The following is a 54,105-nucleotide window of genomic DNA, read 5'->3' on the forward strand; positions in this document are numbered from 1 at the left end:
GTTTAAACTGTTATGGCTTTAAAACGCATGCAGGTAACAAACTTTCATGATGAAGAACTGCAGTGTCACGTGAGTGTGGCCGAGATGATAATCAAACCAAACAGATTTTTTGGTAGAGTATCCGAGGCACGAGCTGACAGTATACAGGCTCCGCCCTCTTATGGATAGGGGGTGGGGAGCAGCAGCTCATTTGCATTTAAAAACACGTGTGAAAACAGCATGTTTTTGCTTCCACTCAAAAATGGGCATTTACAACATGATATAATACATGATCTGTGGGGTATTTTGAGCTGAAACTTCACAGACACATTCTGGGGACACCTGAGACTTATATTACATCTTGTTAAAAGGAGCATAATAGGTCCCCTTTAAAGAATACAAAGAACAGAATTTATTTGAAATGGGAATCTTTTGTAACATTATAAATGTTTTTACTGTCACGTTTGATTAATTGAATCTGTTCTTGCTGAAGTATTAATTTCTATCAAAAAAGCAATTTATTTCAAAACTCTATCCGTTACTGTCACATGAATCTGTCTGCCTAAGTCATAATCATTAAATCAAAAGATTCCAAAAGATTCTAATTTCAGCCTGGAATAACTGACACGTACTGACACTCTTCCACACCACCTCAAAGGCCTACTAAAGCTTCTCTCCTTTTTTTCCTTTTCATTCGCTCTGTTTGACTCTGGCACCAAGAGTTGGAGACATGGGTCAGAGTAATATTTATTTCGCATGTTGTCTGGTTCAAGGCGGGGGGCGGCCTTTTGAAGGCAGCGGGATGGGAAACAGTGGGGCGGCCCTGTGAAGGATACAGTAAAACTCTTTCAGGGTAAACTGACCCTCAAATGAAGCAGTGAAGATTTGGGGAGGGTCAAGTAGGGCAAAGCGCGTTCCTCCAGCCATTATGTACTGTCTAGATTTTCGGGACACCCTGGGTGTGAGCATCCAGCATCACGGCAGGCTGTTAAAACACTGGCAGCCAGGTGGGACTGAGGAATAGCAAAGTTGACACTGCGAGAGGCCGCGCGAACATATGAGACACAGCTGTGAAAAGGGGAAGGAAGAAAAAAGAAAACGTGGCTTCAGATCTCTGTCCTTTGGGTTTCTCACATGCAACAAATGTAGCACTGCATTTCTGCCGTGTGTTTTACATATTTGTGCAAGATGGCCACTCAGGCAGCTGTTTAAAAGCTTGGAGAGATTCTTGTTTCCGCTCATGTGTTTGTATGTTATTGCGTTAGATCTCTGATCTTTAGTTTCCCATGCTTTGACAGTTTTTACAAAATGATTTGAACTTTGCATACTTGTTTTTGAGTCCTGCACTTTTATCCTTTCTGGCCTACATTCTAACTTTGTTTTGCAGTACTTTAAACATTGCTGACTCCTTATACAACCGCTTTATGCTTACACTATGTTCCTCATTTGGTTTTTGAAAGCATTTGCCAAATTATTAAATGTATTAAATTAAATTTAATTAAATTAATCAATTGGCCAGTTAATTGTCCTTGTTACACCCAACACAATCTCAGGGCAATTCGTGACTATTTCGCTTATTTTTTTCTAATAATCGTGTTTTTGTACGATCCATATCATACAAATTCATACAAAATCTCCACCACGTTTTTTCCCTGAGATCATGTTGTTATGTTAAAGAGTAAGCAGATATTAAGCAGACAGTCTGTAGTTGCAAAGTTTTAGTTGTAGTTGCAAAGTGTGGTTCGAGATGACATATTATTAACATTATATAACTCAATGAAATATAAGGTTAAGAGTTTATAAGTAATATGTACAGGCATCCCATAATAGCGGAAACACTGACACAGTATTTGTATGGTGAATTACAGTGAAGAGCAATATGCAATTTTTATAATCCATCTTATTTAGGTAAAATTAACATTTTGAAAATTCTGCCAGGTGTCTGTAAACTTATGACCGCAAACAATATTGGGTGTAACGCATTACAAGTGATGTGAGTTATGTAATCAGATTACTTCTTTCAAGTAACATAACACATTACTTTCAATTTTACAACAAAATATCTGAGTTACTTTTTCAAATAAGTAATGCAAGTAACTTTGTTTTCAGATTTATTGACTGACATCTCTCCTGTCCCCATGTTGAGAGAAGTCATAGAGTGCAGAGGCATTGTGTGTGAACATGATGGTTATTGTAGTTCTAGACTAAATGTGAACATGCATTTACTCATCTCACTTGCACAAAAACAGATTCAGTATTCCTCAAAATGAATAAAAACAGTGAAATGCAAACAGTATTATGCAAACCTGCAATAATTTACTATCTTAAAGGGATAGTTCACCCAAAAATGACAATTCTGTCATCATTTACTCACCCTCAAGTTGTTCCAAACCTGTATACATTTCTTTCTTCTGTTGAACACAAAGGAAGATATTTTGAAGAAAGTTTGTAACCAGGCTGCTTTGGGGCACCATTGACTTCCATATTAGGAAAAAAATACTATGGAAGTCAATGGTGCCCCAGAACTGTTCAGTTTCCCATCTTCTTCAAAATATCTTCCTTTGTGTTCAGCAGAAGAAAGAAATGTATGCAGGTTTGGAACAACTTGAGGGCGAGCAAATAATGACAGAATTTTAATTTTTGGGTGAACTATCCCTTTAAATAACACAAACATATTTTCTGTATTTAATCTCAATGATCCAATTCAACCATATGAATAAGCAAACATAACTTTAGATGAACATCACATTTGTGTTTCATGTTTTGTTTTTATTGCTGAAGTAAGAGTGTTGAACTTTCTATTCTTCTGTGATCCAGAATGGCAGCACAGCTGAAAGGTTTGTTTGAGCTGCGCCCTCTATTGTAAAGGCATGATTTTCCTATTAATTTCACTTTTGGTGCGAAAGGGCCTTTACATTTGCCAAAAAAAGAACTTTTAGAAGAAAAAATAGAATACTTTTTTAGGGAGTAAAGCAATATTGTAGTGCATCAACTTTCCACAACACTGACCACAACTATACATACTAAACAGTAGGTTGGTAAGCTACTCATCCAAGAACCTTAGGGGCTGCACGGCTCTCATCACTAAAGACAAAGCCCTCCTACATTCTTTATCTAATCACTTTGTGAGGTTTTGCAGAGCTGTCCATTACTGCCAGGGCCAATCAGTCACTTCCTCCTTTGGGATGCTTCTCTGGGTCCCATTAACAGGCTGAGGGCAAGCAGTGTTTGGCAAAGGGCAGATGTGAAAGAGATGAAGCAGTGGTAGGGTATGTGCCAAATGAGAAAGGAGAGAGGCAGAGCCGAGGCAGCTCTGTTTTCTATTTGTGGGGATTAGACTGACAGATCTGTATTTGGTTTCAGAGGGGCCTCTGGCTTCAGCTAATCCTCATCACCTGCAGCCCCCTCCCTTCAAAAAGTCTCGAACTCCCCCTTGTGCGGCCTTATAACCCTGCACTTCGGCCCAATGAAGCAAACACTCACCCTGAGACACAACTACGTGAGGTTGACTACAACCTCAGCCCAGAGCAAGAGAGATAGTCTGCCTCTTTGTACCCTTTCACAATCTATTAGAGCTGGCTGTGAGGTGTTGCTGTGTTGGTTTTGGAGAGATAGCAATTATCTGCAGATTAAACTCAAGTGTTACGGAAACTGCTTGTCAATGTCACTCAAGAAAAGAGGAGAAGATGCCCAGATGTTCCTTGAGGAGCCGTATGGAGGTTTTCAGGTCAGGTCAGGGGCAAGGACCTTCTGTCTCCCTTAGTCTCACATTTTTTTCACACATTGTCAAAAAGATCAGATCCCTCTCTTGACAACCTAATTAACATAAAATTATTAAACTCATTTCAAACTAGCTTCATACATTGCTCAGAATCAGCATAACATATAGCAGCCGTATATTTGAAGAATAGATCCAAATATATTTTTAGATGAACTATTACCATAAATTAGGCCTATATTTAAAAAAAAAAAAAAAATAGCAGATAATATAATAATGAAATGAAAGTATTTTTAAAGAGAGTGCTTTCATGACTTTTTAACACACTTAAGTACTTTTTGTGATCATTTCAAATCAAACATTTCACTTAGAGAACATTTTACATCAACATGTTTTAATAATCTTTTGTCATGCTTTAAAAAAGTACTCTTATTTCGATGTGTTGACTACAAAGCACAAGTAAAGTAGGCTACTTGAGGTAACACTTTGGTATGAGGAACACATATTTACATTAACTACAACTTTTGCCTCAATAAACTCTTAATTTACTGCTATCTGCTATCTCCTATCAAACGGCTAAACTGTTGAAATCACGTGACTTTGGCGCTCCAATTCACTGATTCAATTCATAAAGCTCTGAAGCAGTGTTATGAAATCGGCCCATATAGATATTGTTGAAAATATTGTTTTTTTGGTGCACAAAAAGTATTCTTGTCGCTTTATAATATTAAGATAGAACCACTGAACTCACATGAACTGTTTCAAATATGTTTTTAGTACCTTTATAGACCTTGAGAATTTGAATGGCTTTGCTCTCAATAGAGGCCTCACTGAGCCATCGGATTTCATCAACAATATCTTAATTTGTGTTCAGAAGATGAACGAAGGTCTTACGGCTGTAGAATGACATGAGGGTGAGTAATAAATTACATTATTTTGATTTTTGGGTGAACTAACCCTTTAAGTTTAGGTATGCAGAATAAGGCATTAATATGTGATAAACAGCCAATATGCAAGCTAATAAGCAACTAGTTAAAAGTGAGAATTGTTCCCCATACTAAAGTGTTACCATACTTTAAGTTATAGCCTAGTTAAATATAGGCACTATTTAAATAGCCTATACTAAATTGCAACTTCGTCATTACAAATATGTAATTACAAATTAAATACATGACATACAAGATTCAACATGACAGTAGGCATTTCGCCAGTACACTTTAAAGGGTTAGTTCACCCAAAAATGAAAATAATGTCATTTATTACTCACCCTCATGCTGTTCCACACCCGTAAAACCTTAGTTAATCTTCGAAACGCAAATTAAGATATTTTTGTTGAAATCCGATGGCTCAGTGAGGCCTGCAGCCAGCAATGACATTTCCTCTCTCAAGATCCATTAATGTACTAAAAACATATTTAAATCAGTTCATGTGAGTACGGTGGTTCAATATTAATATTATAAAGCAACGAGAATATTTTTGGTGTGCCAAAAAAACAAAATAACGACTTATATAGTGATTGCCGATTTCAAAACACTGTTTCCTGAAGCTTCGGAGCGTTATGAATCAGCGGTTCGGAGCACCAAAGTCACGTGATTTCAGCAGTTTGGCGTTTTTGACATGCGATCCGATCATGATTCGACACGCTGATTCATAACGCTCCGAAGCTTAATGAAGCAGTGTTTTGAAATTCGGCCATCACTATATAAGTCGTTATTTTGTTTTGTTTTTTGGCACACCAAAAATATTCTCGTCGCTTTATAATATTAATATTGAACCACTGTACTTACATGAACTGATTTAAATATGTTTTTGGTACATTAATGGATCCTGAGAGAGGAAATGTCATTGCTGGCTATGCAGGCCTCACTGAGCCATCGGATTTCAACAAAAATATCTTAATTTGGGTTCTGAAGATGAATGAAGGTCTTACGGGTGTGGAACGGCATGAAATATGAAATTACATATAATGTAGGCCTACTTAAGTCCTATGAAGATCAGAAAAACTCAAGTTAACTAACTGCATTTAATCTAAATTTTAACTATAATACATTTTCATTTAATTGCAATTAACATATAATTAAGTGTCTGAAAAAAAATACATTTAGTTCACACTTGACTAGGCTATATTGTACAGGCCTATTATTTTCTTAATACGTAGCCTACTTTAAAAGAAAAAAAAAAAGTATGCTAAAGTGTGCTTTTTCACACTTCATGATGTTCTAAACCTGCATTCTTTCTCATATGACTTTCTTTCCTCTATGGAACACAAAAGGTAAGGTCATGTATTTTAAAGAATACATGAGTATTTTTTTTTCAGTCGCTAGTGCGTTCAACTTTTATTCTAAATTAGAGAATATTACAAGCGCGCGGCAGATAACTGTGCAGGAGCGCGCACAGCCGTTATCTGCAAACATCTGACGCGTTGAACTTTAAGTAGATTATTTTAACAAAATACATACTAAAACCTCGTTTAGCATATTTAGTGGTTTCATCTTCGATTATTTTCTCACTTAGTCGTTAATATACATAATAGTGACACTCATTCCGGCGACTTGTTGAGAGCTTCATCACTTCTGACGCTAATCTGCTAACTCGCTCCAAGCGCTAAACTGCTTTCCACTTACAAACAACATCTACAACTGCAGCGAGGCAAAACATTTGTAACTATTTCGACTTCAGTTTAGATACTTCATTTAAATGGCTGACCAGTTTACTGAGGTTGATAGTTTAAGAGAGACGCTGCGCGAGAGTCTGGAAACGGCTGACAAACGCCAGGAGGACATCAGCAGGTGACACCAGGAGCAGAAATATTATGTTTTATTTCTCGTTTTAAAGATTGCCGCCACTACCCTTACGAAAAAGAAGTTTATTCAAGTGTGCTATTAGTATACTTCTTTTTAACTAAAAAATAGGAAAGTATACTTTCAGTCTACTTTTTATATACTTCTCAGACACATGCTTTATACTACTATATACTCTAAAATTGCTCTTAAGTATATTTGAATTGTACTCACTGAAAGGTCTAAATATATATCAGTGGACTATACATGTACTCAATCTTTTGACCCAGATATACTTAAAAGTATTATTAAGTATTCTAATTATACTTGGCTTGTAGTTTTCTTTAATCTTTTGATTGAGTAGCCTATTAAATACTTTTTCCCCCACGTAGTTTTACATATGCATAAAATGTTGCTTTTTTATGAAACTTGCCCACACGTAAGTGTTGATAAAAAGGATGCTTGAAGATAGAATAAAATGTTTTTAAAGAGGAAAGAGTTAAAGTACAGTTAAAGGTATATTTCAAGTATAAAAATTAATACCTAAATATGAACATAGTAGTTTACTTAAAGTGCAAAAATAATATATAAATAGTAAACTATAAGTATGATGCTATGTTCACTTAAAGAAAACTTACAAGTATACTTGCAATATAAAACTACTAAACTAGTAGTTTACTGAGAGTACACTTCAAAGTGTACTTTCATAAACTAAAAAAAAAAATACTACAATATTATAATAAGAAACTACTAGTATACTTATAAGTTCACTTGTAGTACAGATGAGAAACATAGTTGTGAACTAGTTGTGCACTTAGTTTACTACTGTTACACTTGTATTACACTTAAACATACTTTTATATACTAAGAAGTAGGCCAATTTAGTTCCAAGCAGTATTGAAATAGTACACTTACAAGTTTACTACTAGTACATTGATATTAGTATACTTCATGAAGTATACTTAAAAACACTTGAACATTACTTAAGTAGGCCTATACTTAATAAAATTAACTTGAAGTCTTGTTTTCTTAATGGTAGTCCTGTCTGTTTGGGCGTTATAATTGAATATAACTTCTCCCCCATCCACAGACAGGATGTTTTGACACGCATTGAGAATGTCATTCAAACGATAGTCATCAAGGTGTCTAAAGGTGAAGCACCTTTGCTGAGAGTGACGAAAAGATCCAGCTGGGCCAATGTCAGGTGTGTGCCTCATGTTTATTTATACAGTCAAAGTAATACATGCTGTACTTTATTTAAATAAGCTTGTAAAGTCTATATCTATCATTCTATCTAGGCCTGTTTATCCTTCTGTGTTTGTATCTATCTTTGTATCATTCTTTCAATCTATCTATCTATTTATCTGTCTGTCTGTACTACTTCATCTGAACCTTGATCCTTTCAAATGAAGTAACTTCCTGACTCTAAATAGCTATAATTTCATGAGAGGATGAGCCCCCTCTCTCTTTTGTACACACTTACAATCCTCTGAAGAGGTTTTCACTGTGCGCTGTGTAATAGCTCTTGTGCAGAACAAAGAAAACTGTCTGGTCAGATCTACATCAAACCTCCCTAAAGCTTAAAGCCCATTTCATCTGGGCCCCTCTAAGGCCAGGGGCCTGACAACTTGGAGAATGACTTGGCATTTGGCTTATTTCTGTTATAAAGGTATCCTTCGTGCAAATGACTGATAGTTTTAATAGCAGATAGGAGAATGAAACACTCATTTAAGTGAATAATTTCATCCCCCACAATAATAAAACCTCACAGTACTTAGATTTCCCAGAGCAACATTTGGTTATGATCATCATAAGATTTCTCAGATGAGACATCGAGATGATTTTTTTCCCCAAAACATTTCACCCGTACAGCCAGACATGAAGTAACTCCTGAAGTCATCTTCATTTCTTGTGCATATTTCAAGGCATGTTATGACTTTCCAGATATTAGTCAACAAAAAAACTAATAAAAAGGAAAAGAAAATGAAAATGAGCAAAAGCAATGTTGGTTTTATTCTCAGATTTCAGAAGTCTGTTGGTTTGGTGCTGAAGGCAGACGCCTCTGTAACGGCTCTCCAATGTGACTGCCCATCGTCAGCCACCAAATTTGGTAAGATCACCCTGGATTACTTGCTTTTGCATATACATATTTACAGATAATATAATAGTAAGTACCATCCAAACATACAAATCTATTTTTGACATTGACAAGGACATATCAAAACTTTCAGTTATGAAACTGAGGAGTGTAATTCATTCCACAAAGTAACTTGACATACATTTTCTGACTGGGGGACAATAAAACATGCAAAAAAATCTCCATAGACTTGCAAAAATGCTGTGACCCAAGCCATACATAGAGACCAGAATATCATAGAGGCTCTTTTGACTTGGACTGGTAAATGACAACCCACAACATCCTAGCAACTGCATAGCAACACACTAAAAACATCTTAGAAACCGTATAGCAGCAGCACCCTGGCAACCAAACGCACATAGAATTGTGGTGGTGAGTTTTTGCACAGGCAGAAAATGTTAAATTTTATTGTAACAAATCTTGTCAAATATGACTATTTCTGGTATGTTACTGTTTTACAGCCCTGATTTTGAAGCTCTTGTCTGTTATTTACAAACTTGTACAAAGTGACTCCTATGCTACTAAAAGGTAAGTGATAGTCATGTCAACACATAAAGCCCCGGGTATACTTCGGCTGTCCGCGTTCGTGCACCATCCGCATGATGTAATTTTCGCCATGCGGAGGGCTTGCGGCCGGCTGCACACCCCGTCTGCATGCAGCCCAAATTTCGAGACCGCATGGACGGTGCGTGTGCAACAGCACGTGCGCAAGCAGGACAGAAGAGTCCACTAGGTGGCAATACGCACAGTACTGAGCACAATGTGCAGTCGTCGAAGAAGAGTGTGTAAAGAGCGATTCAAAAACAAGACGAGTAAACTCAGAAGCATGCTTTCTCCATCGTTTTTGATTCCTGTTCTCTTGGTGTATCTTCTGAACTATGTTGCAATGGTGGATGCACTATTTTTCTTCTCCGATCCTGCCCAGCTAATGTCCGGTTGACTCGATGTCTGGTAAAAGTATAGAAAAAATTGTACTGCGCATGCGTCGAACTCGCGCACATCTGTGGTTTAGTATACTTTGAAAGATGCGCGGACGCGACTGCGCTCGTGACACGTCCGGGCACGGAAAGTGAAGTATACCCGGGGCTTAAAGGAACACTCCACTTTTTTTGAAAATAGGCTCATTTTCCAACTCCCCTAGAGTTAAACAGTTGAGTTTTACCATTTTCGAATCCATTCAGCCTGATCTCCGGGTCTGGCGGTACCACTTTTAGCATAGCTTAGCATAGTTCATTGAATCTGATTAGACCGTTAGCATCTCGCTCAAAAATGACCAAAGAGTTTTGATATTTTTCCTATTTAAAACTTGACTTTTCTGTAGTTACATCGTGTACTAAGACCGACGGAAAATGAAAAGTTGCGATTTTCTAGGCCGATATGGCTAGGAACTATACTCTCATTCCGGCGTAATAATCAAGGAACTTTGCTGCCGTACCATGGGTGCAGCAGGCGCAATGATATTGCGCAGCGTCTCTCACAAATGTCTCCATGGTTGCAAGGCACGTTCCCTGTGCAAGCAGGGTGTCACAGGCACTGCGCCATATCATTGCGCCTGCTGCACCCATGGTACGGCAGCAAAGTTCCTTTTTTTTTCAAAAAAAGTGGAGTGTTCCTTTAACATGTCCACAAACTCCACAAAATAGGTTAAAATGTAGTTAAAACTTTTCATCTTCACAAGATCATTTTACATGGTCTTGTGTTTAGACATAAATCCGCGGGTCGGGTAATAAAAAATAACATTCCAATTAACTGCAGGTGGGTCGCGGGCAGATGAGAGATAAATCATGAATGTCTTGATTTTAATAAAGCCACAAACTCTCATTTCACGGTAAAACACAATGATTGTGCATCACTTTTACTTTTGTTTTCAAAAACAGTGTAACTCTTCAGGGAAAACCAATAAAGGAAAACAGTTACCTAGAGCAGCTCCTAGTGGACATTATATAGAACACATAGGAAAAAAACCTACATGAGAAATTACAGTTTTTCTCAGTCGCTTTGGCACATTTCTCAGATCAGAACTGAAATTCTCAAAACTACTTGTTCAACCACCACATCATCTAGTCACTTGTGCACATCATAAAAGCAGTTTCTCATTCAAATTGCAAATGCTTTAGTACATTCAGGCAATTGATTATGTACAATCGTCTGCTATTTCCTACATTATCAATTGCTAATATCATGTTGCTCAAAATGTATTATATGGTTCTCTGTTGAATAGTCTTACCCCTCAAAACATCTAGTCATTAGTTCATCGCACAAGTCATTAAATGCAAAATTATCACAATGTGTATATACAATTATCACAATGTGTTGACCTAATTATCACAATGTGTATATACAAGCATATTATTTATACATTTCTATTAGACTTTTGTAAAACAGCTCAAAGATGCATGTCATGAATCTTTAACTGGAAAGCATATATAGACAGAGTACAACACAAGAGTTACAATTTTTGATAATGGAAGAACATCATGGAAACAAAAAGGGTCAACAGCTGGAAAGAAGAAGAGGAGTAAGGATGTGTGGTAGAAGGGTAGGGAGGCAAAACAGAGGAAGAGGTAGATAAAGCAAAGGGGGCGTAGGCACGTTTCTGGTGAAATAAGGACCACTATTGTAAACAATGTTCTCAATCATGACCTTACAATGGCTTATGCGGGTCTAAAGGTGCAGCTGAATGTTTGGAGAAAAACCTTTTCCTCAGTCGTTCAAGTATTTCATAGACATAACAGGTATGTATTTCAGCAATGTGCACTGCACTCTAATATGGTATGCATGCTATAATCTTAATATTACAGTAGCATTTTTACACTTACAGTAGCATATTACACTTGCTTTACACTGAACTTTATACAGATACATACTATATCACACACATACACATGAATACATATATAAAGTGTATGTATATAGTCTTGTCTTTTTCATTTATCACAAGGACATTTTACAGTAATTTGTTGACAGACCAACAGTAACTGTTGGTCTGTCAACAAATTACTGTAAAATGACCTTGGACATTTTAACAGTAAAATTTTAACAGTACAAATGGACACATTACTGTATATGGGAGATTGATTGCAAAAGACTGGACAGGATTCACAGTTTTGTATTTATAGTGAATCCTGTCCAGTCTTTTGCAATTAATCTCCCATATACAGCAGTGTGTCCATTTGTACTGTTAAAATTGATATATGCCATACAGACAAAGTGCATTCTTGTGCAGTTTCAATCACTGTCATAAAAACTGTAGCCATAGTTTACATCTGAAATATTCATCACTGTTATATTGACAACATGGCTAAGCATTTTGACTGTCTTGTTCGAGAACAATGACACAAGGACTTGTCATTCTGATGGCACTGATATGTTACAGGCTTTTGCAGGTAATCCAATATGTTGTGCTGTTTGTACAAATTGTTTCGAGAAATGAACATACTGTTTTGCAAATTTTAAGGATGATTCGAGAAATGTGCCAAAGCAACTGAGAAAAACTGTAATAAAGACACAAACTCTCATTTCACGGTAAAACACAATGATCATGCATCACTTTTACTTTTGTTTTCAAAAACAGTGTAACTCTTCAGGGAAAACCAATAAAGGAAAACAGTTACCTAGAGCAACTCCTAGTGGACATTATATAGAACACACAGGAAAAAAAACCTACATGAGAAATTAATTCTAGTGCAACAGTTTTAACTAAAATATACACAAAATGTACACAAACTTATTCTGAGAAGAATGTTATTCCATCACTAAGACAAATACATTTGTGAAAGTACAAAAAATCCATCTTCCATGCTTGCATGCATAAAAATGATAAAAGAATGAGTAAAATGGTGTTTAGTTTTAGATGGAGTTCAGCATGTAATACTACAGGACTATATTATATTATATTTTGGCAAGTTTTTCTCCAGCACCTTTTAGATATTACCTGTTTCATGTCTAAATATCTAAAGAGTTAGTTCACCAAAAAATGAAAAGGATGGCTTGAGGGTGAGTAAATTATGGAATAATTTTCATTTTTGGGTGAACTAACCCTTTAACATTTTTGTCAGCTTTTGCAGACTGTTTCATTCAAACCACCTGTAGAAATAAGTGATGATGTGATTATAAATCAGCATCATAAATCATCTGATATTGGGAGCAGGTGGAACCTTTGATTTTTATGACGTGATTTGTCAAGTGCACCTGCGCACTGAAATGTTTTCTCTTCTGTCCGTCAGGGACATATACTATAATGATCCACAGCTGTTTGGGACACAGAGGACCTTGGATTCCATCGTGGATGACGTTTCATGCTTGCTCAAGGTTCCTCGTAGGAGTCTGCATGTTGTATGTGCATATGGCTGTAGTGTGTAATACAGACTTTTATACACTCACACAAAAGCAAAAAGAATAAAGTCAGTGTTATTTATTATCTAAGGCCTCATTTGCATAGGTTAACCTTTACATATGCACTAAAGAGAGTGTAAATAATTTCTTTTAATAATCCTCGCAGCTTGCAACATCCAAAGGCTTCATCTCAGGTGATCTGTGTTATTTGGAGGAAGATGGCACAAAGGTGGACTGCAATTCCAGCTCCACAGTGAGTCCAGATCGCCAGCCAATCTTTCTGTAAAGCTCACTTAATGCGCACTGTATGCCAGAGCATGATTTATATAATCCCCTTCTGGCCAAAGCTGTTCATCTGCAACATTTTTAGACTGTGTCTGTCAAACATTCACATCAGTATAACTCAAAAGCTGTTCCACTTGACCACTGGTCTGACACACCATTCTGAATCTACTCAGTCATTTTGTCTCTTTGAAGTTATGACTTTGTTTTTTCCATACAAGACTATTTTTGCTGTGAAATGATTTGAAATGTTTTCAGAATTCTCTCCTTTTTCTTCCCAGGCTGTCCCTGTGTCTTCCAATGTTAACGGAATCAGAAGTATCCTTCCTGTTTACTTAAACCATGTAAAAGGAACGCCACCCTAATCCCTTGTCAAGTCAAGTCACCTTTATTTATATAGCGCTTTATGCAATACAGACTGTTTCAAAATAGCTTCACATTAAAAAACAGGAAAATATCAGAATCAGTGATGCAAACTTTATCAAATATGAGACAAATTCAAATTCTGCTGTAAAGCAACTTTTAAAAAGACAATAGTGTCATTATTCAGCTTGAGTCAGTTCAATGTTGATTTAATTCATTTCAATAACAGTGTCGATGGAGCAAAATTCATCAAATTTAGCTATAAGCAACTCTACAGAAAACAATAGTCTTTTTTTTTTTCAGTTTAGGTTTTAGTCATTTTTATGGTTGCCCCCTAATAGTCGACTAACCGTTAGTCAACTAGAAGAGGCTTGGTCGACCAAGATTTTATTAGTCAGTTAGTCACAGAAAAAAAACAACTTCACAGGAAGTGGTGAAGTCACGCAGTCCATGAGGTATAGGAAATCCAAACATTCGTCTATCATTCATCGAACTCAAATATGACTTATCACTTGAAACATGTAAGTAGTAGCAGATTATGTAATCCGTATGAAACATGCATATAGGCGTGTCCATTACGGCAGAGATGACCAGTCAGCATCGTCGACTTAATCTCAGCAGCCGAAAACACAGAAAACATTATCAATAAATTATTAAAATGTTTAGACAGCCTCCATCTGTTCAGTAACAGTAATTTATTCATTTGTGTCAGGAGTGCACATCAATCATGCTAAATCTAACTGATATTTATATTCACATAAAAAGATAACACATACCTATTCAGTTGCACCTGCTTCCATTTATTTACAAAAATGCACAAAACAACTCCATTAAGGCTTTTAAGTCCAAAGGCTTACACATTTAGAAATATATTGATAAAATATCATATATGTAATATTTCTGAGCATTTCTATTAAAATTATGAAATTATGCGATGATTGCAATCCGAGGAGGTTTGAGCAATCTCTTCGTCTCTGTATACTGTTATCCTTTAAGCCAGAGCAACAGAGGGAGCTCACGAGAAGAAAACAGGAGATATGAGTTACATGAGTTAACTGGAGTGTGTGACAGATATGCAGATACATTAGTCCGGTATCAACAATGGCACAGGGAAGAGACAGATAAAACAGTAAACCAAATAAATACACGATTATAGTCATATATGAGTTGTCTAAGTTCCTCAAGCGGTCTCTAGTATTTTCCATAAACATTAGTATTTTTTATTGCAATGGTTAGCATAAAAGTAGCCTTTAGCATCGCATATTTGACAGTGGATATGCGACTGGTCATGGCACGCACTAGCATGCTCGCCTTTGGCCTGACAGTGGAAACGCGGCTATAGGCTTGGGTGCTAGCATCAGTGACAGGTGAAGTACAGACAGCGGGTTGTTCATGTATTGCAGGGCCAGGACACTCTTGTAGTTATGCAGTAGCACTTTTGTGGAAGGTCAGTAAAGTAAGGACAATTAAGGGCATGAAAATTGTTTGTTGTATTGTGATATTATTAATTAACTAATAAAAGTACTAAACTGAAATGTTGTCCCTGAGCGCCGTAACGACATCTCTCATAAAGGTTTACAATTTTACAAAGTAATGATCTGAAAAACACTTAGCCTCTTCACTAATTAGCACACAAAATACAATTGGTATACTACTTTTTTTACAGTAGCGCCCCGGAAACAGGTGGATACTTTAATTTATTTTAGCTTTATTTCAATGACCAGAAACAACTATATAGAGAAAGAATAATTTGAGTTTTTACAGGGGCTAGTGAATTTATTCCTGTCTGAATCAGAAAAATCTGTGTTTTTCTTCCACCATCCACAACAAAACTCCTGGCCTACTGTTACCTGACAAATACCAGAGTCAAATGGTAATTAAATTAAATAAAAGGCTAAATTAAACCATAAGTTGTTTTGGAGATCCTTTCTGACCTCTGCCAAGTGCCTCATGGTTGTGCTGTGCTGTAATGTGTGCCAATTTTTGGCACAGTGGAGGCTTTAAAATCACAGAAATGTTTGAAATTATTCACATTAAGATAGTTATGTAACTGCTCCACCAAAGGTAATGGTAACTTTTAAAGGTATAGTTCAACGAAAAAAATAAAATTCTTTCATCATTTACTCACCTTCATGTCATTCCAAATTCTTCTTTGGAACATAAAAAAAAAAAAAAAGATATTTTTGAAGAATGTTGGTAACCAAACAGTTTTGGTGCCTATTGACTTTGATTGTATGGTTAAAAAACACATTTCTCAAAATATCTTCTTATGTAACTATCCCTTTAAGAAAACAGAGCCAGTTACATGTTTTAATTAATGAATGTGTACTGTAAACATCAAAATATAAAAATATTATCATTTATATTTTATTTGAAAGACTTTTATTTGATACTCTCTGTTGTATTATCCATTACATTCCTCAGCAACATAAGACATTGTATCATCTGCAAAATTCGTTCTGATAGTGGAGAAAGATGCAACTTTCCAAAGACTACTGGACGATGATTTTTGTACCAGACTTTCTCCCTGCATCATCATAACTGTAAGTATCTTTGTTAGATCAGTGCTAGTGTGTGCTTTCAAGGCCTGAATGTTTGGTCTTGTGTGTTCATCAGGGTAAAGGGATGCCTGATGTCAACAGCAGACTGATGGTGAGGAAACTGTGGGACGCGCTACACATCCCAGTTTTTGCTCTGGTGGATGCAGATCCTCATGGTACAAACACACACGTTTATTAATCATGCTTACTAGGTCAAGCATCATGTTGCTCATTCAGGGGTGAGGGGTTTTTAGGGTGGCAACTACCCACAACCATTGTTGGGGAAAGTTACTTTTAAAAGTAATGTGTTACATTATTGTGTTACTAGGTTTTCTATTACTTAGGTTTTATGGAAATTAATGTGTTACGTTACTATTTGTGGCAAATGTAAAGGCCCTTTCACATCAAAAGTGAAATAAATAAGACAACGTCCCTGCACTTGCTGCCAGTTTCTCTCAACATGGGGACAGGAGAGCTGTCAGTCAATGAATGGGAAAACACTTGCGTTACTTATTCAAAAAAGTAATTCAAATATTTTTGTTGTAAATTTATGTAATGCGTTACTTTACTAGATACTTGAAAAAAGTAATCTGATTTCATAACTCGCATTACTTGTAATGCGTTACCGCCAACACTACTTAGCATCCTTGTGAAAAAGAAGTGCACTTCATTTTATTGAATGTGCACTTGTAGTGTAATTCAAATTTTTAAAGTATATTTTTTACGGAAGCCCTAAACGGCCATGGATTATTATTTTTTTCTATCTTGTTTTGTCATGATCACGACTTCATTTTCTCGTGATCTCGAGATAACAAAAGTTGTTTTCTTGTGATCACGACTTATTTTCTCGTGATCTCGAGATAACAAAAGTTGTTTTGTCGTGATCACGACTTATTTTCTCGTGATCTCGAGATAACAAAAGTTGTTTTGTCGTGATCACGACTTAATTTTCTCGTGATCTCGAGATAACAAAAGTTGTTTTGTCGTGATCACGACTTATTTTCTCGTGATCTCGAGATAACAAAAGTTGTTTTGTCGTGATCACGACTTAATTTTCTCGTGATCTCGAGATAACAAAAGTTGTTTTCTCGTGATCACGACTTATTTTCTCGTGATCTCAAGATAACAAAAGTTGTTTTCTCGTCATCTCGACATAAAAGTTCTTTTTACAGTGATTGATTCTGAAACAATCTATACCCGGATTCTACTGTTCTATTCTGCTATAGTAACGAACACAACTTTCACGCGCATCTGATCGACAGATAAATCATGCTCTCTTATATCTTGTGGATATTTCAGCAAAATGTTTACTTCACTTAATAATAAAGTTTACAATAAATAAATATATATAGGCTAATCAATCACTGTTCAATAAATGTAGGATAGGCTGTGATATCATTAAACTGTCTTACTCCAGTTTCCATTAAAAAGAGGTGCAATACTCCAGATTTCCAAAAAACAAAACTTTAATCCAGTTGATATAGGCTAAAACAATCTTGGGATGCTGTTTGAGAAGAGTGTTTATGTATGTGTGTTGTTTCCAACAAAGAAATGTAGAAAATAGGTTACACACTATCACTGAATTAAATGACATAGGCTATAAATCATATTTCTTATCAATATACATTGAGTGAGTGAAACGAACATTGAAACTGCAATGATTAAAATGGCGTCTTAAAGATACACAATAAGGTGCAAACAGAATACTATACAGTGACATCAAAATTAGTTTTAATAAGCAATAAGTTTAGTATCACACCGAACTATTGCGGTCGTGAAACTGTGGTGAGTCATGCACTAGTCAGAACGATAACAGATACACTTTCAAGCAAAATAATCATATTCAAGCATTTAACAGTTAAGTTAATTACTTAACGCACACAATACTGCACAAAATAAAGCGATCACGAAGACTCTCTCTGTCCGAAACTCGTACAATCTGGGCCAATATGAACTAATACAGTAAAGTGGAAATTTACCGCACATCTTCAGTTATATTTGGTAATATACTGACACCTGTTGGCACATTTGTGTAATTTACAGCAGAGATTAAGTCGTGATCACGAGAAAACAACTTTTGTTATCTCGAGATCACAAGAAAATTAAGTCGTGATCACGACAAAACAACTTTTGTTATCTCGAGATCACGACAAAACAAGATAGAAAAAATAATAATCCATGGCCGTTTAGGGCTTCCGTAATTTTTTCAAAAATTGTTACTTGCAGATAATATAATATTAATGAAATAAAACGCCAGCTCCAGCTAAGTGTACCAAAAGAGAATACACTGTTATGAATATTTTTCTTAATACACTTAAGTACACTTTTGAAAAGTGCAATTTATAAAAACGTTAAATTAAGTTTTACTTTAAACATACATTTTAAATCATTGTTTTAATACTTTTGACATGTTTTAAATAAGTACACTTATTTTAATGTGTTGACTAACATTCAAGCACATGTAAAGTATTAGATTATAATTTAACTGTAGTGTATTATTCAATATTACAATTAAAGTTAATATATTTTAAATGTTCTAAATTGCTTCATCATTACAAATGTGTATTTACAAATATATTTAAATACATGACATACAAGTTTCAATAAAAATGACATTACAATATCTCTCAAGATGTCAATGAAAAGGCTCGAATTATTCAGTGTTAAGGTTACTTTAAAAATATCATGTTCCTTGCAAAATGTAATTTATACTCAGTAAAGTCAATGAACGACAAACACACATGCACTTAATGCAGAGACAACAAACACAGGCATGCTCGGAGTTGATCTGACCCTGAGAACAACCAATCCTGCAGTGATTTTCATTTGTGGCAGGTCCAGTGCAGTTTAGCATGAACATGGAGGCCCCTGCTATTTCTGACACTGTCATTATCAATGACTCCAGCGCTCTCTATGCATGTGTAATGCTTTACTTTGTTCTTGGGCAAATTAAGTTGTCCCAAAGGATAATTGCAAGGGTATGGTGGTGATTGCAGAATCAGTCTCTCTCTCTCTCTCTCTCTCTCTCTCTCTCTCTCTCTTTTTTTTTTCCCAGGCATCGAGATCATGTGCGTCTACAAGTATGGCTCACTGGTAAGTCCTGTTTCCTACTATTTCTGTGCAATTTCCAGTGAGGCCTGCACAGAGTTTTGCATTGCAGTGACATGTAATTATTCTTCTCTCTTTGTGGCAAGAAAAAAAAGAGGAAGCACTCATTCATGAACTTAAAATTTACCCTGTGGAAAAAGTAAAGTGTTTCTACATGTGGATGTGTGACACATCTGCAGAGTATTTGGCTACATTTTGGCTGTTTAACTCACGTCCACATACAGAACCATGCAGTGCAAAAATCTTTTTCTTAATGAGTATTTTTGTCATTTTCCAGTATATATATCTAAACTATATATAAAATATATAATATAAATTAAGAAATTATATATATATATATATATGAAGAGTTTGGTTCAAAAACGCTATAAATCCATTTTGATTGATTAATTTGAGTAAAAATGTGTTTTCTTTACCAAGAAAGTGGCAAGATGAAAACCACTGTTTTCTGTTTCAAACTTTCACATAGCATCTTTAGGTTCTGAATCACGTCAGAAGTTTGATGCTGTCGTGTGAGAACAAGCGACAGCCGTCATTTTTCCTCCTCCCGAGTGCCTCATCTTCTTAATCTCCTCACATAAATGATTTGATTTTGATGGCTTACGTTTCTTCCCCACCGCTGGGAAGGAAAACTAGGATGCCGGGTGTATTCAAAGTGCTGCCATTACTGTTTACAATGTGTGGAATGGTGCGCTGTGATTGGTTGAGCGGATGTATTGCATTCTGCAGAGAAGGGAGACTTCTCTGCAGAATGCAGAGTTTTAAGACTTCTGGCGTTTTTCGCCATTTTGCGTAAAATTAAAAATGGACTTTTCAGTTCCAACCAGATACAATACTGATTTTGGCGGGAGCTCAATTTTTAAAAAAAATGGCGTTTATCACGTTTTGGAACCAAACTCTTCATATATATATAATTATATACTTTTAAATACTTACATATTATTTATAACATAATATTGCATATTTACTTGAGAAGCAAAATTGTGTTAAATAATAAGACTTGTTCTCGGACAATATACACTACCATTCATTTTTTATGTTTTTGAAAGAATCTCTTTTGTTCACCAAGGCTGCATTTATTTAATCAAGAATACAGTAAAAACAGTAATATTGTGAAATATTACATATTATTATGAGATGTATTGTTAAAGTCCCCCTGTGGTGAAATACATGATTTTAATGTTGTTTATATGTCTGTGTGGTGTTTTTAATATGCTTTAAAGGGAACCCCTGGTATTAAGACTTGTATGGCTTAATATAGTGTAAATGATGTCTCTTACTGAAAATATGTAGTAGAAAACCCATGAAAGATTTATGTTATTTAAAAAATCCATAACATAATGGGCGGCCCTTTTTGTTTGCGTTCTATGTCGATGACGTCAAATGATTGCACTCTGTCAGCTACTTGCGTTACTCTATGGCTATTTTTACTGGAACACAACTCGAAATATAATAAACGATGCCACATTGTGCAGCTTTTGGTTGTAATTTTCAGTTGATGAGGCACAAGAGAAGTGATGTAAGTCTTTACTGCTTTACTAGCGATAAGAAGAGGAGTAAAGAATGGGAAGTTGTGAAGAATGTGGACGAATAAAACTTCCTAAAGATTTGCGTCTTTGTTCTCTTCACTTAAGCCCTGGTGCCTTTGAGGCTTTTAGTAGACCACAGCTACTGAAAGAGCTTACAGTTGTCGATGGATATAAGTGTATGCTTTAACCAAATGCCGCGCCTTTCGTGGAGACTGATGATTGAGACAGACTGCCTCAAAGCTCGCGTGTGACGTGATGCACGAGATATCTGTGATCGCATAAAACAGCAGCATCTTCTCAGCATGTTTAACTGTGTGTATACATTTAGGTGACATATCAGACGATTTTTACACATCATACAACAGTAGTTCGAATAGCCACAGAGACATTGCACGTCTTCTATGTTTTAAGACTAATATTATATTAAGACTTGTATGTGTTACTAGATTACTGTTGCCCCAAAGTATACAGATGAAAAATAATCAAAGGCATCAGGGCTAAAGTGGAGAAAACATTACACCTGGTCACTTCATGCTTTTTCTCTGATCGGATAGCTGTCTGATTTATAAAAACGATTTCATTTACACTTGGCCACATAAATGTGTCTCCGCAAAATATATCCGATCTTCAATTCCCACGCTATATGCAGATTTCATGGAGTTCACGTCACCGAAAGCAACAAATATGAGCTGCATTTTATTGATCATCAGCTTCTTTCAAAATCAAGACCGCAATCAGAGAGAGCACGGCAACATCACTGGTAAGATCATTTAGTCTCAGTACTTTTAATGAAGATGATTGTGTTTTGAGCACCTGCGACTTACTTTCAGTTTGATTTGCGGCAGTTTGCGCATTGTCTTGCTGAATAGAAAATCAGCTGCTCATCTGCGGTGATTCATGCTGCAGTAACGCTGTCATATCTGGCTATAACATTATTTAACCTATAACACGCTCTCACGTGTTTATTTTTTTGTATTTTTGGGAGGAGTTAAATTTACATATGTGGTTTCAACAACCAGATGCATTTAGACCTGTTCAGTTTTGACTGGAATGCATCCCAGACCACCTCCTGAAGTGGTTTGAGTGATCGGATTTATATCCGTCCCGAATGCGTTTTGGGGGCGATTTAGACCTGGTGTTTTCACAATCGGATAGCTATCCGATCAGAGAAAACGCATGAAGTGACCAAGTGTAAACAGGCCCAAAGACGCGGATCTTTAGGAAGTTTTATTCGTCCACATTCTTCACAACTTCCTTTTCTTTTCTCCTCTTCTTAACGCTAGTAAAGCAGTAAAGACTTACATCGCTTCTTTTGTGGCTCATCGACTGAAAATTACAACCAAAAGCTGCACAATGTGGCATCGTATATTATATTCCGAGTTGTGTTGCGGTAAAAATAGCCATAGAGTAACGCAAGTAGCTGACAGAGTGCAAATGCATATTCATTTGCAAATTTGCATATTCATAGAACCGCATATTCTAAATGAGGCAAGGGTGTAGACTAGAGTTACATTCAAGCTATTTTAAGGCATGAAGAATTTTTTTTCCAGGAAAAACATTTAAAGTGCCTCTGTTATGCTTTTTTGAATATTACCTTTCATGCAGTATGTAATGTAGCTGTATGTAAATGTAAATGATCTGCAAAGCGGCCTAAATGAGTCGTTAGGAATTCGAATCCCATTTCCGTGATGACTACTCGTCACAAAGTAACACATTTGCCTAATGCCCGCCTATGGTCTTCATTGGCTGCCCGCGAACTTCTACTTTGATCCGCCCTCAAACGCTGTAGCTGGTTTATGTTGTATACATGTCGAGAAGACACTGTTTTCAAAAGCAAATTTTCTTTGCAAACACTCCCAAAGGATGAGGATGTGAAGAGTCAGTGGTTTAAATTACCACAGCAGAATATTTTCACGATTGCTTCTCAAACCTCCGTGAGGTATAAATGGGATTTACAAAACGCCATTAAAGATAGGACCATAGCCACTTTATTTGGACCAACTTGCTCCTCAGAATCACAGCCTGTATGTATGATTAATTATTGATGTGTTCAAAATGCGTAGTTTTGTGTTTTATATTGTGTAGGTCTCCAGCTAACCGGCTAACTCATGTTATCACTGTCTAAGTGAAATACTTCTGCAAATCAGCTGTGGTTCACTATTACCTAAAACTGTGTCCATTAATACAGATTGTCTGTCGTTCTTACAACTCTGAGTAATGATAAAGGATGGAGCAAGGTTTGTTTTATAAACTTTAATGTTACATCAGTCATTCACGCTAGTGCTCGGCTAACGTTAGCACTATTATTGATACAGTTAAATGATACAGTTCCCACATGTGCACCACAATAAATTAGAAATATACACATTGGTATGTTGATGGACATACACTTGTTAAGGCTGATGTAGAGGAATTACAGTTGCAACATCTCATACGTCAAACTGAGTAGCGTATCACAGAGAAACATCTTGCTCAAGTTGTCCTTGCGATGGAGGTTTGGGTTGAATTACTAGTTCTTCCAGTGTTTCATCATCAGACTTGCGATTGGATTGATATGGTAAAATCGATGCCATCATTACTGTCTCTACAGTGTGTACAATCGCTGAGCTCCGGAAGCCTCTGGAGCTGAATCAGTTGTGTTAATGGCCATTTGTTTCCGCACGCGGTGTAATCGGTAGACCAATCACAACAGACTGGGCCATCTGGCCAATCAGCAGAGCAGGCTCACGGAAAGGAGGGATTTAGAGAGACTGAAGCATTGGACAAGTCGTTTGAGAATCATTGAAAAATGTGGTGATGTGCAATGTATATTATGAGAAAATGAAAGCATTTTTTGACCTTTGATGCATGTAAATCTGTTATAGGAGACATCGTAAACAAAATTAAGAACCTTTTAAATGGCATAAGAGGGGCCCTTTAAATATGTCATTTTGGTGATCAAAGGTGAGTTTTAAGGGATAAAATGATTGACTACAAAGGGGAATTTAAATAATATTACAATTTAAAATAACTGTTTTCTATTTTAAAAATAAACTTAATATATTTTTAAAAATGTAATAATTTGCTGCTCATGAAAAAATTCTTATCAATGTTGAAAACATTCATGCTGCTTAACATTTTTTGTGTAAACCGTGATCCATTTTTTTCAGGATTCTTTGATGAATCGAAAGTTCAAAAGAACAGCATTGATACGAAATAGAAATCTTTTATAACATTATAAATGTCTTTAATTACTGTCACTTTTGATTTTTGAAGTTTTTCTTACAAATCTTTTGAGATTTGTTTTTTCAAAACATCAAAAAACAAAACCTTAATTCAAAATGTCACTGAAAACAATACTCATCTTAAACAGTTTTGCTTCTCAGTTACATTTTTATTATTAAATTTGATTAAATTTGATATTGAAAAAGACAAAAATTCTGATTTAGTAAATAATTTTTGCATGCGTTTCAAAGCATCCAACATTTCATATACTCAAACATATACTTAGTAAATCATGTTGGCTTGTTTAATGTCTGTTGGCCGTCCAGCTTTAGGAACTCTAACTGTCATTTGTCCGCAGTCAATGGCCTTCGAGGCTCACAGTCTGACTGTCCCCAGTGTGCTGTGGTTGGGCCTCCTGCCTTCAGACATCCAGAGGTTTGGGAAAGTCAACTCATTACTGTGCTCTGTGGTTTGTGATTGAGGCTGTGCTTGCTCTGGTTTCCGTTTTCTGGGGTTTTTTTTGTTTTGGTTTTTGTTGCTGTTGCTGTTTTTTATTTCCTTCCTCTTGAAAGCTATTTTTAAGTGGATGTGTCAACTGTCATGGACTTAAGAAATCAGAACCTCTTTTTAGGAAAATAGAGTAAACTACAGAAGAAAAAAAAAAAGTTAAATTCCCTTGTTGGCACCATGTACATGATATGTTAAACAATGGCCACTTTACAAGGCACACTATCTAGTATCGCTTATGTTTCTATTGTCCTTTAGTATGGTAATTAATACCACACTACAAAAATTTGGCAATTTCCCATCTTTTAGCCCAGTTCTGAGTGGTAGCTTATAGAAAATGCAGCAGATCACCATGATCTGGCATACTTTACACAACATCACCCCAGAAAACTGAATTGCTTTTTCAAATGCCAAAAGTGCACTTGATTATACTGCATGTCTGGATATAGACCCAGTTAAGACTTTGTGCCACATGATATTAAAACGTGACAGTATTTCTCGTCGAGGTGAAAAGCTCGTCTCGTGATATCAGCATGAAGGAGTTGAGTTTGTGGCAAAACCTTTTACAGTGCTTGAATTATGTTGTTCAATTAAATTTGTATATTAATTAAATTCAATTAAATAAATATATGCGCTGCGGGTTTCGGAGTGATTTGCTGTTCATCGCAATGTCAAAACAAAAGTTTAAATCCTCACTCTGAGTTTGCATGTTTTGATGTCCATATGTTCTTGTTTAAGAAATGACAGTGGCTGTAGCATTTCTATCATAAAGAAGTGGCCAAATATTAAAGATTAAGTGGACATTTGAATTAGATGTTGTTTGGCCAGTATTAAACAAAAATTTGATCATTCTATAAATTGTAACAACAACAATCACCAGACGGTTAGCGCCCTCTGCAGGCATTTGTTATAATGCGCATTGATTATTGTTTATAGTATATTACGTTATTACATGTATTTTAACAATGTTGTTTAATAAAACCAAATGATCACTTGCTTTTGATACTTTATTTGAACCAATTATTATTGCCTCATTGTTACTATATATGCATTTTAAATCATTTTAAAGGCTATTGTTCACTTAGGTCTATTTTTATCACAAAAAAAATTACCCGATTATTCAGTTGCCAAAATAATCGTTAGTGACAGCCCTAAATTAATTTCAGAATGCAATGTTTTGCATTTTGTGACTTTCAGTCACATATTTTGTCATTGAAGATTTCTTAAAAAGTGATAAAATATCATCTTGTCTCATTCTCGTGAACCCAATATCGTGTATCATCGATTCATAGAAAATGTACACAAACAAGTCAGCGTAACCTTAATTTTGGCAAGAAAGTAGAACTGACCTGAATCTATATAATAAACCTATTTTTCGTATAAAGTGCAGTGTTTGCATCAAATAGAATGACTATAGCTATGTTTCCATAAAGCTGCGAATTTAACTTTAAAATTGGAATTAAGTAGCATTTACATGTTCAAGAGAACAAAATCTTCACTTCCTGGGAAATTGTCACAAAGTATGTGTAATAAAATGGAAGTTGCTGCAATTGGGAAAGCCACTGGCTCTTTTTTCCTACATCATAAATTACTTGCACATCAGAGCATGCAGACGAAACGCAGTAAACGCTGTCACGTTATCTTGAGTTTGGAGGCAGATGCCATATCATTATACCAAATCATTCTGATGTCAGACTTTGGCACTGGCATTCCATAATTACTTAAACAACATTTGAGACACTGTGCAATTAACCTCTTAACTGTCACTCCCATTTTTAGGGAACAGATCCCAACATAAATTGTTTTAAATCTTGAATAATTTTGAGCACAGACTTAAAGGGCACATATTATGCCCCGTTTCACAAGATTTAAAATAAGTCTCTAATGTCCCCAGAGTGTGTATGTGAAGTTTTAGCTGAAAATACCCCACAGAAAATATTTTAGCATGTTACAATTGCCATTTTTGGGAGGTGAGCAAAAAAGTGCTGTTTTAGTGTGTGTCCTTTTAAATGCGCTGCTGATACCGGCATAAGAGGGCAGAGAATATTTGATCTTATGTTGTCATCTTGCATTATAATAATATGCATTATAGTACAAGTCTGTTGTGTAATGACGGGTCGGCAGAGTGAGGATCCATTTGCAGCTTTATTAAGATAAACACCAAAGCAGACAGGGGCAAAGGCAGAGACATAAACAGGGGCAGGCAATGGTCGAGGCAGGCGGCAGACAAACAGAGTAGAGTCACAGGCAATGGTCGAGGCAGGCGGCAAACAAACACAGTCCAATAAACAGTCCAACGGCAACAGAAATATAATCCACAAGAAAACGCTCAGTAGTGATCACTGGGGCAAATCAAGACTTCGCAAAGGGTGTGTGTGTGTGTGTGTCTTAAATAGCATGAATGTAATGAGGTGCAGGTGTGTGCGCAATCAGTCCCAGGAATGAGGGCCTATGGGAAACGTAGTCCGAATGTAAACCAGTCAATATTCAGGTGACGGCTCCCTCCGGTGGTGCGGAGGAGGAGGCGCGAGAGCCACATTCGTGACAGAGCCCCCACCCTGCGAGCGGCTCCAGACGCGAGGAAGCGGGCGCCGGGGTCTACCGCGTGGTCGAGGGGCCGGTCTCTCCGGATGCGTCCGATGAAATTCCACTATGAGTGACGGGTCCAGGATATCATCCGAATTGACCCAGGATCGCTCCTCCGGGCCGTACCCCTCCCAGTCGACTAGGTACTGTAGTCTCCTACCCCGGCGCCTGGAATCGAGCAGTTCTCGAACCTGATAGGCCTCCTCGCCTTCGATCGTCAAGGGTGGGGGGTTGCGGGCCTCGGCTCCCTCCGCCTCTCCTCTCGGACCACCAGAGGGTTTCAGCAACGACACATGGAAAGTGGGAGAAACACGGTAATTAGCAGGTAGCTTCAAACGAAATGACACAGGAGTGATTTGCTTAATAATTTGAAAAGGCCCTACAAACCTGGGACTGAGCTTCTTGCATGGAAGTCTTAGACGCAGGTCCCTGGTCGACAGCCAGACCCACTGCCCCACGGTGTAATCGGGATTGGGACGACGACGTCGATTGGCCTGTAGCTCCTGTCGTCTTACAGCTCGTTGGAGGTGATGGTGGGCCAGGTCCCAGGTCTCCTCGCTGCGTTGCATCCACTCGGTTACGGCGGGCAGGTTGGATGGTTCCCCGGACCAGGGGAAGAGTGGAGGCTGGAAACCCAGAACGCATTGGAAGGGCGTGATGCCAGTGGCAGGTTTTTGCAGCTCGGATTCACTCCGCTTCGCCCAGAGGAACGCGAGAGGAGAAGACAACTTCATCTGTGCCTCTACTGCGGCCAAGCTGGTCACATCAAGATCTCCTACCTGGTACGACACCCCCCAAGGGCAGAATATTTCCCCTGTCACAGCCTGAGTCTGCCGCCATGAAAGCATTCATAGAGGAGGAGCTGGCCAAAGGATTTATTCGACCTTCTACCTCTCCGGCGGCATCCGGCTTCTTCTTCGTTAAGAAAAAGGACGGCAGTCTTCGGCCCTGCATCGACTATCGAGGTCTGAATGATATCACTGTGAAGTTCCGCTATCCTTTGCCATTGGTCCCCGCAGCCCTGGAGCAGTTGAGACAGGCCAGGTACTTTACCAAGCTGGATCTCCGGTGTGCGTACAATTTGATTCGCATCCGAGAGGGGGATGAATGGAAGACGGCCTTCTCCACCACCACCGGCCACTATGAGACCCTCGTTATGCCCTTCGGGCTGGCCAACAGTCCCTCCGTCTTTCAGTCTTTCATCAATGACGTCTTCCGGGACATGCTCAATCGTTGGGTCATCGTCTACATTGACGACATACTCATCTATTCCAAGACCCTCGAGGAACACGTCCAACATGTCCGGTCCATACTGCAGCGGCTCATTCAACACCAACTGTATGCCAAAGCCGAAAAAAGTGAATTCCACCGCACCTCCACCTCATTCCTGGGATACGTCGTCAGTCAAGAGGGAGTGGCGATGGACGACAACAAGGTGAGGGCGGTGCTTGAGTGGCCTCAACCACGCACATTAAAGGAACTACAGCGGTTTCTGGGGTTCGCCAACTTCTACAGGCGGTTCATACGGAACTTCAGTGGCATCGCTGCTCCGTTAACGTCCATGACCAAACGACAATCCACACGCCTTTCCTGGTCCCACGAGGCGGTGCAAGCCTTTCAAGAACTCAAGGAACGATTCACCACAGCACCCATTCTGCGCCACCCAAACCCAGAACTCCCCTTTATAGTCGAGGTCGACGCCTCCAACACAGGCATTGGGGCCATACTCTCACAGCGTCAAGGTAATCCCGCGAAGATGTTCCCTTGTGCATTCTACTCCAGGAAATTGTCAGCGGCTGAGCGCAATTACGACGTAGGCAATCGGGAGCTCTTGGCGATGAAGGCGGCGTTGGAGGAGTGGCGCCACTGGCTGGAGGAAGCGGGGTAGGAGATCTATGGCACAGTCACTGGAGCGGTGAGGTGGTAGTTCGGTGGACCTGCTTTTGCTAAACGCGATTGCTAGATCAGCATACTCAGCAGGTATGTCGGGCTCAGTGGTGTCGGACTCGTGAACAGTGACGGTCTGCACAGGTAAAGGAGTGATCCGTTTCAGACAGCGATTGTGACAGGCGGCGTCCCACTGTACGATTTGGCCCTCCTTCCAGGAGATTAGCGGGTTGTGGGTTCTGAGCCACGGGAGACCAAGGATGACTGGGTTGCTGGGTGAGTGGATGACGTAGAATTGGATGAGCTTGTGGTGAAGGGCTCCCACCTGTAGGGTCAGTTCGACAGTGATGTGCGCCACTCTTCCACCACCGACGGGTCTCCCATCTAGCGCCTCCACTGTCAATGGAGAGTTACAGTCTGTTAATGTGATGTTGTGTTCGTTGATGAATGTATCAGACATGAAGTTGCCCGCAGCACCAGAGTCCAGAAGTGCGTGCGTGGTTATGCGTAGATCATTCAGAGTTATTTGTATGGGAATTTTGAGGCAGTTAGTGGAATAAGCGGTGGGAGGTGGAGAACTCACCGCTTTTGGGTTAGACGGAGTGGGTCGAATGGGGCAGTTGATCTTGATGTGACCAGCTTGGCCGCAGTAGAGGCACAGATGAAGTTGTCTTCTCCTCTCGCGTTCCTCTGGGCGAAGCGGAGTGAATCCGAGCTGCATGGGTTCCGAGGGAGGCGTGGTCTGAGTGGACAGCTGAACAGGGCGTCGAGAGCGGAGAAGATTGTCAATGTGTATAGCCAGGTCGATGAATTCGTTGAGCGATCTTCCCTCGTCGCGGCATGCGAGCTCGGCTTGCAGTTCCAGAGACAGCCCCTTTCGAAACAGCAGTTTCAGCGTGTCCTCCACCCAGTTTGTCTGTGCGGCGAGGGTTCGGAAATTTAAGGCATAATCCGCGGCCGTGGTTTTACCTTGACTCAGCGACAGCAGTAGATCCCCAGCGCTCTTGCCTCCCTCAGGATGTTCGAACACTTCCTTGAAGCTTCGTAGGAAGGCCGAGAAGGTGGGAAACACGGAACCATCCTCTCGCCACACCGCCGTGGCCCAATCCAGCGCTCGACCGGTCAACAGGGAGCACACAAAGGAGATTCGACTGGATTCAGTGGGATAGAGAGATGGCTGCTGGTTGACAAATAGAGAACATTGGAGAAGAAATCCCTTACATTTAGCGGGGTTGCCGTCAAACTTCTCCGGAAGTGCGAGGCGTGGATTCACGGCGGGAGCGGTAGTGAAGGCTTGGCTGACGGAGGCCGCAGGCGGTGGCGTGGCAGCCTCGGTGGTGTTGAATCGAAGGCCCTGCAGAGTTTTCACCAGCTCCTCGGTAAGGGAAGTCAATCGATTCAATTGATGTTGGTGAACCGCGAGCTGGTTGGCTTGGGCAGACAGCTCGGAGGAAATTTGCATGATCGCTGCTGGATCGCTGTTTGGCGAAGTCTTCTGTAATGACGGGTCGGCAGAGTGAGGATCCATTTGCAGCTTTATTAAGATAAACACCAAAGCAGACAGGGGCAAAGGCAGAGACATAAACAGGGGCAGGCAATGGTCGAGGCAGGCGGCAGACAAACAGAGTAGAGTCACAGGCAATGGTCGAGGCAGGCGGCAAACAAACACAGTCCAATAAACAGTCCAACGGCAACAGAAATATAATCCACAAGAAAACGCTCAGTAGTGATCACCGGGGCAAATCAAGACTTCGCAAAGGGTGTGTGTGTGTGTGTGTCTTAAATAGCATGAGTGTAATGAGGTGCAGGTGTGTGCGCAATCAGTCCCAGGAATGAGGGCCTATGGGAAACGTAGTCCGAATGTAAACCAGTCAATATTCAGGTGACGGCTCCCTCCGGTGGTGCGGAGGAGGAGGCGCGAGAACCACATTCGTGACAGTTGTAACTTTACTGATCAGTTTTTACTTCACGCAAAAGATGAAGCGTCCGTTTTCACTCCAGAAAATCACTGTAAGAGCTTAATAAAACATATTTATCCATAAAAAAAAATCCATAAACATCCATCAACATACACAGCGAATTAGCCTACACAGAAACACTTGTTACAATTAACAGTAAACAAATATATACAGACCTTATGCCTTTTCAGGGAGTGCTTAATAAACTGGTAAGCTTTATATCCGTAAATCAACTCCAATGAACTGTAATAAAGTGCGTGCTCTAACCTTCATTACTGCCGTAACCAGTATGGCTCTGAAGACTGTAAGCTGGATCACAAACAGTTGGTACTGATCCATCCTGTAGTAACGTTTTATCAAAATTGTTCCTATGTATTGACACTCGTTCACAAAGCAGTCTGGTGTAAAATGATTTGCACAGACATAAACGAATTTAGGTATATGGGCGCGCATTCCCTTCAAAAATAAAACTAATCCACTGCATCCTCAGTGGCTCAGATGCTGGGAGAAGATGAAGAGTCTTATGTTCACTCATACTGTACCTATACATCCAAAAACAGAACACCGGGATTGCTGATGAGACATTGTTTACTATACAGCTACTGGAGCACGGAGAAAAAGGCGGACAGCATACAACTCGCTGAGGGCGGAAACTATGGTAATGCAGGACTGTCAGTCAGTGGCCGTGGGCGGGGCATGAGGAATGTTTGATGAGGAAACAAAACGGCTTGTCTAATGAGACTGCTTTAATGGGGATTTTAAAAAAAAAGGAGTGGGTGGATTTTTATCATTGTGATTGTGTTCACACTGCCAACACATATTTATGTCCAAACACCATATAAAAGTGGATTTTGCATAATAGGTGCCCTTTAAGTTTGGTCTTCTAATAAAGGGGACACTTGGCAGATTATTTTAGAAGTGAAAGAAAAACTATTAAAGTGAAATTAAAAAAAAAGTTATTGAAATTTTAGTTAAGTAAAATGTAAAAATATGATTTCTTATAATTTATATAAATTATATATTTTATAAATCTGTTTTACTCTAAAACTGCAAGAAAATCAAGGCCAAAATCTAAAATCCAATCAAGTTGTGTTTCAAATTTTAGGTTGATATCTCAAAAATTTAGCTTTCAGTAAGATTTTGTTTGGGCACAGTACCAAACTTTTCCACTAGATACCATCCAGGCTCCATTAGTGACCACATAAGGACTCTTCCATTCCATAAAGCCTATGGTTTGAGTGACTGAACCATTTATTTCCATAATGTCCATACAGTTTATGAAACTGACATCCTACTCAGAAGTAGTGTGGGCAGAATGGCAGTATTTGGTTTTAATTCAACCTTTAACAAACACATAGAAGACATGCAAAAAGAACAAGATATTTTCACTTTCATTGCTATTTCAAAATAAATGTCTGAACATGCCACTCTGTCATTTGTCTTGAAAATCAGAAAACTACAAATATGAAAACTACAATTTATAAGCTTTCAAATTATATATAGTCTGTCAATATTATAGGTTTAGACTAAGATATTATTGTTTTAACCCTCATGTTGTGTATGGGTCATTTTGACCCAAAAATGCTAGTTAATGTTATCACATTGGACTAAAATTTACTGACTTTACTCACCCAGAGTCTAACAACTTCCCAAATATTTTTTGATAATTTTTGTAATTTCCTGTGGGGTTTTTTCTACATTGTAAATTGCTTATAAATCTCTCATTATGCTACATTATCACTAAATATTGGATTCAATCTTTTTTGTCAACTTGTTTTCTTTCAATTGGAAGAGTTTTTATATTTCTTTTTGGAACGGATCGATCCATTTATGTTATTTTTATAATTACTTATAAGCCATGCATTTGCTTTTTCAATGTGCATGCTCATAATCCATTATACACTGATTTATGAATGATCATATATAAAATAGTTTCTATAAAGCATGGTCTTTATAAAAAGTGTTACCCAAATTTCTTGTTTAAACATTAAAGCACACTAGTGTGATAAAGTGCTTTTTTTTTTTTTTTTTTTTTTTTTTTTTTTTGTAAAATTGACAAAATTATCCACAAAAATCACTTTTTCACTCAAAAACTGAGGTACATAAGCTCAGATAAAAAAATAAATACAAAAGGCCGGTCATTTTTGACTAAGAACACCACGAGTGTGATAGGGTTTTCAACACACGCACAAGGGTTAAGTTTATAATGGCAAACGTCCTGCTAGCGGAACGGTGACGGTTGAGGGGTTAAATTGTTCCTGTGGTTAGTCCAGTTGTCCAATCACATCCTCTGTTGAGGCAAAGTCGCGTGAGTTTTTTGTTGCGTGGTAAATGTGCTTCCATCTTAATTTATGCGCATGTCTTATCTGAGGGAAAAAAAGCAGAGCGCATACGTTTTTTTATGTGCATTTTTAGAATTTATGCACGTTTCCATCCATTTTTTTATGTATGCCATATACCAAAATTTGGAAAATAAAAAAGGTGGATGGAAACAGAGCTACTGACTTTGAATCTGGATTCTGATCTGGATTGTAGTTATTGAAATGCACAAAGTATTGAAATGCACAAAGTGCATGTAAAGTGGTCAGCTGTTTAGTGAATTCACCCGTCTGAATGACATGCATTCAAAAAAGCGCTGGAAACATCCTCAGGTATTTTCGTCCTGATTCCGACAGCATCAGCACATTCATGCTGCCAGCTTCCTGCTCCACCTCATCCCAAAAACACTACTGGACTGAGATCCTGAGCATGAGTGCACGCCTTTGCAATGCACTGATGTCATGTTTGTAAAAGCAGGATTTGTAGAACAACACACTATCCTTATAATCTACATGAAATTAAGATTTTTGCTTACATTTTACAGCACAGATGTATTTTGCGATGTTTGTTTTAATCTGATACAGCATAATACGATAGCTGAACATAACTGATTCTGGCTTGGTCTTATGTATTCAGAGATGCTCATATGCACAATGCCTTTATTTATTTATTTATTTGGTAACACTTTACAATAAGGTTCATTAGTTAACATTAGTTGTCTACATTAGTTAACATGAACTAATAATGAACTGCACTTATACAGCATTTATGAATCTTTGTTAATGTTAATTTCAACATTTACTAATACATTTTTAAAATCTTGTTAACACTAGTTAATGTATTGTGAACTAACATGAACAAACAACGAACAACTGTATTTTCATTTACTAACGTTAACGAAGATTAGTAAATACAGTAATAAATGTATTGTTCATGGTTATTTCATGTTAGTTAATACATTAACTAATGTTTAACTAATGAACCTTATTGTAAAGTGCTACCATTTATTTATATATTTTTTTATTATTATTATTTGTGCTGCTAAAATGTGAAAATGTCAGAACATCAGCTGTTTCTCAGTTGTAGGAACCAGCACGTGGTACTTCCAAACTCGCATGCCTTCCCATTTGTGGCATTTTGTTTAACAACTGCAACACTTCATGATCATGTCTGAATGCTTAAAGAAATAACCACAAAAAATGATTTTGACTTGTCCCTTGTTTTCTTTAAAAGCAGAAATGTGGAGCTTATTTTTATAATTTTATAAAAACTTTTTTTTTTTTTTTTTTAAAGAAAAGGACACATAATTGTGTATTTACTTGTAGTGTACTCCGAATCTTATTTTATTTAAAAAATAAAACGGTAGTTACCGTTAATATCAATTAAGTAAAAGGCCACTTAAGTGTACTTAAAGAGTTTCTTAACACTTTAAAAAGTGCACTTTGTAATAATGTCTGATTAAAAGTTTGCTTTAAAGAAGTACACTTATTTTGATGTGTCAACTAACATACTAAAGCACATGTAAAGTACTTGATTATAATTTTAACTGTTATATTACATTTAAAATTTTAAATGTACTACATTGCAACTTCATTACAGCTGTGCAATTATTAATATATTTAAATTCATGACATACAAGCTTGCCAGTACATTCAGCAGTACACTTTAACCGTATTTCAAAGACAACAGAAGTAATTATGATAATTACATATACAGATGTACTTAAGTAGGTCAAAAAGTACTCTAAAGTTCAACTAATTGCAAATATAAATTTAAACTATAGTGCATTTTCATTTCATTGCAGTTAACATGCAGTTAAGTGTGAAAACACTACATTCAGTTCACACTTAAGTATGTTCTTTTAAAGTATATTATTTCTGTAATGAGTGCTCTTTTGTACTTTTTCACAAGGGAAGACCAAGTAATTTTTGTGCTGATCATTATGTGCTGTTGTACTGAACCAAGAATATACCTACATAATATTCACTTGATTTTCTATTTGCCTCTATCTGCATCAGCTAACAGTAGTACTAAGTAAAGTGTCCAGTGACTATATGTAAGAGTAAATTGCTGAGATTATGTGTGTACATTGTTATGAATGCACAAGGCTTTATGGTGTCTGTATATGTGAATGTCTGTCACAGGTACAGAGTGCCAAAGGAAACTATTATTCCATTTTCTCAAGCAGATGAGAAAAAAATCAACAGCTTGAGGAACAGAACCTACATCACCTGCCACCCTGCATGGGAGAGAGAGGTGCCTCATTCCATGTTTCTTTGAATTTGAGACATGGCAAAGGCAATATGCGAAGAATCAGAAGATATGGCCAAAGATGTTTTTGTGACATATGTGTTTTGACAGGTGTGTGCAGGGACCAAGAATGTGAATTATGTAGCCTAATCTAAGTGTTTGTGTGATTTTTTTTTTTCCAGGTAGAAATGATGCAGAAACTGAAGCAGAAAGCTGAGATCCAGTCCCTGGCATCTATCGCCCCTCATTTCCTCACTCGAGTCTACCTGCCAAATAAACTGCACTATGGAGGCTGGATATGAGCGTCTGCTGCCCTCTACTGGAATATAAATGAAGTACATGACTGAAGACTGTGCAGATGTTACAGCGTGTTCTTACTTAATGTTAGAAGAGCAGTTATGTTGGATTACCGTCACTGTTGACTATGTGTTATGAGCTTGAATATGCTACAAATCATTTTAGCTGCTACGTTGAAGCTGCTCGGGACTGTCACGTGTTTGCTTTGGTTGTGAATATAATGGAATAAATAAACGAAACAAACCATTCCCTTTCTTCACATACTTTTTTCTCTCACAACAGTAAGTTCAGATCTCTGAACAATTAGTTTCTTGTTCACTTCATATTTGAATTTCTTGTTGATTTAAGCAAATTGGATGTGTTTTGGCAAAAGAGTAAGTACAATTGTCTACAGTTTGTACAAAAACTGATGAGTTGATTCTCAGTAAAACTGTCAAACTCTTCACAACTTCTACACATTCTTTCATCACGTGAGCCATCACATGCAAAATAATCCATTCAATTATCAAAATCATGCAAACTTTTGTCACAGAATATGCCCTGTGTTACAAGGTTCTGACCAGCAGATGTCAGTATGTCCTAGACAGGATCCCTCTTTGACTGATGTGCATACGACTGGCATCGGGATGATATACAGTGGTCAGCGTAAATGAGTACACCCTGGGTGTGGGGTAAAGGGGATGAGGATTTTATGTTTTGATGCATTTTTGTGTTTTTTGTTCTGTTTTGTTTCTGTTTTTTCGCTTCTAACCATTTCAACTTATCTGTGTGCATAAGGAAATGTTAAAAGGAAATGTATTTTATGTTGTAATGTTTTTAGACTGTTGTAAAGAATGGATTGGTTTAATAAAAAAAAAAATCTGTTCTTATCAGTTTAATATCTGATAAGTTCCCTATCTGGCAACTACATATTAAATGGATTTTTGACTCGCACAGTGTGATTTGTAATGATCTTAAAGATTTGCAAAAATCGTGCAGTATATCCCGGGCTTAAAAGACCACAGCTTGTGTAGCTGCTTTGCAGTTTGCAGGCTTGAAGGCATGGTCACAGAAATCGTAGTCAAGTAATGGAAGGGACACGCCCTTCCTTTGCTTGAGGGGGTCACCATTGAGGGGGTGCCATGAGGATGGCAAAGAGGGATAGGGTAGCATCTGACTGGAGGCCTGATCGAAAAACCTAGGACCAGTCCGCGAAAGTAGGTTGTTTCAAATAATCTCCAATATTTAACAAACGATCTGATCGACAGCAGTGGTCCTAGAGGCAAAGTACAAACTCACCGCGGCCCAGATGGGCATCGCCTTTGCCAGCTCTGCCCCCACTGCTTCACAACAGTATTGCTTCTCGGCTCTTTGGCTAAAATCAAGTGTGCGTTCTCGCCATTGCCGGCCATGACTTTGTGGTGACTGAACTGTTAAGGGAAGTTTTTGGAGTTTCTGCATCTTTGGTTTTTTGTCTGCAAGATTTTTCATCTTCTGGATTTATGGATTTAACCTTTTTTCAGTTGAGAGATTGTGTTGCATTTTTTGAAGCTTAGGAGAAAAAGAAGGACCATCAGCATTTGAAAGGCCTTCAGCTCTTTCCAGCCTTTGCTCAAGACTTTTTGCTTTTGATAATCCACCTCTACAATCCTTTTGTGGAGGATGGAGATGTGTTAACTTTCCTGGCCAGATACTGTGAGACAGTGAAAGGAGGTGAGCACTTGAAAGACCACTTTGGAATCTGGACGGGCAAACGGAGGTACCTGGTGAAACTTCGAGTAGACCTAGCATCGCCTGGAGGCCTTTTTCACCCAACAGGATCCTTTTTCATCGGATCAAATAGAGGATTTCTCCATTATCCAGGGCGGACAGTGTATTGCAGGCGGTGCGGTGCTCAAGGCCACGTTAAGGCGGATTGTGCAGGCCAACAATGTTGTTTTTGTGGATCATCTGAGCACGTGGCCACTGACTGTCCAGAACCAAAGAGATGCAGCTTCTGTGGGGGAAAGGAACATTTGTTACGGTCGTGTCCTAACAGGCAGAAAACTTATGCCAGCCTTTTTAAAAAAGGACAGGATCTGCAGACGGATTTCGAAGGCCTACTGGCAACGAAGGAGAAGGGGCAAATGGGAAGGAGGGGAGGGAAGTTGTTTTGGAAAAAGTTAAATCTATTTTGGATAGGAATACAGGGGATGGGGGAATTGGGGAGGGGGGAGAGCGGGAGGGGGGAGAATGGATTGAGGTATCAACAGGGAAGGGAAAGGGGAAGAAGGGCTTGGGGAGGAAGGGGAGTATGTGAAACCTGGATGGGGTGAGAGTAAGATTTTTTGTTAAGAGAAAATATGTTTTTTTTTAAGGGTGGCAACATTAAATGTAAGGGGCATTAAAATGTTACAAAGGAGGACTGCAATTTATCTTTCTTTAAAGATGTCAGCTTTTGATGTTTGTTTTCTACAAGAATGTCATTTGCAGGATAAAGATGATGTTTCTGTTTTTTTTCTGCAGGGTGGAAAGTGGGGCCTTCATGTTGAGGGGTGGGAAATGTTAGGGCAGATGGGGTGGGTATTTTATTTTTTTCTTGGGAATTTGTGATTGAGTCTGCAAATGTGATCATTCCTGGAAGGATAGTGGTGGTTGATGTTAGGTGAAGGGGGTTGGCCTTTCATTTTGTTAATGTTTATGCACCAAGCAAGTTGGGGGATAGGGAGGGGTTTTTGGATAGCCTGGCACCTGTCCTGTATACTAACAGATTTTTGGTCTTGGGAGGGGATTTCAACATGTCTCTTTATAATGCTTCAGGTAAAGCGCTAGCCCATCTTGTGACTGGGTTTTCCCTCCGAGACACTTACCGGGGAGCAGGAGGTCGGGAGCCAACTTATACCTGCCGGAGCAGCAAGCAGGAGGCTTCTCGGCTAGATTATTTATTTTTACCAGTCCACGTGAGGGTATGTGACTATACACAGCTGCCAATGTAGTGTTCAGACCATTGTTTAGTTGGGGCGAGGGTGGATGTAGGGGGCATGAAGAGAGGGAGGGGGTCTGGAGGTTTAACACCTCCTTTCTGAAATAAAGAGCCTTCTGTGTAACACTTTTTAACCTGGTAGCTGGATGGAAAAACCTGTGGGTCTTGTATGAGACTCATGTAGCTTGGTGGGAAGGATTTAAAGAGAGAGTGGCATTTTCCTGCCATAACTGGGGTAGAGAAAAGGCAAGATGCAGATGGGCTAAAATCAGTAAGTGGTCAGAGGAGTTACAATTACTGTGGGCAGAGGGTGCACTGAAAAACAACTGATGGGTGGGCTAGGGCCAGATACCTTCAGGGTGTTATGAATGATTTTTATTGGAATGAAGCCAAATTTTTTCTGCTATGGTCAGGTGCACAAAAGTGTCTTTTAGATGAAAAACCAAAAAGTTTTTTTCTTTTCCACTGTACGAGGCCGGCAACGGCATAGCTGCATAGAGGTTTTGAAAGGTGACAATGGGTTGGTAACATCTGTAGAGGGTATGCTAGGAGTTGCTGAGGGTTTTTACTGAGAGTTATTTAGTAGTAGGGGCCCCTTAGATTCTTCTGCAGGGAAGTACTTGGATGCTTAGGCCTCCTGACACTGAAGGAAGTTAGCTGCACAATTTCTGCACTCAGAGAGGCACGGCCCCTGGGTGCAATGGCCTTCCATCAGAGTTTTATAAGGCGGTTTTTGCCTTGGATTGGGACTGAGCTGGTTAGTGTGTATCAGGAGAGCATAGAGAAAGGTGAATTGCCGTTGACCATGAGAACAGGATTGGTGGCGCTTTTACACAAGAAAGGTAGTAAAGATGAGCTAGCAAACTGGAGACCAATAACCTTACTGACAACCTATTACAAGGTATTGGCCAAGGTGATAACAGAACGGCTCAAGAAGGTAATTGGGGTAGTGGTGCAACCAGATCAGACCTGAGGGGTGCCAGGCAGATCAAGTGCCATGAACCTAGCTTTAGTCAGGGACCTCATAAGCAGGCAGAACAGCTGCAGTTTCCCCTAGCGATCCTGAGCCTAGACCAGGAGAAGGCTTTTGACAGGGTGAGTCACGCTTTCTTAACGGCCATCCTGGTGCGTATAGGGTTTTGCCCAGTTTTCAGGTCAAGGGTGAAACTGTTGTACAACCAAGTCTCAAGTAGGATAGGGATAAATGAATACTATTCAGGGAGAGTGGAACAGCTGGGAGGGGTTAGACAGGGGTGTCCTTTGTCACCCTTACTATATGTCTTGTCCCTAGAGCCCTTGATGGCGGCACTGAGGGCAGCTCCATCTTTGACAGGAGTTCATTTACCTGGGGGCAGGGGTATGTGCGCTAAGGTGACTGCATACGCGGATGACATGACTCTGTTCCTGACCTCAGAATGGGATTTTGAGGTGGCAGGCAAAATCCTGCAAGGCATTTGTGAGGCCTCAGGGGCACGTGTAAATGTGGGTAAGTCGTCAGTAATGTTTGCAGGTCAGTGGGTAAATAGAACAGCAGTGCCAGGGGATTATAGCATTTGTGCAGAGGGGCTGAAGAGCCTAGGAATTGGATTTTTCAGAAGTAACAGTGCCCATGAGAACTGGGAGGTTAGGTTCAAGACAGCACAGGCAAAGACAGCTAGGTGGAAGTTAAGGGGGCTATCAATGTGGGGTAGGTTGGAGGTGGTGAGGGCAGACCTTCTCCCTAGTTAGAATTATTTGGCCTATATCTTCCCAGTTCCATTCTGGTATGGGAGGAAGTTGGAGAAGCTGGTCTTCTCCTTCATTTGGAAGAATGGCTAGGACACAAATGTACAGTCACATTAAGGAAGTTGGGAGGGGGTTCTTTGCAACCCCTTAAAAATGGATGTGATCTCTTCTTTTTCAGCCCACTTGGCAACCCGGGAGACAGTGCATAAAGCAAGGTTTTTTGCTCAGTTTTGGCTGGCCTTCCTGTTGAGATCTATTAGCTCATGGAAGGGAACAATGCCCTGGTCAACGAATAGGTCAGTCTTTGATTCTGGAGGAGTTGCTGTACAGCAGACTGAGGGACGAGCTGGTGGAAGGGACGGAAAAAGTTGTGCTGCCATATAGGGTGGATTGGGCTATATTGCAACCCACTTATTTGGTAGGTTTTTGCAAAGACCTGAACTGGTTGGCAGCACTGAGCCGGTTGCCAGTGAGGGAATGTTTGTATAGGCATGATTCTGATAAATCTCCAAAGTGCTCTGGAAGTTGGTGAAAACATGGTGGTAGGTAGGGAGGGGGTAGGACTTTGGGGAGGGTCTGGGAGTATTTGAGAGAGAACGTAGGAGAGTTATTTGGTAGTGATTTCAGAAGGGAAGCACATATTGTGGGAGTGGAGAACAGTTTGTCTGAGGAAGCAAATTCCACGTTTGGCACCAGAGAGGTTGTTGTCACAACTATTGGGTAAAATGACAACTGAGGTCATAGCCTTCAGGGAGTGCTTTGGAGAGGAAAGAACAAGGAAAGTATGGGGGGGTTTACGCAGAGTGGGTGTGGGGTAAAGGGAATGAGGATTTTATGTTTTGATGCATTTTTGTGTTTTTGTTTTTTTTGTTTGTTTGTTTTTTGCCTTCTAACCATTTCAACTTATCAGTGTGCATAAGGAAATGTTAAAAAGAAATGTATTTTATGCTGTAATGTTTTTCAGACTGTTATAAAGAATGATTTGGTTTAATTTTAAAAAAAAAGAAATCTGTTTTTATCAGTTTAATATCTGATACGTCCCCTATCTGGGCTATCTGGGCTATTTTTGGCTCATGGAGCTGTAACCGGGGCTTGCTCTGTCCACTCCAAGCGTTGACCTGATATTGCGGCGTCTCCAGGAACAGTGTGCTTCCCCTTTTTGGGGACTGCAAATTGTTGTGGCTAATAGCAGAGGGAATGTCGCTAGAGCTTTACGAGGAGTCTCTACATACCTGTGGTGGGACAGCTGGCAGGGTGGTACTGTCTCGTACCCTTATGAAACGGTCGCCATTGTTCCAAAGCAGTGGTTCTCAAACCAGCATTGCACGTCTTGGATGTCACTCTTGTCTGATGCACCCATCTGAGGTCTTGGAGTCTTTACTAATGAGCTGATGAGTTGAATCAGGTGTGTTTGATTAGGGAGACATCTAATCAAACACACCTGATTAATGGAACCACTGGTCTAAAGGACCACTGCTCGTGTAGGTGCTTGGCAGTTTGCAGGCTTGAAGACATGGTCACGGAAATCGCAGTCAAGTAATGGAAGGGACACACCCTTCCTTTGCTTGGGGGGGTCACAGTTGATGAGGATGGCAAAGAGGGATAGGGTAGCCTCTGACTGGAGGCCTGGGGACTCATACTTACCTGGCAGGGGAGACACCATGATCAGGAAGGTGGTTCACCCAGGGTAAGGCTCGGCCATTGCACTCCGGTTGTGCTGACCCCTGCAAATTCCCCAAATGTGGGAATCTCGACTGCATAATTTATGGTAGTGGGGGACTGCGTTCGCGCTCTCCCCTGGATGTAGTGATTGAAAGCAGATTAGGTGGCGCTGAGAGAACCTGCGGTTTTTAACAGTCGTAGCGTTGTCTGTGGCTCCATCTCCATCTCCATCACGACCGGCTCAAAGCCGTGACAAATGAAATGGAGGACATAGTCAGGTTGGTAGGTTGCAACAAAAAGAGATTTATTAGCATAAATAAGAAAATATATAAAACAAGAAATCAACAAAACCAAACACAATTTCTGTCAGACACATGAATAATCAAACATCAGACAGAACCAAATTTAAATTCATAACGAAATCAAAATAAACAAACAAATACCAAAACCAAAGCACCCAGGAGCAAGCAACACACCATGCCAAACAAAGCCTAAGCTTTATAGGGGGAAGAACAGGTGTACATGGTTCACTTGATGAGTCTCCCAGCCACACCCACTGGCCGGCCATAGCAGGAAGAACAAGAGACTCGTCACACTATCCAAATGTTAAAGTTTAGCTTTTTTTCCCTCCTGATCATGAATGACCTAGGGAGTCCAGAGAATTGTACTGCGGTGCTTTTGTGGAGGTTGATCGAAAAACCTAGGACCAGTCTGCGAAAGTAGGTTGTTTCAAATAATCTCCAGTATTTAACAAACGATCTGATCGACAGCAGAGGTCCTAGAGGCAAAGTACAAACTCACCGCAGCCCAGATGGGCGTCGCCTTTGCCGGCTCTGCCCCCACTGCTTCTCAACGGCATCGCTTCTCGGCCTTATGGCTAAGATCAATTGTGATCGATCCAAATGGATGCAACGAGAGAGGATGCACCTTTGCCGACCATGGTGGTACGGCTGAAGAATACGGTTCGGATACAAGTTAAGGTGGATGCTCCTGCTGAAGTAAAGAAAAGATTTGGAAGAGATTTCGTGGTGACTGAGGTGTTGAGAGAAGTTTTCAGTATTCCAGCTTCCTTGATTTTCTGTTTACAAGGCTTTTCAACCTCTGGCTTTATGGATTTGACTTTTTTCCAATTGGGAGACTTTTCTACGTTTTATGAGGCATGGGAGAAGAAAAAAGAAAACCAGTGGTTAACAGGCCTGCATCTCTACCTTGCCTTTGCTCAGGATTTCTTGCCACTAACGATACACCTGTATAATCCTTTTGTGGAAGATGGAGACAGCCTAACATTCTTGGCCAGGTATTGTGAGACGGTGAGGGGAGGTGAACGTTTGAAGGACCGGTTTGGAATATGGAGTGGAAAAAGAAGATACCTGGTTAAGTTGCGTGCAGACGCAGCGTCACCAGATGGTTTAGTACATCCACCTGGGTCTTTTTTCATTGGCTCAAACAGGGGCTTTTTGCACTATCCAGGTCAACTGGTTTACTGTAAGAGGTGCGGTGCACAGGGGCATGTACAAGCAGACTGCACAGGACAGAGATGCCATTTTTTTCACACGGCGTCAGCTTGCCCCGAACCAAAAACCTGCAGTTTATGTGGAGGAGGAGATCATCTGTTCCGAGCTTGTCCTAGCAGACAGAAAACATATGCCAGCCTGTTTAAGGAGGGACAAGGTCTGCAGGCTGACTTTGATGGACTATTGATGAGTGTTCCAGGCAGAAGAGAGAGTCAAGAGGCAGGCCCTTCAGGAGTGGGTGCAGGTGGCGGAGTTGAAAGAGGGCAGATGGCGGAAACAAGGATTGGAGATGTGGTAGAGAAGGAAGGCGGTGTACAGGAGCTTCAGATGAATCCCTCACAAGTATGGTCGGAGATCGATGTTGCTGAGGTTCTGTGTGGCATTTATGGAGAGACGGAGCCGGGGACGGCAGAGTCTTCAGGTGGTGAAGGGGATTTTCCCTCGGTAATGGAAACGGAGCAGGACACGATGGGGCCTGACATGGGCCAAGGTTTAAGGAGAAGGAAGCTTGGTGAGGATGTGACTGGAGATCGGGGAAGGAAGTGCAGTAAAGTCCAAGTCCACGAATCTGCTCTCAGACGGATCCAGAGCAAGGAGGCTGTGGGTGAGATGGACACTGGGGAAAGGGTGGTGGGGGAAAGTAGGGTAAATGGGAGAGGAGGAGGTGGAGGGGTTTTGGAAAAGGTCAAGTCAATTTTGTGGGAGGATAAGGGGGGAGGGGAGAAGGGGAGTGAGGGAGGGGAAGGAGGGAAATGGACTGAAGTAATGGGGAAGGGGAAGGGCAAAGAATGTTTAGGGCGAAAAGGGAGCACGTGAAGTTTTTGTGGGATTTTGTCTGGGTTTTTCTTTTTCCTTTTAAAGGTTTTTTTGTTTAAATGGTGTGTTTAAAGGTGGCAACATGTAATGCAAGAGGGCTAAAAATGATACAAAGAAGGACGGCAATATTTCTGTCCTTAAAAATGTCACCATTGGATGTATGTTTTTTGCAAGAATACCATTTGAAGGATTAAAAGATGTTTCTGTTTTTTTCTGTGGGGTGGGATATGGGGCCTTCCTTTTGGGGTGTGGGGAATGTTAATGCAGACGGGGTGGGTATCTTATTCATGGGACTTTGTTATTGAGTCTGCTATTGTTATCATCCCAGGGAGGGTAGTGGTTGTGGATGTGAGGTGGAGGGGGATAGCCTTTCGCTTTGTTAATGTTTACGCCCCAAGTAAATTGGATGATAGGGAGGGGTTTTTGGATAGTTTGAGTGCAATTCGGTTCACAAATAGGCTGCTAGTGCTTCTTAAATGAGCAGCGAAGTGGACACTTTTCCCTTACCATGGGAGGCGGTGGGGCCTGCCCGGGTCAATTCCGCACCCACAGGGGGGCTTTGCCGTCGTTTAGGCTGGAAGGGGACAGATAGGCCATTCGTGTAAGGGGTGCGACCGCTAGGGGGCGATGCGGAGTGTCCACGAACGGCCGTCCATGGCGTGCATAATAGGCCATTCGGACACCCCCGAATGTAAGGGTACTTCCCTAGGACAGCGAAGGGAATTTAGGTCATTTGTGGAAAAAAATCCCATTCATATAAGTTGCCATTGTACACCTAGGCTGTTGGTGGGAACGATGCAACAAAGGTCCAGGTCGATTCCGCACCCTCGGGGGGGCTTTGGCATCGTTTAGGCTGGAAGGGGACAGATACGCCATTCGTGGAAATATAGGCTGCAAGGGGACAGATAGGCCGTTTGTGGAAATTTAGGCTGGAATTGGACAGATAGACCGTTCGTGGAAAGTAGCCTGCAAGGGGACAGATAGGCCGTTCGTGGAATTTTAGGCTGGAATTGGACAGATAGGCCACTCGTGTACAGGGTGCGACCACTAGGGGGTGATGCAGAGGGTCCATGAACGGCCATCCACGGCGTGAATAATAGGCCATTCGGACACCCCCGAGTAAGGGTACTTCCCTAAGGCAGCGAAGGGAATTTAGGTCGTTTGTGAAAAAAAATCCCATTCATATAAGTTGGCTGGAAGGGGACAGATAGGCCATTTGTGGAAATTTAGGCTGGAATTGGACAGATAGGCCGTTCGTGTACGGGGGGCAACCTCTAGGGGGCGATGTGGAGTGTCCACGAACGGCCGTCCACGGCGTGCATAATAGGCCGTTCAGACACCCCCGAGCAAGGGCACTTCCCTAGGGAGCGTAGGGCCACTGAACGCCGATCGCCCGTGAGATCTCGTAACCGAACTAAACCGGCAGTCAGTAAAATCTCATAAAGGAACAAAACCGGCCGCCTTCGCAATCTCGTAAAGAGAACCAAGACCGCCCGTGTTTGAAATCTCACGACAGAACAGAGCCGACAGCCACTGAATGCCAACCGCTCGTGAGCTCTCGTAACCAAACTAAACCGGTCGTCAGTGAAATCTTGTGAAGGAATAAAACCGGCCACATTTGCAATCTCGTAAAGAAAATCAAGGACCAGGACCGACCGTCTTCGAAATCTCATGACAGAACAGAGCCTGCAGCCACTAAACGCTGACCGACCGTGAGATCTCGTAACCGAACTAAACCGGTCGTCAGTGAAATCTCATGAAGGAACAAAACCGGCCACCTTTGCAATCTCATAAAGAGAACCAAGACCAGCCGTCTTTGAAATCTCATGACAGAACAGAGCTGACAGCCACTGAACGCCGACCACCCGTGAGATCTCGTAACCGAACTAAACCGGCCGTCAGTGAAATCTCATGAAGGAACAAAACCGGCCGCCTTTGCAATCTCGTAAAGAGAACCAAGACTGGCCGTCTTTGAAATCTTATGACAGAACAGAGCCGACAGCCACTGAATGCCGACCGCCCGTGAGATCTCATAACCAAACTAAACCGGCTGTCAGTGAAATCTTGTGAAGGAACAAAACTAGCCGCCTTTGCAATCTCATAAAGAGAACCATCTTTGAGAACCATGGCCGTCTTTGAAATCTCATGACAGAACAGAGCTGACAGCCGACCGCCTGTGAGATCTCGTAGCCGAACTAAACCGACAGGAAGCAAAATTGGTGAGAGAAGGCAGACGGAATCCGGAAAATTCTTTGAGCCTACACACACACACGATTCTATCGTGTGTGTGTGGAGTTCAACCAGCATCAGTTTAAATGTTCATTTTCTGTCTTTTTGCCATTTATAATGATATTAAATATGTTGACAGTAAGAAAAATAGGTGAGAGAAGGCAGACGGGATCCAGAAAATTCCACGAGCCTGGACTCGAACCAAAAATCAAATCAAAAATGATGAGAGATGTTTATGCACTGACTTAAAAAATGCTGATTCTACCATGTGTACGGATGGAGTTCCACCAGCTTCAGTCTAAATGTTCAATTTTTGCCTTTTTAGAATCTCATGTGGGTGGGGGAACAGAATTCGACGGCAAATATATAGCTGTCGAAATCCTTTACATTTGCTATTTCCTACACTACTTTTAACATATAATTTAAACATATATTTTAATGTTTTATAAGTTGCAGAATTAAAATGAAAATATATTACAGAAATGATTATATATGTTTAACATGTTCAAGCAAAAATTGAAGCAAAATGATCACTTAAATGTTATTTTTCTTAATTGTATTTACACTAACAGTTAAGACACTTGCGATTGCATTTTCATTAAATGTCCCGCAATGAATGTAGCAAAATTCAATGTGGATTTGAAAATGCATTTCGAGCCGATCACGTCCCCGCCCCGACCTGTCAATCATTGCATTAAGGCGGGGCCAGGTGTTGGAAACATGGCGGCAGCAGAGCTAAAGAGCGAGGCATTTACTGGCAGATGAAGTAGAGAAAGAACAGAGAAATGTCAGTGTTCCTGCATATTATTCGCTTCTGTCAGTCATAGAAACTGTACGTTATTAGAAGCATTGATATTTATGGTTAGGGTGTCTCGCAGAGAACGCGCCTGATGCTCGTGCACCTTATCGTGAGGTGAGTGCGGTCGCGCAGCTCGAAATGCTGAAACAGGTCGCGTCGAATGAGCGGTGCTTTACAACAAAAATAATCTTAGACAAGATGTCCGAGATTATTGCTTGCTCTATCATTATGGTTGTATGTTTTTCTCTTTTGATCGTTCTGATTATTGTTTATGCATAATAAAACCATAGTCCATCTGGATGCTAAATGAGTGTTGTATAATAATAATAATAATTTAAATAACTGAATTTTAAACCCTCTTTCACACGCTAGAAAACACCCCACACAGACCGTCTCTAATGCTCCTAAAATCCACACTGGCGATGTCGAAATTTCTCTCTTCTCTATGAAACATTTTGGATAGTTACACAGAGTCATTCTTCTGGGTCTGAGCAATGAATTACACAGACAGGGCCTACTTCTTTTCACTTCTCAACTGCTAATGTTTTTCAACACTGTACAAAAGCTATCATGCCACAAAACTCCAGTTCCAGCACATCCCAAAGGCGCTCTACTGGGCCAATGGATTTGTAAAACTAAACGTTTCAAGATGTTGGAAATACAGCATTTGATAGAAAACACTATCATTTAAAAATAAAAAGCACATTAATTACCACTTTAACCAGCAGATGGCGGCAGAAGACCATTTATTGGCTTTAAAATATATGTTTAAATTATATGTTAAAAGTAGTGTAGGAAATAGCAAATGTAAATTATATTATTGAATTTGAATGATCATTTTGCTCCAAACATTGCATATATTGTATGGAAAATGTAAATTTAGAATTTAGAATTCGACGGCCAATATACAGCTGTCGAAATCCATTCCCCTCCCAAATGATGAGAGATTTTGATGCACTGACTTAAAAGATGCTGATTCTATCCTGTGTGTGGATGGACTTTAACCAGCATCAGTTTAAATGTTCATTTTCTGTCTTTTTGCCATTTATAATGATATTAAATATGTTGACAGGAAGCAAAATTGAGGAGAGAAGGCAGTCGGGATCCAGAAAATTCCACAAGTCTGGACTCAAACCTAGGATTCTTTGTACGCAATTGCACCAGAGGTCAGCACACTGTCCACAAAGCCATAGGGAAGTGTGAAACTGAAAAAGAGAGTATACTTTTTATTCTCATTGCCATAAATCTCACTCTAGGATAGATTTTTTTCTTACTTTCTAATTCTATCCCCGATCAGGTAGTAAATTGTAAAATTGGAGCAATAGTATTGTCAGACCATGCGACCTTGGAATTGGATATAGCTCTAAATACAGAAAATGGTAGAAAGGGAAGATGGCGATTAAATACTGCATTATTGCAAGATGAAGAATTTAGCACATTATTGGATGATGATCTGACCTCCTTTAAATTGAATGTGGGAAGCACTGATAGGTTGGCATCTGTATGGGAGGCCTCAAAGGCATACATTAGAGGGAAACTGATTGCACAGGCAGCTAGAAAGAAAAATGAAGGAAGAGACTTGGTTTAGACCTTGGAAGCAACAATTTGTACACTGGAGAAAGAGCTGGCTAGACACTACTCTAATGATTTATATCAGGATATTTGTAAATACAAATTTCAATTACATGATATATATAATAAAAAAAAGCTGAATATGCACTATCTAGGCTACGGACTAGGTTTTATGAAGGAGGTGAAAAAGCGGGCAAGCTCCTGTCCAGACAATTAAAACAACAAAATGCTGATAACATTATTCTGGCAATTAAGAAAGGAGATACCATGGTATCACTGACAAAAGAAATAAATGAGTTTTTTCAGAAGTTTTATAAACATTTATATACATCTTCAGGTAGTCTGGATGGAGAAAAACTGAAACAATTTTTTTCTAATATAGAGTTACCTAAATTAGATGTATTGCAGTCTGAGTCTCTAGACCAGTGGTCGGCAATAGGCGGCCCGCGGGCCAAAACTGGCCGCCAGCAAATATATCTGGCCCGCGCCCACAGTCAGATTATTTTGATAGCAGCTGGTTCTGAAATGGATCTGTCTGGAGAGCGCAGTTCATGGTTGCATAGCAACGACAGACGCCACGGGAGCACAAGCACTTTGGAAAGGAGGAGAAAGAGGCGCGGGCGCGCTTTCCACGCGGTTTTAGACGCGACATATGAACGGCCCCTAATATTATATTCTTTGCAAACAGCGACAACTTCGTTGTAGATAAGACACACCGGCTTTGCATTCACAAAACTAGGTAGGATGAACGCATAGTTGTCTTTCCATTCTTCTTTGTATGCCCTATTTTCGCTGTCAACTTTCCTCTTTAGACTCTTTGATAGTGCTATTTTCTCTCACCAGAGCTAAAATGTTAACATCACTCTGCACAGGACTCCAGCACACAAACAATTTTTTTTTTTTTTTTTTTTTTTTTTTTTTTTTTTAAATGCAATTTAGTACTTGAGGATGCCAAGGAATAATTCTGAGTGTAAAAGTGGGCTAGGTCAAATAATTATTACAATAAGTTAGGCTCCATTGTGTAACAAAGAAATTAAAATGATACACATTTATTATTCACAATATGGACAGAGGAAATAAAACATAGTTCGTTACGAGCATGACTCAAACATGCCATTAATGGGCTTATTCAAGTCTCCTTTGACTATGTTCTGGCCCGCCATCTAGTGGCGAAATTTTTTTTTGGCCTGATGCCAAACTTACTCCGACCCCTGCTCTAGACCTTCCTATTACAGAAGAGGAGGTCAAAGCTGCAGTAACCTCTATGAAATCTGGTAAATCACCAGGGGCGGACAGGTTTCCAGCTGAATATTATAGAAAGTATGTTGACACAGTGGCCCCAATTCTAACAGAAGTTTATATAGAGGCGTTTGAAGCTGAAGAATTGCCTAGTACTTTTATGAAAGCATTGATAGCACTGATACCTAAAAAAGATAGGGATCTAACTGATCCGGCTAATTTTAGGCCAGTAAGTCTTAATAATGTGGACTGTAAGGTGTTGGCAAAAATGTTAGCATCACGGTTGTAACGGATCTTTATACTTTGACGTTGTCAGATTTTCGTTCACATTATCACCTTCAATGAACGAATAAGCAAAATAAATAACAAATTTTCAAACCATTATTATGATAATTGTCTTTATTTATTTATCTGAATGAAAATCATAAAAGATAATGATGATAAAAAGGGTGTGGTCAGAAAAGGAGACATTAAGAACCGGTAGGGAAAAAGGAGAGACGAGTCGCGGAAGTGAGAGCCAGGTGGAAATGGCGGAACTGCTGCACGTTTGCATGGAATATTATGGTCGTCTTTGGTGTATACCAATATCGCTTGAGATTCAATCCTTGGGGAATACATCCGGAAGATAGCGTCCGCATCTTTGAATGTATCGTACTCTGCACAAGGACGAGTTGAGGCAATCGAAACGGAATATACCGGACGGAGTTATCGGCACGACAAGCGGGTTTGGGGATTTTATTTCTACTCCCTTTTAAACTCGACTGCTGAGTCTCTCTTTGAATCTCAAAAATAGAAGAGATCAAACGGTTCTATTTCCACGCTTTCAAAACTTCTTTCGATCTCGCAACCCTTCACAAAAATTATAGGCCCTAGCCTACACGGAAAGAAGCCAACTATAATAGATTTTTTTTTTCTTTTCTTTTTTTTAGAAACGTTGTTTGATCATTTTATGTTTCATTGTTATTGGTTATGAAACTGTGATTCAAAGTATTTTTGCACATGTGTATTGTTTACGAATGCCCAAAAGATTTCTTTTTGTTATTTGAATGCCTGAATGAAGTGAAATAATAATTCTCTTGATTTTGAAACTTTTGTGGAGAGTCCTTTATTTTATTTAAGCACTGAGTGGGGTCATTATTATTATTTTTTCGACAGTTATTTAAACTGTCTGGCGCCCGAACGGAAACTTTAAATTGTTTGGCCACGCTACACGGTTCTACCAAGTATAATTTATAAGGATCAAGTGGGCTTCATTAAAGGAAGGTCATCAGCCGATAATATGAGAAGGCTAATTCATCTGATGTGGCTAAATTCTTCAGAAAACACCCCGATCGCAGCTATATCCTTTGATGCCGAAAAGGCTTTCGACAGGGTGGAGTGGGGCTTTTTGGCCGGGTTTGTTCATATATTTAGGTCCTGGGTTAGTTTATTATATAAAAATCCTAAAGCAGCAGTAATGACAAATGGCATGACTTCCTCATTTTGTACAATTTCAAGAGGTACTCGGCAGGGATGCCCATTGTCCCCTTTATTATTCACAATAGTTTTAGAGCATCTGGCCATTATGATCAGGGCAGACCCAAACATTATGGGAGTAAGGGGGGTAGAGGAGGGGATAGAGCACAAGTTTATGTTATTTGCGGATGATATTTTGTTATCTCATGATCCTCTCAAATCTCTACATCCATTAATGAGCATTATTCAATTATATTCAAATGTATCAGGATACAAAATAAACTGGGAGAAATCTGAGGCTATGCCAATGTCTAGAACATGTCATTCCCATACAGTGACCCAATTCGGCTTTAAATGGATTCCAAAAGGTATGAAGTACCTTGGAGTTAAAGGTCCCATGACATGCTGCTTTTTGGATGCTTTTATATAGGCCTAAGTGGTCCCTAGTATCGGAAGTCTCTTTCCCGAAATTCAGCCTTGGTGCAGAATTTCAGCCACTACAAGCCAGTCCCACAATGAGCTTTCCTTAGGACGTGCCATTTCTGTGTCTGTAGCTTTAAATGCTAATGAGGAGGAGAGAGGCGGGGCAAGGGGGAGGGTGGGTGTGGCCTTAACCAGCTTGCGGCCACGGTACCATGCGCTAATGTTGACAGTGGATGTATCACAATGGCTCATAGGCACGTAGTCCTTCAAGCTTTTCAGTTTGACCCAGAATCTGATCCGAATGGAGAAGTTGTAACTCAGCGGCTACAGCAGGACGTCGCCGAATGGTTAGTTTAAAATATTGTGTCTGGATACGGTACTTTAATTGGTTTGTTTATGTATGCTGTTACCAATATTATCATGTAGCTAATGCTAGCCTACATTGTTGGCTTTTCATGTTGCTATGATTTGCTATCATATATATATATATATATATATATATATATATATGAAGAGTTCATTTGCAAAAACAGTTAACTCCATTTTTATTAATTCTCACAAATCATGTTTTTTTTTTTTTTTTTTTTTTTTTTTTTTTTTGTGCATTCCAAGTAATATCAATCAGACTGCAGTTGGGTTGTTTTGATTAAGTAATAATAACTCAAAAAATACAGGTAAATTTAAAAATGAAAGTTCATTCAAAGTATGTTTTTATATATATTATAAGTTTGTTTTTTAGCAAAAGCAGATAACTCCACATTTCATGTTTCAGAGTTAAAGGAACACTCCACTTTTTTTGAAAATAGGCTCATTTTCCAACTCCCCTAGAGTTAAACAGTTGAGTTTTACCGTTTTCAAATCCATTCAGCCAATCTCTGGGTCTGGCGGTACCACTTTTAGCATAGCTTAGCATAGTTCATTGAATCTGATTAGACCTTAGCATCTCGCTCAAAAATGACTTGACTCTTCTGTAGTTACATTGTGTACTAAGACCAACAGAAAATGAAAGAATGAGAGTATAGTTCCTATCCATATCGGCCTAGAAAATTGCAACTTTTCATTTTCCGTCTGTCTTAGTACACGATGTAACTACAGAAGAGTCAAGTTTTAAATAGGAAAAATATTGAAACTCTTTGGTCATTTTTTTTTAAGGAGATGCTAACGGTCTAATCAGATTCAATGAACTATGCTAAGCTATGCTAAAAGTGGTACCGCCAGACCCGGAGATCGGCTGAATGGATTCGAAAACTGTAAAACTCAACTGTTTAACTCTAGGGGAGTTGGAAAATGAGCCTATTTTCAAAAAAAGTGGAGTGTTCCTTTAAACAAAACCAAGTAACACACTAACAGATCGGCACACACGTACACACACACACACACACACACACGCGCAAAAGGACAACCAAGGGTTCAACATGTAAGACGTGTATGGTGTACAAGGATTTACAGGAGTCGAAATTATAAATCCTCGATCACTTTTAGTCAGCTTTGACAAAACTTCCCTCAGCTAGCGCGTCTTTTTGAAGTGACTAGAAGCCTTGTCACCTGACCTGAATACTGTGCGCTGATTCGCTAAAACGGATTTATCGGTGTACACAAACAACAAGGGCACTTGTCGGCTTCTGCTGTAAAATGTAAAAAAAATAAAATTAACCCACTGTTTCTTCATAGGCTCGGATGAAGGAACTAAAAAAATACTTCAGTGTTCATTTGTACATCCAAACACTGAGCAACTGCCATGCCTCGCTTGTTTGCAAGCCATGATGTCTCGAGAAAAAAAAAATATTGCACTCGCCTCGCACGGTAGTAGCTCATTTTCTCATGGGCGGGCAAAGCAGAGAAAGGGGAGGTAACCTTTCCCCGTATGACGACATATAGGGAAGATTCCAGATTGGGCCATCTGAGCTTTCATTTTCTCAAAGGCGAAGCAGGATACCCAGGGCTCGGTTTA

General features: G+C 39.6%; 1 protein-coding gene, 1 non-coding gene and 1 pseudogene across 3 annotated transcripts; all 3 read left to right on the top strand.

Moving 5' to 3' along the window:
- The first annotated feature begins 6,070 nt into the window (after positions 1 to 6,070).
- spo11 (SPO11 initiator of meiotic double stranded breaks) lies at positions 6,071 to 36,027 on the top strand. Of its 2 annotated transcripts, none has more exons than XM_051879965.1 (13): positions 6,071 to 6,486; positions 7,568 to 7,681; positions 8,499 to 8,587; positions 9,076 to 9,142; positions 12,841 to 12,949; positions 13,116 to 13,202; positions 13,513 to 13,549; positions 16,028 to 16,137; positions 16,211 to 16,310; positions 19,190 to 19,227; positions 24,334 to 24,410; positions 35,377 to 35,488; positions 35,665 to 36,027. In XM_051879965.1, exons 1-13 carry the CDS (start codon positions 6,395 to 6,397, stop codon positions 35,782 to 35,784), a joined length of 1,152 nt encoding a protein of 383 aa, XP_051735925.1. In that variant the 5' UTR covers positions 6,071 to 6,394; the 3' UTR covers positions 35,785 to 36,027. The 2 variants fall into 2 exon arrangements, with proteins under 2 accessions (XP_051735925.1, XP_051735926.1); XM_051879966.1 differs by having other exon boundaries at positions 12,841 to 12,925.
- A 5,398-nt stretch (positions 36,028 to 41,425) lies between these two features.
- On the top strand, positions 41,426 to 41,600 carry LOC127505608 (uncharacterized; annotated as a pseudogene).
- A 481-nt stretch (positions 41,601 to 42,081) lies between these two features.
- LOC127505607 (U1 spliceosomal RNA) lies at positions 42,082 to 42,245 on the top strand. Its single transcript, XR_007927749.1, has one exon. It is a non-coding gene; the product is annotated as a U1 spliceosomal RNA (small nuclear RNA).
- Positions 42,246 to 54,105: the final 11,860 nt, after the last annotated feature.

The sequence above is a fragment of the Ctenopharyngodon idella genome, chromosome 22, assembly GCF_019924925.1.
Source record: "Ctenopharyngodon idella isolate HZGC_01 chromosome 22, HZGC01, whole genome shotgun sequence".
NCBI classification, from domain to species: Eukaryota; Metazoa; Chordata; class Actinopteri; order Cypriniformes; family Xenocyprididae; genus Ctenopharyngodon; species Ctenopharyngodon idella.

Excerpts from the sequence above, each read along its gene's own strand:
- spo11 (XM_051879965.1), top strand. The coding sequence starts at position 6,395 with ATGGCTGACCAGTTTACTGAGGTTGATAGTTTAAGAGAGACGCTGCGC. Across the intron at positions 19,228-24,333 it reads TCTACAAGTATGGCTCACTG|TCAATGGCCTTCGAGGCTCA; the intron begins GTAAGTCCTGTT and ends ATTTGTCCGCAG. Across the intron at positions 24,411-35,376 it reads CTGCCTTCAGACATCCAGAG|GTACAGAGTGCCAAAGGAAA; the intron begins GTTTGGGAAAGT and ends TGTCTGTCACAG.